Source organism: Pelophylax lessonae (genome assembly GCF_965119305.1).
Source record: "Pelophylax lessonae genome assembly, chromosome: 1".
In the NCBI taxonomy this organism is placed as follows: Eukaryota; Metazoa; Chordata; class Amphibia; order Anura; family Ranidae; genus Pelophylax; species Pelophylax lessonae.
The window spans coordinates 541050769-541122857 of record NC_138768.1 but is presented as its reverse complement, the minus strand read 5'-3'; positions in this window follow the sequence as shown (position 1 = coordinate 541122857).

Genomic DNA, 72089 nt, shown 5'->3' with positions numbered 1-72089 from the left:
CAGCATATTTTGAATTATAGGGTTGACAAAATTAGAGTTTAAAGTTTGAAGTTCTCAACCTTTTGAACCATTGGTGCAGCTATATTGGTTATTAATCATACCAGGTACTTTACATTATTGTGGCATGCCGACCAGCAAACCGATGAGATAGCAGCATTCAGATATTCCCGGTTGGAATGTATGCAGCTTACTCCGGTCATTGCTGGTCTGATCTTCCAGTGTATGTGTGAGGCCCGGCCTTGTATGTGTGATTTCTTTTTTGGTTTTATGTCTTGTGTGTGGTCAGGTCATTTTCTGTATCTTTTTATGTTTTGTACACTGTTCCCCTATGACGGGGGTAATTTTTAGACAATGTGTCACTTTGATCCTTAATAAAGAATTTTTGATTATTCATACAAAGTTGGTCTGAGCATCCCTTTATGCAGCCGTTCTTCAGAGGCTTTTCTTTGGCCCCTTCCATTTTTATCCCTTAAAAAAACCCTACTGCTGGATTTACCCCTTACCATGTGTGTTTTCAAGCACTGTCATAGGCATTATTAGGTCCTTAACATGTGTTGATTAGGGATGATCGAACGGTTTGTGTCGACCATCGGTTCGACCCGAACATTGACTGTTCAAAGTTCGGCCGAATTTTTTGCTGAAAAAGTTCGGAATTCGGCAACCAGAACCGACCAAAATGCAATGGGACAGGAACTGGGCTTTAAAAGCTCGTGATTGGACCAAAACCATCAGTAAAAGCCAATTGAGAGGGCAGGAGGATGCTAGGAATGTGATTGGAGTGACTAGGGGGTCCAGAGGCCAATCATTAGTGAATACACCCCCCAGTATATAAGATAGCCCCGCCAAATCTCTACCATTTTAATACAGGGATGTGGAAGAGAGTGGAAGTGTTACTTCTGCTTCAAAGTGTCATTTAGCAATTATTAGTGTGAGGAAAGGGATATCTACTGTAGTTAGGGTACTATTTTCCACTATAGTTAGATTTAATAATCTAGTTTCTGTAGGGAAAGTGTTAAGTGTAAGGGGACCGTAGTGTAGTGTAGGGTTAACTGATTCTGACTGCTATGGCAGGGTGACAAAACCCTTCCATGTCAGGGTGACCGCTATAGAGAAAAGATCGTTTCTCTTAGAACACTTATAGAACCAGATAGTGGCTTCGCCCCTGTCACCCAGCTTTTTGTTGCAGGCGTTTATAGGGCTTTTTTGAGGACATGTTTGGAGTCAGGCATGACATCTGAACTTCTGTGTAGGGGTATATATACACACACACACATGTATGTATATATACACATACACATATATAGTAGCAGAAACCTATGCTTGCGCTAATGAAATAATTAGCACCCATATGGCTTCTCTGCTATAACACCTATATGTGTGTATGTGTATAAATACATATAAGTGTGTGTGTATATATACCCCTATACAGAATTTCAGATGTTTTGCCTGCCTTCAAAGACCCCCAAAAAATGCCCAAAAAACGCCTGCTGCAAAAACACAACTGGGCGTTTTTGTAGCTGGCGTTTTTTTGGGCATTTTTTGGGCATCTTTAGAGGCAGGCAAAACATCTGAAATTCTGTATAGGGGTATATATACACACACACTTATATGTATTTATACACATACACACATATAGGTGTTATAGCAGAGAAGCCATATGGGTGTTAATTATTTCATTAGCTCAAGCATAGGTTTCTGCTACTTTCACACCTATATATGTGTATGTGTATATATACATACATGTGTCTGTGTATATATTCCCCTACACAGAAGTACAGATGTTATGCCTGCCTCCAAAGACGCTCAAAAAATGGCCAAAAAAACGCCAGCTACAAAAATGCCCAGGTGTGTTTTTGCAGCAGGCGTTTTTTTTGGGCATTTTTTGGGGGTCTTTGGAGGCAGGCAAAACATCTGAAATTCTGTATAGGGGTATATATACACACACACTTATATGTATTTATACACATACACACATATAGGTGTTATAGCAGAGAAGCCATATGGGTGTTAATTATTTCATTAGCGCAAGCATAGGTTTCTGCTACTTTCACACCTATATACTGTATGTGTATGTGTATATATACCCCTACACAGAAGTTCTGATGTTATGCCTGCCTCCAAAGACCCCAAAAAATGACCAAAAAAACGCCAGCTACAAAGCCGGCAAGGTGTGAAAATAGCGGAGCCACTATCCTGTTCTATTGCAATTCTAATAAAAACAACGTTTTTTTTCTGGTTATGGACATGCTACAGAGCTGAAACTTCACAGGTACACTTTTTAGACCCCCCAGACACTAAATCCAAAGAAATCTCTTTTTTTTTTTCAATACTTTTTTTAATAATTGGCTTTCTATCAAAAATGACAATTTTTAAGAACTTTTTTTTTGTGTGATTAATAGTCCCTGGGGCATGACCCAGAACCCTAGGCACTTTTTAGGGGCATTTATTGGGTTTTAGGGCTTCAAAATGGTGTTTTTTGATTACCGAAGTTCGGGTCCCATTGATTTCAATGGGGTTCTGAAATCCAGGCCGAACTTTCGGGAAATTCGGGTGTTCTGGTCGAACCGAACTTTTGAAAAGTTCGATCATCCCTAGTGTTGATGCATCAGAAAATGGACATGAATATTTTCAGCAAATGTGCAATACTCAACTGCGTACTAGCACCCTGCTGCAGACACATGTGCTGACAGAGGATATGCTGACAGTAGAATAGAGGAGAGGAATTACCTCATCAGTGTGTTGTTATTCATTTATTCCAAATCAGCAGTCTGGGAAGTAATTTGACCAATGAACTCGGCCAAGCTTTTGTTCTTCTGGTCTATTTCAGATCCATCTAGACCTTAATTACCGAGTTCTGCCTAATTAGCTTAGTTTTTCATTTTCTCTAGAGCATAGCTCATACAAATGCAAGAGGAGCAGCTGTTAATTGCTTTATTTATTAGGCAGTCAACGCATGCTTCCTTCTCTAAGAAAGGAAAAGCTCTAGTCCAGGGTGCGCAACCTTTTGAAGAGCAAGGGCCACTTAGGCGACTTGGTAACCACTCACAGGCCACAATGAGCTGAGCGGGCGGATGACAGGTCAGTGTCCACTCTGCATATGGAGAGCAGACACAGACACAGCCCACTCTACTCTATTGGCCCCCTGATCTAATCCATCCAGATGGAAGAGGACAGGATTGGAGGTTGACAATGTAAACAGGTATAAGTCTGTTTACATCTGCCGCTCCATAGGGGGTGAAAATAGGGTCCAATTGGGCCCGCCTAAAAAACAGACAGGCGGACCCGATCAGACCGATTGTGTGAAAGGGGCATTAAGGCTGCATTCACACTGATGCGCTGTGGTTTACCCTCACTGCTGGTGCAGCGCAGTGCACCTGTGGTTTTCCTGCAGGTTAGCTAAATTTTGCCATAGACTTCAGTTATATCCTACAGGTATTGTGCATTTTCTGAAAGCGTTTTGGTGCGTTTTCAGAAAGCGCACCAAATCCACAGGTAATAACAGAAGACTATGGCTCAGTGCAGGTGACCCCCAGGCACCTGCGGATAAGTTTGAAAGCATCCCAGTAACCACTGCAGAATAGATATGCCGACATGCACATGATTTTAGTAATAATCTGACTCTAAATAACAGTCTCCATTCATGTATCATGGGCTGTTGCTGTCGCAAGCAGAGTGCCTTTGGCTTCCTCTACCTCCAATCACGACACTAATGCTTTGAGATGACTGGTTAGCAATCTGCAATGTGGGCTTGCTGACCAGCGATCCATGAGCAGGAGGTCATGTGCCACATCAGAGGGCCCCCGGTTGGACACCCATGCTCTAGTCCCCTTTGCCTTGCCTGATGTGCATGATGCCCTTACTATATACAGTGTTTATCTTGACATAAAGGCCTTGTGACACTGGCAACAAGCAATGACACTGGTTTTACACAATACAAATATATGGAATTTTAGAACCTCCTGTTTTAATATTTTAATATGTATGAACTGCCTGTTTAATGTTTTAATGTTTTTAATGTTTGAATGACAGTATGATATTATACTGTTTAACATTTAATAAGGCTCAGGTGAAGTGATCTCCTACAGAGCAATGGCTCTGAATTATCTGCAATTTTAGTGCCTAACATAGCAGTCATGAAATCTCATCTGAATTTAAAATGCAATAAAAGGATGTCTACATGAAAGAAGCAAGAAGGTGATTATACCGAGCACCATTACCGTGTAAAAAAAGAAGCATCTAACATTCAAATTATGCACTGATTATGTTCTATAAGAAATATGAAACACTCAGAACAAGCACACAATGGTACCATGGTATATTGAACAATAAGACATTGAAAATCCCTTGCAGCGCCATAAACCTGATATTTCCTAAGTGTTTTACCATACCACTTGTTATTCTAGAAGCAGAATGGACTTCAGAAATCATTTTAGAAAAGAAAAATACTGAGCCACTCTGGACACATTTTTACAATATTTGTCCTGGGTGCTAGCCAGCTCTTGGGTTCTATAAATGCAAGAACGTATTGTGTTTGAAAGGAGTGCACACATACCTTCAAGCACTTCATATATAGTAGAGGCAAAACAAATAAAGGTGATTTTTTTCAGCCAATCTAATATAAATGAAGGTTTTAGTTAGAAATATTATTTTTATTTAAGTTATCAGCAATTACCAATTTTTTTAATACTTTACATTAAGTAAACAAATATATATATCTAATATCCTTTTAACCACAAACTATAGTTTATTTAGTAAGGCATTAATAAAAGATGAACATTGGGCAGCTATAAAAGATACATGTTAATGCAGCTCTATGTAGTGCTACTCCCGAAGGAGCCACTTGGTAATTTGGGTTCCCTGTTCTGTGCCTCGTCTCCAAGAACAACCTCAGCCCCTCTGACAAACCTGGTGGAATGAAAGCCACTGCAAGCACACACACCTTTAACTTAAATGTGATTTAGCACCAGGAAATAGACAAAAGACCGTTTAGTAGTAAATTGACTCAATGTAGGTGCATATATCAGCATGCAGGAGGTAGATACAGACATAGTCTGCTAGACAATCTAATTACTATGCCAAAGTAACTTAGAATAGATTTTTGTAGCACTGAACTGTAATCAACTCATAACTCAGTAGGCAACAATAAACAGTGCATATAAGCATTAACTGCAATGTAATTATTAATACTGTGATTAGTCTAAAGTGCACTCTAGGGGAAAGGCTAGGATATGGTGAAATGTCCCCTGAGAGGTACCCCTTAGCACAAGCAATAGGTAATGGTCCCTGCATACCAGCTGTAGTCCTAACTACAGCTGAGGCCCAGTTGTACTGTTGGCGCACATAAGAATAATCCCAGTCAAACCTGCAGGCAGCAATAAGGCTACTAGATGGCTATATTGACAGTTGCCATGGGGCTTAGTCTCTCTAACAGCAGATAGTAAATCCTCATAGCAATATCGCTGCTCACCATCCAGTAACACAAAGCGATTAGTCCACTCTCTGCTCTGCAGCCAGGTGACTCTGTCTTTTGTTAGATCCTATCACTTAGTACCCAGTGTTAGTGGCCATCATCCTGGTAGATAGATACAAAAAGGGTACCCCCAATGGTTTGGGACTTTATATGCCACTAAAACACTGAAGAAAGACAAAGGAGTATATAAATTGACTTTCAGGGTCTCATGACATACTAATTCTTTCTATTCCCTATGCATGTGGTATATATATTCCCCTTTTATCACTTCAGCACATTCTATATACAATTGTCACAAATTTCAAGATGAACGGGAATAAAAACCATGTTCCCTCTTCCTATTTTTGCTTTTCCTTCCCTCCACACATTATACTTCTACCTCCACAAACATTCCACGTCTTTGGACTGATACTCCCCTATACTTCGCTTACCTCTAGCCACGAGATATACTTACCTATGACAGGTATGATATACATACTGTTCCTTTACACGGTTATTTAGATGTTCAATCACTGGATACAACTACATATATTTCTATTTTATTTTGATTCATTGATTGTAGGGATGCCATATCGGCCCACATACCCATAAGGACCGTTTAGGACCAACGGTGGATCACTGTGGCACCCACGGTCCTGCCGTTTACCAGCCATTGTTCACACCATTCTCTTTCTCAGTGAACTATGTTTAAGTGAGACCAGACACCTCTTTTTCGGTTAACACTGTTTTAATTGACAGCCCAGTTACCCTCACAAAAAGACTTCCTTTGGTAGGTACCTGCATTAGAAGATGATGATATTTCGTATAATATGGAACTCTCTTTTGAATATGTTTTTTACCTATAGCATATTAAATGCAATTTAGATTTTAATAGGTACAGTTAGTGCATTGAACTCTGGTTGACCCCTGAAGAAGGGTTCTTATACCCGAAACGCGTAGGATCCTGTGCGGTTCTCTCAACCAATGGTGCCTAGGAGTCTTCTGTATGGATACTGGTCTGTCCTTGCATTGCAAGTTTTAATTCTATGGATATCTAGTTGTTTGCTGGATATATACAATCATGTGTATGTAGTCATTTTTTGGTTCTTTGTGTAATAAAAGTCCCAAACCAATGGGGTACCATTTTTGTATCCTGGTGACTCTGTCTGTCCGCACCCCCAAACTCAACACTCCGAATCCCACTGAAGCTGCCGATATGCAGAAAAGATAGTGCATACTAGACCGCAATGTGTACTTTTCAGTCTCCCTCAAAGCAAGAGCAAGTTATCTCCTGCACAGTTCAGAAAAATGCAACTCTTTCCCCTTCTCCTGACAATTTTCCTCTTGGGAATGTAGTTCAAAACCTCTAGATCACCACAGAAGAGTTCCCACAGTGCATTGCTGCTTGATTCAGCCTATTGAACTCTTCCTGCTTAGCAGCTCCCACCTCTCACTGAAACAACTGTTAACCAGTTCAGCACTGCAGGGCAGCAGCTACAGAGAGCAGCTGCAGCCAGTGTTTCTCTTACTCCCCATTCTTAGCCAAGCACCTGGCTACATCTGTAATCATTAAGACATCATTTTTAAACTGCTTCCTTGAAGTGCTTTCCATGTCAGTGTTAAGTGCTCATTTAGGTCTTGGGGGACTATGAACAGCGGTTTTATTTACCTGATCCTCCACTGGCCTGGTAGCCGGCACTCTGTCCTACTCTCCTATGCTCTGAAAGTGGGCTGTCCCTCAGCTAAGGGCTATGTACTCTGCAATGGACTCGATGACATCCGAAGACCTGCGAGTAGTGGAGCATATGAGAAAAGAAGCTGTGGAGACTGGTCTTACAGTTTGGATGGAGCTTACAAAGGTGGAGGATCATATAAGTAAAACTTATTTTTTGAAGCCCCATATACCTAAACAAACATTGCAAGGTGGGGGTAGTCCCACTGAAAAAGGAGTATTTTACCTTTACTCGTTGTTTAAATTTAAATGTAAGCTCCTGAATTTAACCTGAAATCGACTTCTTGCAGTCCTGGTATGATGTCATTGGCTGTTGGGACATTGGTGACAAGACGGTTTTATTGGTGCACAATTAAAACCTGTGTCTTTGTGTAACTTTAAGGCAGGCTTGATCCACCTGCTGGTTTTTTTGGGCAATTTTAAGGCATTTTGCCAAGGCACCCCAGGGTTTATATTTTTATCTCGTTATCTATGGCTGGAATTTTGCTTTAAAGTAGCCTGGTGATTAAAAAATAAGGAAAGGTTGCCATTGCTGAACTTGCCTTCTGAAAATGTTGGCTAATATATGGTTGTCATGCTAATGCATTGGCTTTCATGGCTTTCAGTATATTGATAAATCACTTTATCCTACTAGTATGAGAGGAGCACCACACAAATATGGGGAAACAAATTCCAAGCAGTGTCCATGTTGGGAAGTAAAGTGAGGACAGCAGTGCTGCAAAGAAACTTGGACTGCTACTTGACCACTGTTCTGTCTGTTAGTATCTAATGATCTTTATGACTAAAATTGGTAGACAACTGACCAGAAAACCTACATTCTATGGCCAAAAGTATGTGGACATCCCTCTAAATCATTGAATTCAGGTGGTTTTGAATAAGGGGTACTGTTAATACTACAGCACCCAAATACACTTTAACCACTTCCAGCCCAAGGACATCATATGACGTCCTGGACTTTGAGTGGAGATATCTGAAAGATGCCTGCAGCAGCAGGCATTCTTCAGATATCATATTTTTTAGTCATCAATTCCCTGCACCATAAGAACATTCATAGTGGCAGATGTCCCCTCCCACTGCCCTCCTGTGCTTTTACTGGGTCACCAGGGAAGGAATCCCCTGGCAGCGGAAGTTCACCATAGAGAATACAGAGAACCAGCCTGGCAGTTATAAATACTGCCATGGACTGGCTGGAAAGGCAGAGATCGTTTTTTTTTTTTTTGTTAATCTCAGTCTTTTCAGCCTAGAGAAGAGATGTGGGGACTTATATACCCCACATTTCTCCATAAAGAGGACCTGTCATGCACTATTTCTATTACAAGGAATGTTTACATTCTTTGTAAAAGTAATATAAGTGAAAAAAAAAAAAAATGAAAGGAAAAAAGTGTAAAAATATAGAAATTAAAAAAAAATAATAATAAAGCCGCCCCGTCCCTGCACGCAGAAGAGAACGCATATGTATGTCACACCCACATATGTAAACGGCGTTCAAACCACACATGTCAGGTATCGCCACGAACATTAGAGCGAGAGCAACAATTCTAGCCTTAGACTTCCTCTGTAACTCCAAACTGGTAACCTGTAAAATTTTAGGCTACGGATGTTTTTAAGTACCGAACTTTGGTGCCATTCTATGAGTGTACGCAATTTTAAAGCTTGACATGTTAAGTATCTATTTACTCAGCATAGCATCATCTTTCACATTATCCAAAAAAATTAGGGTAACTTTAGTGGTTTTTTTTTTACCGTTTCAACGACCGCCATTTTATTCCCTAGGAACTCTGATAAAAACACGATTTTTACATGTAGGAGAGGAGTGCCAGAAAAGGCCCGGTATGGAAGTGGTTAAACAATTGTGTACTGCCAACCTTATGAAAACAGTTTGGGGAAGATGCTATTCTGTTTCAGCATACCTGTGCACTATGTCAGGTTCATTAAGACTTGGGGGTTGATTTACTAAAACTTTAGAGTGCAAAATCTGGTGCAGCTCTGCTTAGAAATTAATCAGCTTCCAGGATTTTTTTTGATAAAACTTGATTGAGCAAACTGAAGTTAGAAGCTGATTGGCTACCATGCACAGCTGCCCCAGATTTTTCACTTTCCAGTTTTAGTAAATGAACCCCACAGTCAGGGGCTGACTGGCAACTTTGGTCCTGGGGGGGCAAGTACAACCCAGAGGCCCATGGTGTAGCGACTCAGGCCCCCTCCTGCTCTTCTTCTTCCCTGCCTCTTTCTGACCCCCATCCCAGGCTGAAGCTCCGCTCCAGGTACTCTCTGTTCATTGGTCGGGGCAAACTAGACAGTGCCTGCTTAACCGACTCCGGGTTTCAGAACTTACCAGAAGGGGCGGCTGGGGGTTGCAGGGGGGAGACAGGGTGGCTAGGTCAGGGCTGGCCGGGGGGAGGAGAGCCACTGGTGGGACACGGAGCCGGCCTCATCTCAGAAATTACTTATACCATCCATGCCGGGGTGGTGGGGTGTCAGCCTGCTCTCTGTCCTCATCCTGCACTCGGTAGGACACAGACGGGGAGTTTTTACTCCTCTTCACCAGGAAGCCTTTAGGCATGTATGCGGCGGAAGCGGTGCGGCCTTTTTTTATTGGGTATCAGAGCAGGCCGGGGGCAATTGCCAACCTGCCCCCCAGCCCAGTCTGCCCCTGCCCATGGGTTGATGAGTTTGGTGTGGAGAGAATTCTGTGGCCTGCACAGAGCCCTGACATCAACACCTTTGTGATAAACTGAAACCCAGATTGCGAGCCAGGACTTCTTATCTAGCATATGTACCTGACTTCACAAGCAATATTTAGCTAAATGGTCACAAATTCCCAGAGACACTATAAAATCTAGTGGAAGCCTTTCCATAGGAGTGGAGTTAGCAAAGGGAGACCAATTTCAAAACAATGCTCATGGTTTTGGAACAGTATGTGCAACAAGCTCATAGAAGTGTGGTGGTCAGGTGTCTACAAGCCTTTGGACCTATAGGTTGTGTTTGATAAAAATACAAAATATAGCGATTAAAGTGATTGTAAAGTCTCCTTTTTTTTTTTTTTTTTAAATAGCAAACATGTTATTCTTACCTCCTCTGTGCAGTTGGTTTTGCACAGAACAGCGCAGCTCCTCCTCTTCTCGTGTCCCTCATTGCTGTTCCTGGCCTCTCTCTCCTATCAAGTGCCCCCTCAGCAAGCATCTTGGGATGGCCGAGGGACTCATGGACATGGCTGGACAGAGAGGGGCCACAGGTAAGTATTAGGTGGTGCTAGGGAGGCTGCTACACCCAGAAGGCTTTTTATCTTAATGCATAGAATGCTACGGTTTCTTTCAACCCTGAAGAGAAGCAGCGCTGGAACAATTACTGGATGAATCTATGGGGGACAGTACCTCTGACAGGACATGCATAGCAGCCAGAGCTGCTTTTTTATTTTAAGGGCTGCTGATAGAACTTTTTTTTCCCAAACTGAAATTGTGTCTCAAAGTGGTTGCAAAGGCTCAAGGTTTTTTTACCTTAATGCATTCTATGCATGAAAGTAAAAAACCTCCTCTGTGCAGCAGCCCCCTCTGCCCCCCTAATACTTACCTGAGCATGTGAGACTAGGCTCTCTGGGGACTCTCCCTCCTCATTGGCTGAAACAGCAGTAGGAGCCTTCGACTCCTGCCGCTGTCAATCACAGCCAGTGAGCCAATGAGAAGAGAGAGGGGACAGGGCCAAGTCGCAGCTCTGTGTGTGAATAGACATGCAGAGCAGTGGCTCGGGAGCAGGTCTGCTTGAGTGCCCCCATTGCAAGCTGCTTGCTCTGGGAACACTCAGCAGGAGGGAGAGGCCAGGAGTACCGTCCGGAAACACGAGAAGAGGAGGATCGGGGCTGCTCTGTGCAAAACCACTACACAGAGGAGGTAAGTATAATAGGTTTGTTATTAAAAAAAGAAATTGCCTTTATTATCACTTTAAATCAGAATGTGGAATCACCATTTTGTGCCTGCCTATGTAAAAACAAAACCCTTTACCTTCACATTCGGGTTTGAAATATGTTTATAAAGGTTCTAGTTTGCAATATGTCATTTCTATTTCACAAAGGTAATTGTCAGAGTTGTTTGTGTAACTTGACTATTTTATGTACAGTACGTATGGAATGTGCTTGTAAAGATCAGTATACACTATTGAATATGTTTGTTGTCCGCTATCCTTGTCCTCTAGGACATTTTGTGAATGTGATCTGCTTTTAACAAGTTCATATGGTGTCTCTGAAAATAACTTTGCTGACAACTTTATTTGTTAAAACAAAATCGGTTATTACGTTTTATGTCAAGGCAAATTAAAAGAAAAATATGCAGCACATTTCCATTATACATGCACATCTCTCCATGTTTTTTCCCTTTTCACTACTTCAGCCCTGGAAGGATTTTCCCCCTTAATGACCAGGTAATTTTTTTGTGATACGGCACTGTGTTACTTTAACCACTTAAGCTCCAGAAGGTTTTACCCCCTTAGTGTCGGTTCACACTACCGCGACTTGTCAGGCGACTGGTCAGCCTGACAAGTCGCGGTCCATTGTGTGCTACGGGAACCGTTCTAATAGTCGCTCCGACTTAGAAAATAGTTCCTGTAACACTTCGGGGCGACATCGGAGCGACTTACATTGACTTCCATTACGTGAAGTCCGTGCAAGTCGCGCCAAAGTCGCGGTGCACGCGACTTCACAGGTCGCCCCCGAAGTCGTGCCGCGGTAGTGTGAACCGACACTAAGGGCCGGTTCAAACTTGTGCGATGCGGGAAGGCTGCGAATATGCAGCCTGTTCCCGCATCGCATCCGCACAAGAGGCAGTTCACACTGCCATATGCGATATACGCAGGGGGTGTCAATTAAATGTTAACGACACCCCCAGTTTGATCGCATATCGCAGTGCGATCTGACAGTTCGCACAGGATCGGATGTGAACCACTGTGCGATCCGATCCTGATGCGGCTGAAAAAATGCCTCCTGTGCGTCTTTGGTGCGGGTGCAGTGCGAATTTCAGCCATACAAGTGTACGGCTGAATTCACATCCTCACAGGAGATCGCATGTAATGAAGGAGCAGTGCGCTCCGATATTACATGCGATCTCCGCAGCCGCACATATGTGAACCGGCACTTCATATTAAAGTAGCCAGTGCAGTGCTCAAAAAGAATGTGATACAAATATAACAATGTACCACCAAATGAACAAAAAAATATAATACACAATGATGATACATCCCAAGTGTTGAAAAGTAAAAGCTTTCAAGGTGAGTGAAGATAATCGGATTGAGTGAACAAATACAGGTGACCAGACCAGATGTACTATTAGCACCACCATCATAGATACAGGGATATGCTCACCAGACAGTATGGACCCAGATACCATATAGCATATGGGTCTAAAACGCTTGTTATCATCCGTGGATCCCCAGCTGGGCGTTAGTCCCAGAATATGTAGCTCATGGGATGAAGATGAGCCCTGGATGTGGATGGCCGGAACTCCCCAGAGATGTTTATCCATAGATGAAAACAGATAACGCAAACATAGTGTAATGCCATTTAACACCAATTTTATTTAAAAAAAAAGGGGATTAACCAGTTGCCGACTGCACACAGTATATTTACTGCGGCAGTCAGCCCCGGCCAGGCAGAGTGACGTAGGTCTACGTCGCTCGCCTGTCACCAGGTTTTGAGCCAATAGCGGGCGAGCGCGCGCCCGCTGAGGCGCGCGCCCGCCTCAGCTCGTTCACGGAGGAGTGCGGGCGTGTGACCGGCGGACCCGATGTCCGCCGGTCACACTACGATCGTCGGTAGAGCGGGAGAAAGGCAGAGCGGCTTATGTAAACAAGCCGCCTGTCATTCTCCCCTGTGTAAAAATGGAGATCAGACGGTTCTACTATGTAGAACCGTTGATCTCTGTTTTTACACTAGTAGCCATGTCCCACTACAGTTAGAAACACGCCCCTAGGGCACACTTAACCCCTCCCTGTCCAATACAGTTAACCCCTTCCCTGCCAGTGTCATTTTTACAGTAACAGTGCATATGTATTGCACTGATTACTGCAGTAATGTCACTGGTACCCCCAAAAGTGTCAAAAATGTCAGTCAAGGGTCCGATCTGTCCGCCGCAATGTCGCAGTACCGCAAAAAAAATCGCAGATCGCCGCCATTACTCGTTAAAAAAAAACACCAAAAATGACAAAAATCTTTCCCTTTGTTAGTAAACGCGATAACTTTTGCGCAAACCAATCAAAATACGTTTTTTGCGATTTTTTTTACCAAACAAAAAATGTAAAAAATCGTATTTCTTCATGAATTTAGGCCAATATGTATTCTGCTACATATTTTTGGTAAAAAAAATCCCAGCGTATATTGATTGGTTTGCGCAAAAATTATTGCATCTACAAACTATGGGATATTTTTATGCCATTTGTCTTCATTTTTTATTACTAATGGCGGAGATCAGCAATTTTTAGCGAGCAAATCGGACACCTAACTGACACTTTTGACACTTTGGGACCCAGTGACATTATTACAGTGATCAGTGCTAAAAATATGCACTGTTACTGTACTAATGACACTGGCAGGAAAGAGGTTAACATCAGGGGCGATTAAAGGGTTAACTGTGTGCCTAGCTGGTGCTTGCTAACTGTGGGGGTTGCTCTGACTAGGGGAAGACAGAGGTCTGTGTTCCTGCTTACAGTAGCAGAAACAAACAATCTCTATCTTCTCCCGTGTCACAAATGGTGATCTGCCTTGTTTACTTAGACAGTTTGCCATTCTGCCTCTCTCGGTAACGATCGTGGGTGGCCGGAGGACATCGGGTCAGCCAGACCTGCTGCTTGGCATCCCCTCTGTTCAATTAGCGTGCAATCGCACCTCTGGCAGCGCACCCATGCCCCCAGTGTCTATTGCATGAAATTACATATAGGTACGTCGTTTCGCGCAATAGAGCCAACCTGTCACAGTAAAAGTGCGGTAGACGGTCGGCAAGTGGTTAAAGAGACCCTGTCACCAACCTACAAAATTGCAGGTAAAAGCACAGAAATATCAAGTAATTCACGTTTACTTGCAGTGTTTTTCCTTCTCATACATTAATTACTTGCAACAAGCCTTTGAACTTACTAAAAAATTTACCAAGTCAATTTATTAGTCCAACCTTCGTTCTCCTTGATGGTCATAACTTTGCTCTCTGTGCTGGCCTAGCTCCTCCACCCCTCCCCTCATCTTTCTACATAGCCTTTTATGTATTAACAAGGAGAGGAGTGACGAGCAATACTATAGATTCACTTATGTGACAGTTCTAAGGTGGTGGTGCCTGTAAGCAGTCTAAGGGCTTTTGGGTGTCTACACCAGGAGGTTTTTTTATTTACAGATAAATAACATATAAAATATATTGAATGCACATATAATTTTATGGAATTTTTTGGTTGAAATGAATGGTCTGCCCACAGAGACTTTTTAAAGATCCATTGCCCACTTGTCTTTTGTTAAACTACGCAAACCCACCCACTCTCCTATCTCTGAACCATAAACATTCGATACTTTGGGTCATGTACTCGCCGATACCAAGTACTGATACTTTGCGGTGCGATTTGCACCAATACAAAATCAATGGGCACAAATCGCACTGCAAAGAATCACATGTGATTTGAACGGGAATGCAGTGCGATTCCTGTCCGAATCGCATGCAGTTTTCCCCACTGCTCCTGTGTGTGTGTGTATAGAAAGGGCAGCGTCATCTGGTAGGCAGTTTAATAAAAATGTTAAAAAATAAAAAAATCTGCATAGTGTCCCAGTCCTGTCAATGATAGAAAATCACGATCACTGGAGGTTCTCACAGGGATGGAGGAGAAGTTCAAGGACCCCTGTGGGTATAGGGCGGAAGTGATGTCATCTTGGGGGGATGGACCGCCTCTTCATCTCCTCCAGCAGCTGTGATTTGCTATCATCGGCGGGACACTATGCAGATTTTCTATTTGACCAGATATGTACTCAATGTGAGTTAACCACTTGCCGATTGGTCACGTTGACCGTACTGCGGCAAAGTGGCTCGATTCCATCCAGCGACGTAGACCTACATCGCTGGACTCCTCCCCCTGTAGGTGGCGCTTGTGCGCCGCCATAGGCGCGCTCCCGCTGTTTTCAGTCACAGCAGGAGTCGGGCCAGGGGAGGAGCAGCGGCGATCGCCGTCGCTCTTCCCCGATTGTCGGGGAATCCAGTTTGGAGATCCGCCCGCTTGTGTAAACAGAGTGGGCAGATCTCCTAAGTGACAAGGAGTGACAGATTGCAGTGTTCAGCATAGCTGAACATGCGATCTGTCCTTGTGTATAGGTATATAGGCATACATTAATCCCTCCCTCTCCAATAAAGTTAACCCCTTCCCTGCCAGTGTCATTTTTACAGTAACAGTGCATATTTATATATTTATATTACTGTAGTAATGTCACTGGTACCCCCAAAAGTGTCAAAAATGTCAGTCAGGGGTCTGATCTGTCCGCCGCAATGTCGCAGTCCCGCAAAAAAAAATTGCAGATCGCCGCCATTACGCGTTAAAAAAAAAAAACACCAAAAATGACAAAAATCTTTCCCTTAGTTAGTAAACGCAATAACTTTTGCGCAAACCAATCAAAATACGCTTATTGTGATTTTTTTTACCAAACATAGGAAGCAGAAAACAAATTGGCCAAAAATTTAAAAAAATGTAGATTTTTACATTTTTTTGGGGGGAATTTCATATAAAAAAATGTTAAAAATATTGTTATTTTTTTAAAATAAACACTCTTTTTTTTGTTTATAGCGCAAAAACTAAAAATCACACAGGTGATCAAATACCACCAAAAGAAAGCTCTGTTTATGGGAAAAAAAGGACGTAAATTTCGTTTTGGTACAACGTCGCACGACCGCGCAATTGTCAGTTAAAGTCGCACAGCGCCGAATCGCAAAAAGTGGCCTGGCATTTTTAATAAACTGCCCACTAGATGGCGCTTCCTTTTCTATACACACACGCACAGGAGCGGTGGGGGAAATCACATGCAAACCGGATAGGATTTGCACCCCATTCCTGTTAAAATCGCATGCAATTCTTTGCAGTGTGATTTGCATCCTTTTATTTTGTATTGACACAAATCAAACTGCAAAGTATCAGTTTCGATATTAAGAGCATTTTCAGGAACACGTGAAAATGCTCGGTATTGGCACTGATACTGATACCGGTAACAGTGCATCCCTAATGATTACTTTGCTGGAGGTAACAGGGAATGATCAGTATATCTAGGACCCTACAGCCAGTGCCGGGACAACGTCATCCAGCGCCCAGGGCAAAGATGCCAAACTACTCCCTCCTTCCCTTAGGGTTAGGGTCAAGGCACCCCCCCATCCCTGCAATAAACCATTGTGCCCAGGGCAACCACTCCTCCTGCCCACCCCTTGTCCCGGCTCTGCCTACAGCAGCAATTCATATAGCCTTTTCTGGCACTTAGATGCCTTCTGCCACTTGCGCAACTACTAGCCTTCAAGGTCTTTACTCACAGTGTCCCAGGAGCTGTCTGCCACCAAGCATCCACAGGTAGATTCCCAGTGAGGGATTTAAGATTCTACTCCAGACCAAGACTTCAGTGCAGTGCCCTCCAGCAAATGTAATCCAATGGCAATCTTCTCGAGGCCCTCAGCCAAGCAGCTGCTGAGGCCCAGACTGCAGTTTCTCATCTTATGGCACTTTTCCACTGCAAGTACCGGCTCGGCTCTACTCGGCCCTGCTTGGCCCGGTTTGCTTTTCCACTGCTGGTACCGCATGGTATGGTGTTGGAACGGTTCGGTACGGTACGGTATTGTTTGTTTTTCCGCTAAAGTAGTACTAAAGTTAGGTGGGTGGGATAACAACGGGGTGGGTGGGATTCTCTGACCAATCAGTGGCTAGTAGTGACTGCATGCAAAGGATTGTGGGATATGGTACCGGGTATGGTACCTCTTGGAACCACATTCGAGGTGGTACTGTTTTTGAGAGCCGCACCGTTCGGTTCCATGCAGTGGAAAAGCGCCGCCGTACCGTACCGTACCGAACCATTCCTACACTATACCATGCGATACCAGCAATGGAAAAGCACAAAAGCGAGCCGAACCGCTCGGTTCCATGCAGTGGAAAAGCACCATTAGTGGAGCTGCCTCCAGGGGCAGCAGCCCCAAGAGAACTCAAACCCTCCCTAGACAGAAAAGAACACTCTGGCAAGGCCTCCCAGTCATTTATCACTTCCCCAGCCGCCTTCTAAACACCTCTTTCAAGGGATTGGCTGGGGCATAATAAATATTTATGCTGGTCATTTGAATTTCCATACCCTATATTTTCTGTTAGGAAACTGTTAGGAAAAATCAAACATCCTTTCCAAAAACACATCGGATCAAAATGCACAGATGTGAACTAGATCCATAGGAAACCATGTTAAATGGACTGTAGTACGTTTCTGCAAAGCGCACTAATTAATAGCATAGGTGTGAACCAAGTGTAAAGCAAAAGTGAAAACAATAGGCAACTTTTTTAATGTTAAATATATAGAAGGAGTGGCGACACACTTAAGCCCCGTACACACGTACCGATTGTCGGCCGTAAATATTCGGCCGACGACCGATCGGCCGATTGTAGGCTTGTTAGTATGATGCTTCCGACAGCCGACAGCGCATTTTCGGCCGAACAGAATCTGTCGTGCAGGCATTAAAATTTTTGTTGGCCAACACCAGAACGGCCGATTGTTCGCCAGTCAGTACAGATTTCGGCCGACAGACAGCCGATTAGCAAGACTGGGCATGCTCAGAAAAGAAAAAACACACGGAAAGTTAACCATCACATGACATCACTTCTGCAGTCGGCTGTTGTTGGCCGACAAAATTCGTGTGCAGTCTTTTGCACTTTTCAACAGACACGACAGCCCTGGACAAAAGATAGTTCGGCCGACGATCGGTACGTGTGTACGGGGCTTTACTCTAAGGCCTCATGCACACTGGACATTATCAAAATGTCAGTAGAAAGCTGTAGCTGTAGAAGGCGTTTTTTTTTCAGCTTTTTTCAGCTGTAGCGTTTTTTAGCAAAATTATATTCCCACAAAAGCTTATGGCTAAAAAACATTGATAAACTCAGAATAGCTGCGTTTTTCAGCATTTTTTAAGCTTTTATCAGAGTTAGAGCATTTTTACAGCTGAAAAACACCTCCTAAAACCCACTAGTTCTGGGGTTTTTTTTCCAGCCAGAAAACGCCGCTGCCAACAGCCTATGTGGGCATAGACATATAGGATAGCATGCTGGGGAGTTTACTGGCTACAGAAAAAAATGTCTGGCGCCAAAAACAGCAGCTGTATAAATGTCCAGTGTGTATGAGGCCTAAAATCTACAATCAAATTAACACTTTTTTCCTCTTCATCTAAATGCGGGCTCAGTTTTTCAGAACAAAAATAAATGACATTTCAGTTTGCCCATTGATTGCTTTTATTGATAGTAATAATTTCTCAATTATAATGTCTTACACAAGCCACTCTGATTTGATTATTTCACAGCAATATATTTAAGACTTTAAGGTTTTGTCATAAGGTGTGTGTTCCATAAATTCTATAAATAATCAAAGTAACTCTGTGTTTCAAAAGTGTTAAATAAAGGGAAAGCTTAGTCACAGCACTGGTCTGGTACAACTACAACCTCAGAACTTATTGCTAGAAAAACTTAGTCAGAGATTCCTGTCTGACTGATGGAAGGGCGAAAGTTCTTTCCTGGTGGGAAAAAAAAAATAAAAATCATAACTGTACACTTTTTTACATGTCTCGGTGACCTAATGATTTGCTTTTTCTCTGTCTCTCAGTATATCTGAAGCCAAAACATCTTTTTTTTTCGTTTTGGATAGAATACGGACAGGTAAACGCAGTAATAAACCCAAAAGTAAAAATGTATTTTATTGAAGCTTACAAATTATTAGATGTGATGGCTGCATTCGTTTTCGTTTTTAATCTCTCTTTGTTTTATTTTAATTTGGTGATCCAGCCAGCAACATAACAAGCTCTCTTGCATTTAAGTCTAGTACACACAATCAGATTTTTTTTTTTTTTTTCAACCCAGCGGGCTGAACGAAAAACAACTGAAGGGCTTAGGAGGAGATCCTGCACTAACAATCCGATGTTAGTACAGCAATCTCTCTGCTGAGCTATTGTGTTCTGACAGGGTGATGGCCCCACCGCTTGAACACACTGGTGGCATTGGCTGAGAGCACTGATCGGATGTTGGTTGGCAGACCTTTTTTGGTCATGCCCCTTCAATAGAAGCCAGATGTTCGGCTTTTTTCTGTCCTACCGACTGCTGTACACATGGGCCGAACTTCGGCCGGTTACTATTGAACCACCCGATACCAGTGTTGGTCATCTTACTTTAAAAAAGTAATTTGTTACAGTTACAAATTACTTCTCCCAAAAAGTAATTGAGTTACTGACTCAGTTACCACATTGAAAAAGTAATTAGTTACTCAGCAAAGTAACTGCGACTTTTTTTACTATTCTATAAAGCAATTACGTTCTATGAGATCTTTAATAGTTGTGGCGGTGTGGCACACTGTGGGGGTCTGAGTCCTGACTGTGAGTAACTGTATTTTGTTTTGTTTTTTGGTACCTGCTGCCTGGAGTGGCTGGCTGTTGGTGGTGTGGCACACGAGTGGTGGCAGTGTGGCACACTGGTGGTGGTGGCGGTGTGGCACACTGGTGGTGGTGGCGGTGTGGCACACTGGTGGTGGCAGTGTGAAACACTGGATGTGGTGGCGGTGTGGCACACTGGTGGTGGTGGCGGTGTGGAACACTGGTGGTGGCGGTGTGGCACACTGGTGGTGGGGGTGTGGAACACTGGTGGTGGTGGTGGGGCACACTGGTGGTGGTGGTGTGGCACACTGGTGGTGGTGTGGTGGCTGGTGGGGGTCTGAGTTCTGACTCCTGACTGTCTGTGACTGACTGTGAGGTTTTTTGTTTTTTTTTGGTACCTGCTGTGCTGGACTTGCTGGTGGTGGTGGTGTGGCCTGGCAGGCACACTGTTGTCTGGGTCCCTCTGGCTCCGTCCTCCTACAGGCCTCAGGCCTGCCTGTCTGTGCCTCTCTCCTCTTCTGGGCTGGCTGTGTGCGTTGGACCGTTGGTGGACTGGTGGTGGTGGACTTCCTGCTGCCCAGTGCCCTGTGGTGGTGGTGGAGTCCTTACATAGTTACAACACGATGGACTATATATTTTTGTAAGTAACTGCCACTGGTTGTTTTATATATATTTGGCCCCTTGCCACTCCAGTCTGGCAAAAGTCACAAGTGAACTAGTGGCACTGGCACTGTGGGCGGCAATGGCTGGGTCGGATCGCCGACTCGCCGGCCTGGACTCTATGCCCTCTCCTGGTGCACTGTGCTGCTGCTGCTGTCCCTATCCGACTCCTGGCGCCGCGTGACTCACTCGACTGAGTCTCCTCCTCTTCTCTCTCCAGTACCGCGGACAGCGGTCATAGAGGAGAGGGGGAATACAATTACATCTACTTCCATCTAGTGGCGGTAGATGTAATTGTGGTAACGCAGCCGAAAGTAGCGGCAACGGCGTTACAGGGAGAGGACGAGTAATCAAATAGATTACTCGTTACCCTGAAAAGTAACTGCGTTAAGTAACGCCGTTTACTTAAACGCAGTTACTACCAACACTGGCCGATACCGCCCAATATTCAGCCTGTGTGTACCCGGCTTTAGATTGTTGAGACAAACCATTTAACACTGGCAGGGGTGATTAAAATGGTCAGCTTTTATTTACTTACATAAAACCTTTATCCCAAAAAATATTTATTTGCTGTATTTGCTTATAAAGTATTAGCTGGAGCTCAGCCTTAATTTATTACTGTATTTAAATCTGTTAGTACATCTAACACTCTCCTCCCCCCAGACTGTCAAAATATGCCCCCTATGATTGTTCATCCAGAGTGGTGTCTCTCTAATACAGGAGGTGTGTTACTGGCCAGATCACCAAGGGAAAACAGAGGGGAAAACTCTAGAAAAAGAAAACAAATGCAGCAACCACAACTTTGGATTGGGAGCTGCAATATGTTCCATTTTTGGTTTTGGGTTTATTACCACTTTAAAGCCTCTGTCAACTTTTTTTTTACTTTTATTTTGCTCTTTTGTTTCACTTGCTGTCACAAATACATGAGCTAAAGAGTTTGATGATGAGTTTAAAAATGAATCTCTAAGTATTAAAATATTATCTATGGTCAAAATATAAAAAAAATATATTCATTTCCACATCGTATTTCAAATAATTCTAGTATACTTTTATTATTCTAAATGATTTTGAAGTTTGTAAACCTACTTTGTGAAGATCCCCCACAATTACCTCCTTGAATCCCGTGACACGTATTCATTATGCCCTGTGAGTAGGCACTGCTGTGTAACAGAGGTGGAGTCAGTACAGGTATCACTACTTGCAGGCAGCAAGGCACCATAGGATATGTAGTCCTTTGAAACAGAAAGTATACAGCAGAGGAGAAACTATAATTTGAAGTTCTGAAAAGAAATGGTCAGCAGACAGACAAAATTCACAACTGGATTGGAGATTTTTCAAGTGTGTTTATATTGGATTTTCAATAATAACTATTTTTTGCATTGCTATTACAATGCTGTTGTTATAAAATGATAGTATATGCTGTGACTATAGATATCCTTTAAAGGCGATGTATGGCAAAAGCTCTTTTGGCCATACTTCTCCTGTGGGTCACAGGAGTGAGGTCAGGATTCTGTGCAGGCCAGTCAAGTTCCTCCACCCGAAACCCGTTCATCCATGTCTTTATGTACCTTGTTTTGTGCACTGGCCCAAAAAATTTGGTGGAGGGGGGATAATGGTGTGGCGTTGCTTTTCAGGGGTTGCCTCTTAGTTTCAGTGAAGGGAACTCTTAAGGCATCAGCATACCAAGACATTTTAGACTATTTCATGCTCCCAACTTTGTAGGAACAGTTTGGGGATGGCCCCTTCCTGTTCCAACATGACTGCGCTCCAGTGCACAAAGCAAGGTTCATAAAGACATGGATGAGTGAGTTTGGAGTGGAGAAACCTGTCTGGCCTGCACAGAGTCCTGACCTCAACCCGATAGAACACCTTTGGGATGAATTAGAGCAGAGACTGTGAGCCAGGCCTTCTCTCCAACATCTGTGCCTGACCTTACAAATGTGCTTCTGGAAGAATGGTCAAACATTCCCTTAGACACTCCTAAACATGGTGGACAGCCTTCCCAGGGGAGTTGAAGCTGATATAGCTACAAAGGGTGGGCCAACTCAATATTGAACCTTACGGACTAAGACTGGGATGCCATTAAAGTTAATGTGCGTGTAAAGGCAGGAATCCCAATACTTTTGGTAATATAGTTTTTATAGTGCAGGGATCTCCAAACTACGGCCCTCCAGCTGTTGCGGGACTACACATCCCATGAGGCATTGTAAAACTCTGACATTCACAGACATGACTAGGCATGATGGGAATTGTAGTTCCTGAACAACTGGAGAGCCATAGTTTGGAGACCTCTGATATAGTGTGTATATCTATCTATCTATCTATCTATCTATCTATCTATCTATCTATCTATCTATCTATCTATCTATCTATCTATCTATCTATCTATAGATAGATAGATAGATAGATAGATAGATAGATAGATAGATAGATATACACACTGTATCACTGTATATATATATATATATATCTATATATATCTATATATATATATATATATATACACATACACACAGTATATATGAACACATGTATGTGTGTTTGAGCTTTGGGGTGCACACCCTAATGCAATAGGCTGTGCACACCTGTGGCCAGATCACAGTAATACATTCATGCCTAAGAGTAAGCGATACCTCTGGTGATGAAGAATAAAATACCATGTTTTTGGCCCTGGATTGTTTCTATATATATGAAAAATAGAATTACCCGCCAGTTTCTCTTACTCCTATTCTAGAGTCCTGTAAACAGTTCAACCCCTTGTACCAATAGATTGCATGGTATCTTGTATACCCTGCTGAAAATACCCAGCGAAAAAATAAATGTAGAATAGATTATGAACTGAAAAATTAGGAAAAAGCTTTGTGGAGAATCTACAGTAATTACATCAGCAACTTTCACTAAAGAGGCATCAGCATTTCAGTGTATCTGATATGAAATGCAATAATGTTTGTGTTCTGACATTAATAAAAAGCCAGCATAATGATTATAAAAGTATCAAACAAGCATTACAAACATAAGCCTAATATTTCATAAAGGGAAGAAGGCTTTATGCTGTTACTATTTGAGTCTTTGTCAGTATGAGTCATTGAATAATGCAATTCATTGCCAACCACATGTTCTGGTAGAGTGAGTCAACCTAAACTATGAGAAAACAGTTATTTGATTGTCTACAGTACCTAGCTGAGCTTTCTCTGTACTTTTCACGAGAATAGGATGAGCCATGGATTTCCATTCATTGGGAAAATATGGCAAAATGCAGTTGTGGGTAGACCACAAATACAGACTTGAAGGTAGGCAATACAAACTATATGTAACCAGTCCTTCAGCCTATTAGCTGTGAGAATTATGTCTATTGCCACAAAGTAACATATTATTACCAACGTGACTATTAAGGATTAAAGGAGCCAAGTCTGTGGCAAAATAATTGGGTTTATGTTTGGATACTGCTTATAATGGTTACTGGGCATCGGGAAACAAAACAATCATTGCAATGCTTAGATAATGAGATTTTTTTTGTTATATAGCTTTTAGGTTATCAAGTAAATCTATCATGAGAGAGGTATACAGACAGGCAGATGTCACCCTTGGAAAGATAGGCGGTTAAATATCTGCCTATCAGCCATTGACTGAAGTTGTGCACATCGAAAAAGAACAAATTGGGTAATGGGCCTTTTAAGGTGCTGATAAATTATTAAATAATGGAGAAAAAATAATTTTTTGTAAAAAAACATTTAGACATATTTTATTAAAGACAAAAGTACAAACATGAATATGAATTCTTTTAAAACATATAAAAGAAAGGAGAAAACACTTGATTATGTCTGCTCAACATGTTTCACGATCCCGCAATGGCTTCCCCAGGAGACCGACGAACATCCCTCACAAGCCAACACTCCTCCAAATCAGAAGGTCGAGTCAATAAGACAGCAACACGTGCCCCAAAAGTGTACAGCTGGCATGACGCCTTCTGAAGGTCTTCCCAAACCGACCGAAGGAACTCCCCATGGGATTTCACTTGTCCCTGGCCAGCTTAACGAACCAGGCAGGCACAACTTGGCTGGGACAGAGTTAAAACTCTCAGGATGACAATCCTCCAAATGGAGTAAGGTCCCAGGCAACGCTCCTGTGTGCAGTCTCCCTCCAACTCGCCAGAGCTGCATATGACTCCCAATATAATAGGTATGAACCTTTATACAATCAAACAGAGGAGGAAGAGGATGAATACAAAACTCCATATGACAATCAATACATGACCCCTTTAAGTTCCAAACCCAAAAGGATTTTTTAGGCAAAAGCCAGGGGAAAGGAAAAAGAAAAAAACAAGGGAGTGCAGAGGAGGAAACTCCAAGAAAAAAGAAAAGCTAACCAGTGAAGGTATATTCAATTTAGGTGAGGTGATTTTAACTAAATAAGAAAAATACACTTACTTTGGGGAAAAATCTAAAATTTGCACCTACGAAAAGTTTAAACAAATTTGAAACGTTCATAGACGTCCAAAAATATGTTAGAAAATGAAATATTAAAAGATATTTTTTGTCTAATTCTATTGGGAGGAACTTTGAATCCAAAACGCCTCAATATGCTTCTTTTTTTAACCCTCCAGGGGGTAAACATTTCAGTTTTTAGGGATCTAGTACTCAAAGATTTAGAAGCAGGTACAGTACATTTAAACACAAATCCCAGGGTAACCTAATGGCAGGAGTGAAATCCTTTTGTAATAGGAAAAATGTAATCACTCGACCAGCGGATAAAGGGGGATGGGTTGTATTACTAAATAAGGAGGATTACTTGGAAGAAATGCATAATTTATTATCTGATTCTGAGACTTATAAAATCCTTAAACGGGATCCAACCTATTCCTATAAAAGTCACTTAGAACGCATTTTAGAAGAAGGATATAAAGAAGGGGTTCTGAACAAAAAAGAAAAATCATTTCTTGCTTCCCTAGCCCCCAGAATACCAACAATATACTACTTACCTAAAATACACAAATCTCTAGATAAGCCCCCGGAGAGACCTATAGTAAGTGGTATAGATTTGGTAACGGCTCGTATAGGGAAATACGTTGATTATTTCCTTCAACCTTTGGTGATCGGTAACCCAGCCTTTTTGAAAGACACAACCCAATGTATTAATGACTTGTCACAAATTAAGATAGAGGGAGACATTATATTAGTCACAGATGACGTCTCATCCATCTATACGGACATTCCACACTCCAAAGGATATGAGGCAGTACGTATCCATTTAGAAATGAATGAAAAGATCCATCCCAAACAACAAATGTTCATTATAGAACTACTAAAATTTGGGATGGAACATAATTATTTCTATTACGGGGGAGACTTTTATCTCCAAAAAACTGGCGTGGCTATGGGAGCAAAATTTGCTCCCAGCCTAGCCAAAATATTTATGGCCTCTTGGGAAAACAAAATGATTTTTACATGTGGGGACCCTAACTTGTATTTTTGGAGATGCTATGATGCCCTCTTTCTATGGAGAGGTGATGAGAGTTTATTACACTCCTTTATGATGGGGCTCAACTACAACGATTGGGTATTTAAATGCACCTATAGTTGGAGTAGAGAATCCATCAATTTTCTGGATTTAGTTATCTCCAGAGAAGGACATAGTTTCTCAACTAAAACATAATTCAAGCCCACGGACAGGAATGGCTTCATCCTTATTGATAGCTGACATCACCCTCATGGCTAAAAGCCATCCCCAAGGGACATTTTAGAAGGATTTGTAATTGTTCTGATATTGAGATCTTTGAAACACAGGCAGAGACCCTGAAAGAAAAGTGTCTGCAAAAAGGATATGATAATTCCACCTTAGAAGAGGATAAAGCCAATATTATAAGGATGGAACGTAAGGATCTGTTAGTCATAAGTAAGGGGAAGAAGGGGAATTCCTCTAACTATGAGACAGCTTTTATTACCTCTTTTGCAAAACAACATGGGTGGGTAAACCAGATTTTGAAAAAACACTGGAAGGTTTTAAAAGGCGATAAAGTCCTAGGCCCTTCATTACCGGATAAGCCGAGTATCATATTCAGAGGAGCCCCTACTTTGAGGAACATCATTGCTACCAACCCTATTGAGAAACCAGTTATGTTTGGGAATTTGAAGGGTTTTTATCCTTGTAGGCGATGTAGCATCTGCCAAAATTATAAAACTATCAAAACTTCCACTTTTAAATCGAATGATACTGGTAAAACCATACTGGTATTCCATAAAAAGCTTTATTTCTTGCCATACAAAAGGAGTTGTATATCTCCTGAGTTGTAAATGTGGATATCAATACGTGGGAAGAACTGTACACACTCTTAATATTAGGGTGGGCGAACATTTTTATAATATTTGCAAAGGCTTTGTGGTCCACAGTCTCTCCCAACATTTCTCCAGGTGTCACCACAAAAATCCAACCTCTCTGGAAGTGGTGGCCATAGAGAAATATGTTCCACACTGGAGGGGAAGTAACCTTAAAAGAACCATCTCAAGAAGGGAAACCCAGTGGATCTTTGACCTAAAAAGCTACAGGCCCCTAGGATTAAACGTGGAATGGGATATAAATGCTCATATTAATAACTCTTGAGAAAGTTAGTAGAGAGAGAGAACAGTTTTTTCATCTAGCTAGCATACATTAATTTCTTGTACCATATGGTCCCTATACAATTTTAAGAAAACAAAAGTGGTGTTTTGAATAACATGTATTAAAAATCACTAAAATATTTGTACTTTGGATAGTTATTCATGACAGTTTAATTTATAAAAATAGTTTTACAAATTCATATATTTCTTACATCATTTTATAATTTTTATACCTTTATATGTAAAAAACTGGTGTGATTGAATGCAAAGAATCGCATATATTTTTACTTGTCTATAGAAAAATGAAATTATATTCCTAAGGTTTTTTTTATGTTTATGCAAATTCATGCATGTACTATTAATTTTTGAGTATATATATATATATATATATATATATATATATATATATATATATATATCCTTTTACATTTTTTATTATTTTTTTCAACCTTTTTTGTATTTTTTAATTAACGTTTTTACATATAATAATTACAGATAATTTCTAGACAAAATTATAAAATAGAGTCCTCCTCTAATAAGAGAATTTTTCTCTGGTATACAAAAAAAAATTATTCCAGAATAGTTCCTATAGTAAACGTGTCAGTGGGACCGCTCGGATGTCACAATTTTGTTCTTGCCTAGTTTTAGGTATTAATGGTGTGTCAGACTGGGCAATCCTATTGTCATGGATTCCAAGATAAACGTGGGGGGGGAACAAAGATTTTTCTGCCCCCCCGGGGACTCTTTGCATTCTGCTGGAAGTTCTTTCTCTCGGTTGTATAAAGATTGAGTGAGTGACGGCGTGCGCTACACTCCATTCCCAGTTGACACCTGCCAGAACGGGAAAGCGTCGGAAAGGAGTAGCAAGCGCCTGTCACTTTGCACGGCGGTCCGCACTGCAGGAGGCCGTGCTTGCTATCATCGTGTTCAATTTGCTTTCTATTGACGAGTGCAATAAGTAAGTGCAATATATTTTTTAATAAAATAAGTTTTAAGAAGTTAATGCACTATTAGTCTCCCCTTTATTTTCTGCCTATGTCCCATGACATCTTTGGAGTCTAATAGTGGGTCCTACTCTGCTCTCTGCTGGTTTTGAAAAGTGAGCGGAAGGGGTCTAACATCTTGTACCGGAATATCTGGTTACTCTATGGCCATTATCCACAGCCATCATTTCACTTTTTGTCTGGGTGACTCCGGGGAGCACCTGAAGTAATTCACCAGATAGAATCACTCGGTTTCTTTGTATATTTTCAGCTGCAGATATGTATCTAAATGTTTATTAGATTAATTTGTGTTTGCCAGTATCAAGTTTATATTTAATTTGTTATTGTATGGATTCACAGTTTTTTTGAACATATCTATTCTATTCACATAAGATTCAGGATAGCGCACTATTATTACTTTTTCACTATATATAGATTAGAGCGACTTTTTTTTTATTTTATGTTTTGTATGGTTATATCACATGGTTAGCCGCTGCTGTCATCCACTGTATTTTTGTTTTATCACCTCAGCAAGGTTTTACCATTTAGATTTGTTTGTGTTCTGAATAGACAAACTGTGTGCTGAGCTCCCTCCCTGTCACAAATCTATCTCATGTGTCAGGAAAACTTGTCAGAAGTGAGACATGCTGCTAACAGAGGAACAAAGCACCAGAGAGAGATGACACTTAGAGCTTTGGAAATAGACAAGTAAACACTACAGATATACAGTATGTGTTTTGTTCAGATTTCATGACTGAGGTTTACAGCCACTTTAATGTACAAGTCAAAAACAGAGGTAGGAGGAAGTAAAGGGGGTAATGTGCTGGTTACGTATAGTGGCATCAGAGAGACAAAAAAAGTTAATTTTCAGATGGGCAGGCTATTTGAGGGGAAATATAAAGGTCACTAGGGACAGTATTAGAGATAGTATGTGATGGATGGAGAGGGGGGACAGGAAAGGATAACAAGGATTCCTGTTTCACTACAACAGAATTAATGGATTTGCAGCTGCAGATGCTGATCTATTCATTCTGCCCCTTCACACTTACAGGAGTTATCTCTTTCCCCTGTTGGAAGGGGAGGGATCTGAACAGTAAACAGTACCATATGATTGCTGTGATAACCGTTCACAGTAGTAGCAGACACATCATTGGACAGCTGGGTACACAGCGATCTTCGGTGGGAATGACTGCCTGGAGGCTTTTATAAATGACACTGGGTAAATAAAGGGCGACCAATCTGCCGTTGATAGATGTAATATGGTAAGTACACAGTTAATCCACTACATCATCACTAAAATGACAGTTGAAACACCAAGCAATGAGTATCTTGGCAGGTAACACTACCACTGCAGATACAGACATGTGAAAAAGGAGCTAATTGTTGACTTTTTCAACATATTTAAACACAAAACTTTAGATCTTTATTTAAACAGTGCCTGTAGATAAACATGTTAAACTTAGATAAGAACACACAGATCAGAGATAGAATGTTCTTGTTCTTGAAGCTTGTGTTCTGACTAGGGATGCACCGATCTGATTTTTTTGGACCCGATACTGATATCGATATCTGGCGTTGTGAAATTGCCGATACCGGAACCAATCCGGAGCTACACACAAAGCAAGCGGCTGCAGTACAGAGCAAAGCCGCTGCTTCATGTGTACGGCTCCTCTATTCACAGGCGGAGTGCATCCGATATCACTCTGCCTGTAAGCCGGGACTATACAGGAAGTAGCAGCTCCCATCCCATACTACTACTGCACCAAGTAAGGGATGGCTGAGCCGTTACTATGCAAAAACCAGATTGGCCAGTGGATCGGTCAATGTTACCGATCCCCCGATCCAGCTATAATGGCCATATCGGCGCCGATATCCGATCCGAATATCGGATCAGTGCATCCCTAGTTCTGACAGATGCTAGATTGTTCTGCTCTTTCTGTTTCTGGGGAACCATTCCTTACAGGCAAATAATCTTCTTGTTTTACTTTGTTCTTAGTGCATATTTACATATCTCAACCTCAAAACATAACATTTTCATCACCATGCTTTACAGTTGATTCTTCTCTTGAAATATTGTCTTTGGTTCAGGGCAAACATGTCTACTATTACTGTGACCAAACAACTCTTTCTTTGATCGATTAACCTTCAGCACATTGTTGTTAACACAGGCTGGTTGAATTGGTGTAATCTCATTTTGATTGCAGAGTCATACACACCAATTGATGCAAAAGTTACCTGCAGATCCTGCAACTCAATGTTGAGGTTCATAGAGACATCTTAAGAATGAAACGGTCAGCTCTTGAGTTAATTTTGGTGGATCAGCCAGTCCTGGACAAATTAACAGTAATTTGAAATCTATGCTACTTGTAGATGTTTTTTTCACACTGGAATGATTGTCCCTTGCCAGACTGATAATATCCACAATTTTCTTTCTGAGGGTTTTAGAGAACTCCACTGCTATTGACAAGTACCACACTTGTCAATAGCAAAGGAACACAATACCCTAGAGTAGATAAGGGTTTTTCAACCGTGGTGCCGCACAGAACCCTCAGGAGCACCGCGGACACATTCCAGTCTGGGTGCTACTTTGTGTTAACTTTCATGCAGTGCAACTTGGAGAGAAAAGAGAGTGAGATCACAGCCCACACTGCTCTTTCCTCCTCTCTGCATCTATGTGTACTATTGCTAGCAAAGCAGAAAGCTGTGGGGGCTGCCCGCCCGCGTCCTAACAACCAATGATGTCATGGGTTGTTAAGGACACGTCGGGTGGCACTACAGGTTTCTGCTTTTCCGGCAATTGTACACATAGCTGCAGAGAGGAGGAGAAAGCAGTTCGAGCTGTGCTCTCTCGCTCTCCTCGTAGAATCGCAATGCAGAGGAGTTAACAGATGACACAAAATTGGGCAGGGCAATAACTGCTCAGCATGAAGCACAGAATGACCTGGACAAAATAACGGAGTGGGCAACGACATGGCAAATTAGGTTTAATGCAGAGAAGTGTAAGGTTTTGCACTTGGGGACTAAAAACATAAAAGCACAATACACGTTAGGGGGGGAAACCTTGGGGGAATCAAAAATGGAGAAAGATCTGGGAGTCTTGGTTGATGATAGATTAGGCAATAGCATGCAATGTCAAGCAGCAGCTGCCAAAGCCAGCAGAATATTAGCATGCATAAAGAAAGGGATGTATTCCAGAGATAAGACTATAATCCTTCCACTTTATAAAACTCTGGTCCGACCGCATCTGGAGTATTCTGTCCAGTTCTGGTCGCCAGTCCTCAGGAGGGATGTGTTGGAGCTGGAGAGAGTCCAGAGAAGGGCAACTAAACTGATTAGGGGATTGGAGGACCTTAATTATGAAGAGCGTCTGCAATCGCTTGATTTATTCTCCCTGGAGAAGAGACGCCTGAGGGGGCACATGATAGCAATTTATAAATATCTCAATGGGGATCTCGGCATAAAAAAACAGCTATTCAGTCAAAGGGATTGGATGAGGACTCGAGGGCATACAATGCGATTAGAGGAGAAGCGTTTTAACCTCAGGCAACGTGGGGGGTTCTTTACTGTTAGGGCTACAAGATTGTGGAATTCTCTACCACAGAGGTGGTTTCTGCGGGAAGTATGGTGGCTTTCAAAAGACTCTTAGACGTACATCTCAAGGATCAGAACATTCAGGGCTATGTGAGATGATTACAGCCACACACACCTATACAGGTTGAACTGGATGGACTATTGTCTTTATTCAACCTCACCTACTATGTAACTATGTAACACACACAGCCCACATTTGTGCTAGGAGGGGGATTTGGGGAGGAGGGGATTTGAGAGTATTCTGCTGGGAAAGGGGGTGGGGGGAATGGAGTAGGGTTTGTTCTAGGAGTGGGGATTTGGGAACAGGATGTTTGTGCTGTGAGTAGGGATGGAGGGGTTGTGCTAGGAGGGAGGATTTAGGAGGGGTGTTTTGCTAGGAGGGGGGATTTGGTGGGAGATTTGTGCTAGGATGCTGGATTTGACGGGGTTTGTTATGGGAGGAGGAATTTGGGGGGGGGGGGGGTTCTGCTAGTAGGGGGGATTTGTGCAAGAAAGGGGAATTTGGAGTTCCAACCTAAGAACACTGAACTTTGCCTCACAGACTGCATTTTAGGGCTTGTTCACACCAGGTGCTGTGAAGTAACACTTGCGAAATTGCACAATTTATGGTACCGCACATAAATGTGCTGACTTTTGCAGTCGCATGTGGGTGCCATTAATTCCTAATGACACCCCCACACTTCTAGCAAATGTGTGTATGTTCCCACGCATTACAAAATGTGACATGTGTAAACATGCAAAAAAGCGCATGCTTGGACACACACAAGCCCTCAGACTGGTGTGCCCTGCAATTGTGCACAGTTTCAAAGGATGCCTTGACTGAAAAAAGGTTTAAAAACACTGCCCTATATGTCTGAGGTTTAAATAACAGAGGTTCCGCCTCTATAATTCCCAAGGAGGTTCTAATCATTGCCACCTAATCTGAAACAATCAAACAAAATCTGATTTGAAGTGGTGGAAAACATTGGAGTGTATTTACTTTTTTACATGACACATCTGCTTTTTGTATTATTGAGATAATGCAAATGAAATATATAATTGAATGTGTAATTTTTTTCAAGTTTATCACCATTGTCTGAAGGCAATATTTGAGCCAAGACCATATGTTTGCCTGTTCACATATGATGAAGGCAGTGGCAGAACTACCAGGGTCACACCAGTCGCACATGGGACTGGGACCTGGCATTCTGCCACTAGATGCCCCTATCCCCCACCACCACCCCTCTGCCACTGATCCCATTCCTCGGCCACTGATCCCATCCCCCATAACCACCCCTCTTCCACTGATCCCATCCCCCCACCACCATCCCTCTGCCACTAATCCCATTGCACCGGGGGGCCTTAAGGTTGTAGTTACGCCTCTGGTTGAAGGAGTCAACAATTTCCATGGGGTGTATATATACCTGTATATACACTGCTCAAAAAAATTTAAGGAACTTTTTAATCAGAGTATAGCATCAAGTCACTTAAACTCCTAGGATATCTGGTCAGTTAAGTAGCAGAGGGGGTTGTTGATCAGTTTCAGCTGCTTTGGTGTTAATGAAATTAACAACAGTTGCACTAGATTGCCAACAATGAGACAACCTCCAAAAGAGAAATGGCTTTACCGGTGGAGGCCACTGACAATTTTTTTCCTTACTTAACCTTTCTGACTGTTTTTATGTAGTTTTGCATTTGGCTAGGGTCAGTGTCACTAATGGTAGCATGAGGCGATACTTGGACCCTATCCACAGTCTCAAGAGCATGGAAGAGATTCCAGCAGATAGGCAGTTACTCTACGAGAGCTGGACAGGGCCATAGAAGGTCACTAACCCATCAGCAGGACCGATATCTGCTCCTTTGTGCAAGGAGGAACAGGATGAGCACTGCCAGAGACCTACAAAATGGCCACTGGTGTGAATGTTTCTGACCAAACAATCATAAATAGACTTCATGAGGGTGGCCTGAGGGCCCAGCGTCCTCTAGTGGGCCCTGTGCTCACTGCCCAGCTTGATGGAGCTCGATTGGCATTTTCCATTGAACACCGGAATTGCAGGTCTGCCACTGGTGCCCTGTGCTTTTTACAAATGAGAGCAGGTTCACCCTGAGCACATATGACAGACGTGAAAGGGTCTGAAGAAGTGGTGGAGAACGGTATGCTGCCTGTAACAGCGTTGAGCATGACCGGTTTGGTGGTGGGCCAGTGATGATCTGGGGAGGCATTTCCATGGAGGGACGCACAGATCTCTACAGGCTAGACAATGGTACTCTGACTGCTATAGGAATGAAATCCGTGGACCCATTGTCAGACCCTACGCTGGTGCAGAGGGTCCTGGGTTCCTTCTGGTGCATGATAATGCCCGGCCTCATGTGGCGAGAGTATGCAGCAAGTTTCTAGAGGATGAAGGAATTTATACCATTGAATTTATACCATGCTCGCCTGACCTAAATCCAATAGAACACCTCTGGGACATTATGTTTCCATCCCTCTGACACCGCCAGGTTGCACTCAAATCTGTTCAGGGGCTCAGTGATGCCCTGGTCTATATCTGGGAGGAAATACCCTAGGACACCATTCGTCGTCTCATTAGGAGCATGTCCCGATATTGTCAGGCATGCATACAAGCACGTAAGGGCCATACAAAGTACCATTTTGAGTTGCTGCAATGAAATTTCAGGAAAATGGACTAGCCTGCTACATCTTTTTTTCACTTGATTTTCGGGGTGTCTTTGAATTCAGCCCTCTGTAGGTTGATAATTTTCATTTCCATCAAGCGATTTGTCATCCTAACTTTCCTAACACATTACCCAGTCCATATCAGTATAGATATCCAGCATGATATTTTTCCCCATTGAGATCTGATGTGTTTTCAAAGCGTTCCTTTAATTTTTTGAGCAGTGCATATACAGTATATATATATATATATATATATATATATATATATATAGACCATCAATCCGTTTAAAAGGCTGTCTAGGCCCTGCCTCTATCTGACTGCCCTCAAAGCAGTAAGAGTGGTCCCTCAGGGTGCTGCTTATAGGGTTTACTCTGGTGCGTTTTAATAAGACCATGTAACCATATCTTATTAAGATCCTCTGCACTGCACATTACTGACAGGCACAACCAGCAGCAGTCTGGGCAGAGTTGGCCTCCTAAATCTGCTAGTGTCCACTCAGTCTTCCTTCAGGCAAGCATTGGGTGCTGAAAATATGCTTGGTTGAATATGAAACCCAAACCAAAAATAAATAGAGCAAAACTGGAGAACGCCATCCTGTGTCATCTTGAAAACATAATACATTCCTGACTGTCTGCTATAAGATAAGTGCTTTTATACTGGCTTTTCAAAATAGCAAATGCATTGAAATATACAGTAGGTTGAAATGAACTTTAAGAGTAGTATACCAATTTTGGTGGCAAAATAGCACATTTTAATAGAAGTCTTTACAGCATATCAAAGAGAAAGTTGGGGAGGAAAGAGGGATAGGGGAAATTGGCTCCAAAAGAGGGACAGTTGGAGATGTCAGACAGTAAGGATTTATGGTGACACCCCAGATACCCATACTTTTCCCTCATAATTAGTGTTGAGCGAACACGGACTGTATTATTCGTGTTCGTACCGAATAATTGGATTTTTTGTACCCGAACACGGACACGGACACTTTACTGTATGTTCGGGTAAAAATCCGTGTTCGGTCGTTTTATTTCCGGGTTTTGCATGCTTTGGCGCTCTTTTCATGGCGGGCTTTCAACAGCCAATCAACAATCGTTTAACTGGTGTGCCTTAAGCCATCCCAGCCATGCCTGCAAATGTCTCAGTAGCTGTGATTGGCCATCTGAAGCATGTGACCAAGTCTTTATAAGTTCGAGGCAGCCGCAGCGGCGTCATTATGCTGCTTAGATTCAGGGACAGAGCACACATCAACGTGCTGGCTGCTGATTAGGGAAAGATAGGCAGGAAAAAACCATTTGTGTCCGGATAGAATTGAGGGACAGGTCGGAGTGTTTAGGCAGGGCGAGTTGTAGGCATTTTAGGGATAGAGTCTGCTGAATTATAGGGTCAGTGTCTTCTACAAACTACAATCGATATTGCTGTGTGGGGGGTGGGGTCTGCACTCAATCCTGATCTACGATCTCTTCTCAATCCTGTTAGGGACAGAGTCTGCTGAATTTTAGGGAAACTGTGTTCTACAAACTACAATCGATATTGCTGTGTGGTGTGGGATTGGAGATAGGCAGGTGTCAGTGATCCACATCCATTTTTCTGTGTGTGAGCTGCAGTGAACACAATCTTTTTGGGCTGCAGTGAACACAATCTTTTTGGGCTGCAGTGAACACAATCTTTTTGGGCTGCAGTGAACACAATCTTTTTGGGGTGCAGTGAACACAATCTTTTTGGGGTGCAGTGAACAAAATCTTTTTGGGGTGCAGTGAACACAATCCTTTTTGGTGTGCAGTGAACACAATCTTTGTGGGGTGCAGTGAACAAAATCCTTTGTGGGGTGCAGTGAACACAATCTTTTTGGGGTGCAGTGAACAAAATCCTTTTTGGGGTGCAGTGAACAACATCCTTTTTGGGGTGCAGTGAACACAATCTTTTTGGGGTGCAGTGAACAAAATCCTTTGTGGGGTGCAGTGAACACAATCTTTTTGGGGTGCAGTGAACACAATCTTTTTGGGGTGGAGTGAACAACATCCTTTTTGGGGTGCAGTGAACAAAATCCTTTTTGGGGTGCAGTGAACAAAATCATTTTTGGGGTGCAGTGAACACAATCTTTTTGGGGTGCAGTGAACACAATCTTTGTGGGGTGCAGTGAACACAATCTTTTTGGGGTGGAGTGAACAACATCCTTTTTGGGGTGCAGTGAACAACATCCTTTTTGGGGTGCAGTGAACAACATCCTTTTTGGGGTGCAGTGAACACAATCTTTGTGGGGTACAGTGAACAGAATCTTTGTGGGGTGCAGTGAACACAATCTTTGGGGGGTACAGTGAACACAATCTTTGTGAGGTGCAGTGAACACAATCTTTGTGGGGTGCAGTGAACACAATCATTGTGGGGTGCAGTGAACTCAATCTTTGTGGGGTACAGTGAACACAATCTCATACTTCTGAAGGTTTGAGGGTGCTGCCTGTTCCATACTCCCCCTACTCCTCATCTAGCCTTTTAGGGGTACAAACAATAGTAATTGGGGCCTAGTGTGGTTGTGTACGTGTGATATACATACACTTTTTTGGGATCATATTTTCTATTCCGCTATTTAATCAAAAACCTTTGGGGATCAGTTAAATTGGGGGATAGTCTGTGTTGGTACGTGTGAGAGAGATCCACCTTTCCAAGTTGTTGGGGTTCATCTCATACTTCTGAAGGTTTGAGGGTGCTGCCTGTTCCATACTCCCCCTACTCCTAGCCTTTTAGGGGTACAAACAATAGTAATTGGGGCCTAGTGTGGTTGTGTACGTGTGATATACATACACTTTTTTGGGATCATATTTTCTATTCCGCTATTTAATCAAAAACCTTTGGGGATCAGTTAAATTGGGGGATAGTCTGTGTTGGTACGTGTGAGAGAGATCCACCTTTCCAAGTTGTTGGGGTTCATCTCATACTTCTGAAGGTTTGAGGGTGCTGCCTGTTCCATACTCCCCCTACTCCTAGCCTTTTAGGGGTACAAACAATAGTAATTGGGGCCTAGTGTGGTTGTGTACGTGTGATATACATACACTTTTTTGGGATCATATTTTCTATTCCGCTATTTAATCAAAAACCTTTGGGGATCAGTTAAATTGGGGGATAGTCTGTGTTGGTACGTGTGAGAGAGATCCACCTTTCCAAGTTGTTGGGGTTCATCTCATACTTCTGAAGGTTTGAGGGTGCTGCCTGTTCCATACTCCCCCTACTCCTAGCCTTTTAGGGGTACAAACAATAGTAATTGGGGCCTAGTGTGGTTGTGTACGTGTGATATACATACACTTTTTTGGGATCATATTTTCTATTCCGCTATTTAATCAAAAACCTTTGGGGATCAGTTAAATTGGGGGATAGTCTGTGTTGGTACGTGTGAGAGAGATCCACCTTTCCAAGTTGTTGGGGTTCATCTCATACTTCTGAAGGTTTGAGGGTGCTGCCTGTTCCATACTCCCCCTACTCCTAGCCTTTTAGGGGTACAAACAATAGTAATTGGGGCCTAGTGTGGTTGTGTACGTGTGATATACATACACTTTTTTTGGATCATATTTTCTATTCCGCTATTTAATCAAAAACCTTTGGGGATCAGTTAAATTGGGGGATAGTCTGTGTTGGTACGTGTGAGAGAGATCCACCTTTCCAAGTTGTTGGGGTTCATCTCATACTTCTGAAGGTTTGAGGGTGCTGCCTGTTCCATACTCCCCCTACTCCTAGCCTTTTAGGGGTACAAACAATAGTAATTGGGGCCTAGTGTGGTTGTGTACGTGTGATATACATACACTTTTTTGGGATCATATTTTCTATTCCGCTATTTAATCAAAAACCTTTGGGGATCAGTTAAATTGGGGGATAGTCTGTGTTGGTACGTGTGAGAGAGATCCACCTTTCCAAGTTGTTGGGGTTCATCTCATACTTCTGAAGGTTTGAGGGTGCTGCCTGTTCCATACCCCCCCTACTCCTCATCTAGCCTTTTAGGGGTACAAACAATAGTAATTGGGGCCTAGTGTGGTTGTGTACGTGTGATATACATACACTTTTTTTGGATCATATTTTCTATTCCGCTATTTAATCAAAAACCTTTGGGGATCAGTTAAATTGGGGGATAGTCTGTGTCGGTACGTGTGAGAGAGATCCACCTTTCCAAGTTGTTGGGGTTCATCTCATACTTCTGAAGGTTTGAGGGTGCTGCCTGTTCCATACTCCCCCTACTCCTCATCTAGCCTTTTAGGGGTACAAACAATAGTAATTGGGGCCCAGTGTGGTTGTGTACGTGTGATATACATACACTTTTTTTGATCATATTTCCTATTCCGCTATTCAATAAAAACCTTTGAGGATCAATTGAATTGCGGGATAGTCTGTGTCGGTACGTGTGAGAGAGATCCACCTTTCCAAGTTGTTGGGGTTCATCTCATACTTCTGAAGGTTTGAGGGTGCTGCCTGTTCCATACCCCCCCTACTCCTCATCTAGCCTTTTAGGGGTACAAACAATAGTAATTGGGGCCTAGTGTGGTTGTGTACGTGCGAGATACATACACTTTTTTTGATCATATTTCCTATTCCGCTATTCAATAAAAACCTTTGAGGATCAATTGAATTGCGGGATAGTCTGTGTCGGTACGTGTGAGAGAGATCCACCTTTCCAAGTTGTTGGGGTTCATCTCATACTTCTGAAGGTTTGAGGGTGCTGCCTGTTCCATACCCCCCCTACTCCTCATCTAGCCTTTTAGGGGTACAAACAATAGTAATTGGGGCCTAGTGTGGTTGTGTACGTGCGAGATACATACACTTTTTTTGATCATATTTCCTATTCCGCTATTCAATAAAAACCTTTGAGGATCAATTGAATTGCGGGATAGTCTGTGTCGGTACGTGTGAGAGAGATCCACCTTTCCAAGTTGTTGGGGTTCATCTCATACTTCTGAAGGTTTGAGGGTGCTGCCTGTTCCATACTCCCCCTACTCCTCATCTAGCCTTTTAGGGGTACAAACAATAGTAATTGGGGCCCAGTGTGGTTGTGTACGTGTGATATACATACACTTTTTTGGGATCATATTTTCTATTCCGCTATTTAATCAAAAACCTTTGGGGATCAGTTAAATTGGGGGATAGTCTGTGTCGGTACGTGTGAGAGAGATCCACCTTTCCAAGTTGTTGGGGTTCATCTCATACTTCTGAAGGTTTGAGGGTGCTGCCTGTTCCATACCCCCCCTACTCCTCATCTAGCCTTTTAGGGGTACAAACAATAGTAATTGGGGCCTAGTGTGGTTGTGTACGTGCGAGATACATACACTTTTTTTGATCATATTTCCTATTCCGCTATTCAATAAAAACCTTTGAGGATCAATTGAATTGCGGGATAGTCTGTGTCGGTACGTGTGAGAGAGATCCACCTTTCCAAGTTGTTGGGGTTCATCTCATACTTCTGAAGGTTTGAGGGTGCTGCCTGTTCCATACTCCCCCTACTCCTCATCTAGCCTTTTAGGGGTACAAACAATAGTAATTGGGGCCCAGTGTGGTTGTGTACGTGTGATATACATACACTTTTTTGGGATCATATTTTCTATTCCGCTATTTAATCAAAAACCTTTGGGGATCAGTTAAATTGGGGGATAGTCTGTGTCGGTACGTGTGAGAGAGATCCACCTTTCCAAGTTGTTGGGGTTCATCTCATACTTCTGAAGGTTTGAGGGTGCTGCCTGTTCCATACCCCCCCTACTCCTCATCTAGCCTTTTAGGGGTACAAACAATAGTAATTGGGGCCTAGTGTGGTTGTGTACGTGCGAGATACATACACTTTTTTTGATCATATTTCCTATTCCGCTATTCAATAAAAACCTTTGAGGATCAATTGAATTGCGGGATAGTCTGTGTCGGTACGTGTGAGAGAGATCCACCTTTCCAAGTTGTTGGGGTTCATCTCATACTTCTGAAGGTTTGAGGGTGCTGCCTGTTCCATACTCCCCCTACTCCTCATCTAGCCTTTTAGGGGTACAAACAATAGTAATTGGGGCCTAGTGTGGTTGTGTACGTGTGATATACATACACTTTTTTTGGATCATATTTTCTATTCCGCTATTTAATCAAAAACCTTTGGGGATCAGTTAAATTGGGGGATAGTCTGTGTTGGTACGTGTGAGAGAGATCCACCTTTCCAAGTTGTTGGGGTTCATCTCATACTTCTGAAGGTTTGAGGGTGCTGCCTGTTCCATACTCCCCCTACTCCTCATCTAGCCTTTTAGGGGTACAAACAATAGTAATTGGGGCCCAGTGTGGTTGTGTACGTGTGATATACATACACTTTTTTGGGATCATATTTTCTATTCCGCTATTTAATCAAAAACCTTTGGGGATCAGTTAAATTGGGGGATAGTCTGTGTCGGTACGTGTGAGAGAGATCCACCTTTCCAAGTTGTTGGGGTTCATCTCATACTTCTGAAGGTTTGAGGGTGCTGCCTGTTCCATACCCCCCCTACTCCTCATCTAGCCTTTTAGGGGTACAAACAATAGTAATTGGGGCCTAGTGTGGTTGTGTACGTGTGATATACATACACTTTTTTTGGATCATATTTTCTATTCCGCTATTTAATCAAAAACCTTTGGGGATCAGTTAAATTGGGGGATAGTCTGTGTCGGTACGTGTGAGAGAGATCCACCTTTCCAAGTTGTTGGGGTTCATCTCATACTTCTGAAGGTTTGAGGGTGCTGCCTGTTCCATACCCCCCCTACTCCTCATCTAGCCTTTTAGGGGTACAAACAATAGTAATTGGGGCCTAGTGTGGTTGTGTACGTGCGAGATACATACACTTTTTTTGATCATATTTCCTATTCCGCTATTCAATAAAAACCTTTGAGGATCAATTGAATTGCGGGATAGTCTGTGTCGGTACGTGTGAGAGAGATCCACCTTTCCAAGTTGTTGGGGTTCATCTCATACTTCTGAAGGTTTGAGGGTGCTGCCTGTTCCATACTCCCCCTACTCCTCATCTAGCCTTTTAGGGGTACAAACAATAGTAATTGGGGCCCAGTGTGGTTGTGTACGTGTGATATACATACACTTTTTTTGGATCATATTTTCTATTCCGCTATTTAATTTAACTGGGCCTCCATGCGAGACCTGTGTGCCTTGTTGCGCTGTTTTGAGTACTCCACCAACATGGCCAGTGGCAATGACGCCGTTCTCAGCTTAACTATCCCACTTCTATGCCTCCTTGAAAAAACAATTCGGGCGATGATGGAAGAGGATGTGGCACAGGATGAGGAGGAGGAGGAGGATGAAGAGGTAACATTTCCAAGGCTTTCAGGGCAGTCATTCGCAAGGGGCTCCGAGGGTGGGTTCCTGCACACGCAAACGCCAGGGACGCAATTGTCCAGCAGGGGCACAGTTCTGGAGGATGAGGAGGATGAGGAGGAGGAGGAGCTGGAGGAGGAGATGGAACCATGTTCACAGCAGGGTGGCACCCAGGCCAGCTCATGGCCATCACTGGTGCGTGGCTGGGGGGATACAGAGGACACGGACGATACACCTCCCACAGAGGACAGCCTTTCGTTGCCTCTGGGCAGCCTGGCACACATGAGCGATTACATGCTGCAGTGTCTCCACAACGACCGCCGAGTTGCCCACATTCTAACTTGTGCTGATTACTGGGTGGCCACGCTGCTGGATCCCCGTTACAAGGACAACGTACCGTCCTTAATTCACTCACTGGAGCGCGATCGCAAGATGCGCGAGTACAAGCGCACGCTGGTAGACGCCATGCTGCTGGCATTCCCATCTGACAGCGGGGCCACAGTGGAAGCACAAGGCAGAGGAGGAGGAGGAGGAGGTCGCCAACGCAACCAGGGCACCGCCAGCACCTCAGAAGGCAGGGTTAGCATGGCCGAAATGTGGAAAAGCTTTGTCAGCACGCCACAACAAACAGCAGCACCAGCAGCTCAGATGGAACGTCTTAGCAGGAGGCAGCATTTTACCAACATGGTGGAGCAGTATGTGTGCACACGCCTACATGTAGTGAATGACGGGTCTGCCCCCTTCAACTTCTGGGTCTCCAAATTGGGCACATGGCTTGAGCTTGCCCTTTACGCCTTGGAGGTGCTGGCGTGCCCTGCAGCCAGTGTATTATCTGAACGGGTATTTAGCACGGCTGGGGGCGTTATAACAGACAAGCGCAGCCGCCTGTCCAGAGACAATGTGGACAAGCTCACGTTCATTAAAATGAACCAGGCATGGATCCCACGGGACTTTTCCGTACCTTATGCAGAATAGCAATGGATACCGACCTTACCCACCCATTGTTCCATTTTTGCTCTTTCTCACTCTTTTGGGGTGTACCCTCATTTAAAATTTTTGAAAAGAAGCAGTGTTGGCTACCTCGTCCTCCTCCTCAGGGCCAGATTAATGTAGGGGCTATTGGAGCTGCAGCTCCAGGCCCCTACCTTTTATATAGGCCCCGGGTTGGCCATATTCACTGTTACCGCTCTTCTGTCACTTGTAAACACAGAAGTCTGGCTTCTATGCTCGCTTCCCCAGGCAGCACCCTCAGAACCTCCCCACACAGCGTGAAGGCCGGACAAGGAGGGACAGTTGGCGATGCATGGATGTGTTTATGGGCTTCAGAGACAGCATCCCATGTTGAATTAGGCATGCATGGCTGCACCCTTCCTCCTCTGGGTGCATGGCAAGGCACGGCCCTTAAGGCCCTTCAAAATCCTCAGCACCAAGCCCATGATGCTGTTAATCCGGCCCTGGTCCTCCTCCACCGCCGCTTCCACCTACACCGCCCATAGGTGTGCGCAGCCTATTGCATTAAGGTGTGCACCCCAAAGTTGAAATACACATGCATGTGTTTGCCAGCAGGGAGAGTAATGTATCGGGGCCATGTTCCTGTAGGCAAGGAGAAATAGAGCAGAGCAGGTCCCAGGGAGATCTTTCCCATCTCCTCACTGGCAATGCTATGTGCCCTAGGTGATTAGGGTGTGCCCAGGCACACCCAGCACACCCTGTGCGCACGCCTATGTCACCGCCACATCCACCACCACCTCAACCTCCCTCCTACTCCATATGGGCCTCGTCCTTCAGAGATGAAGAAGAACATTGTTTTATTTTTCTGTTTTTTTTTTGTTGTTTTAAGTTATTTCCCTATCCACATTTGTTTGCAGAGCACTTGCCATGCTCTTAATTACGTTTTGCTGCCATTTGCAGCACTCTAGCCCTTTCCTTTGGTGTTTTAGAGCCATTTTAGTGCCTTAAAGTTCGGGTCCCCATTGACTTCAATGGGGTTCGGTGTCCGGGAAAAGTTCGGTAAAAGTCCGGGACACGGACCCGGACTTTTTTTTAAAGTTCGGCCGAACCCGTCGAACACGGACATCTAGGTGTTCGCTCAACCCTACTCATAATTTACTGTCCGATTTCTGGTTACTATGAATCCAAACTTGCCTTTGAAACCAGCCAGTTTTAATATGCCTTCTGGCTATTTAAGCAGGCAAAAAAGAATATGACAAAGAATTCCCATGGAGCTTCCTAAATCAGTGTCCTTTTGAAACTTCCTGCTTCAAATAAAATAGTTTGTTATTGTTAAAGATTACGAGTTTAAGCTGTCCTTGGAGACATGCAAATCTTCTGTGGCAAATTCAAACAAGGCTACAAGCATGCACATGATGTGAATTTGTTTTAGAATTTGTTCAGGAAAATATGCAGGCTGATTAATTTAAAAATGTATTCCTAAAATAAATAGACTTACAGTATTTAAACTAAGTGTTTAAAAGTGAACCTTTTACTAACTTTACAAGTTGTTTGAATAAATTCCTGTCATGTGAGATGCAGCAACAGTACGTTTTTGTTTTTTACAAAAAATGCTTTACATTTTATCATTAAAAAGCAGTAATTAGGCTCAAGTGAGTTACGTTGGCCAAGCTGTCCTAAGCGGAGATGGTGTCATTGGTGTCAGAAGATGCTGACCCTCCATCCCCCTCTCGGTGCAAGTCTGCCTACTGAGTCTGGCTGAACCCCTGGCCCCTACCAAGGCTTTACGCACCCTTCTTACTCTTTAATAATTTTATGCTAGGAAGCTGATCATCTTATCCTAGAAAAAGTCTCCCGAGCCAGCATTAGTGGCATGGAAATCCTTAGTAAATAAAGCAGTCCCCTTTTACAAAGCCACTTATTTGAGTAGGTGAGCCAAGTTTGAAAAGGTTTGGGGGGGAAGAATCTCATTTACGGATACAGTCCTGGATTGATATTATGTATTTTTCTTCTGTTTCCTAATGTCTATTTCCTGTTGTTATTCAATGGTTATTTGTAAAGCAATTCCTAGGGGGAATGGAATGCCATCCAGTACTACCTCCTATTGATGTTACCTAAATGAATGTATTTTGTGGGGTTATGCTCTCCTGGTGGGAAGGGGAACATGGGGAATCTTCTACTTGTCCTTATACTCTTGATGTGATGGGGTGCCATCTCACTGGCTTGACAATTATTCTCCTCCAGCCGGAGGTTCTCATAGGTGCATGTTCTGTGGGGCAAATGTCTATGGTCAATGGTTGCGTATTCCGCTACTGCGGGTTTGTAACTTTTCTTTTTCACTGTAATTCAAGTTATTTTCAAACTTTAATAAATATAATTTGCAAAAAAAAAAAGATGCTATTCCTGGATGATGTTTGAGCATTTGTCAGGAGTACCATGAGAGATAATGAAGTTTTACACTAATACATTACTAAGAATGCAAGCACTTAAAGTAGACTTTCACTCATCTTTTGGACATCGCATAATGTAATTCTTTCTTTTCTTTTGCACATTTGAAAATGTTTCTTCTTTTTCTTCCCAATTTATTAGCCTTTGCATTCCTCAGTAGGCTGCACTGCATATACCAAGGTACTTTGCATGTGTTGTTTTTTTTTTTTTTGATGTGTAGTGCCACCCCCGTGGGGGCCAGTGGAAGATGACAGACTCTATAGGTTACCCTGACCTTGCAAGCCTCCCGACACCTCTGACACCCTGGGTTCAGACACATTTCAAAGTGATACTGAAATTACAGAGACACCACACTGCAGCAAAGTAAACAAGTATTTTACTTAAAATAAGCTCCACCAAAAGGAGAAGCTTTACTTCCTCCTCCCCCCCCCCCCCCTCTGCTGGCACATTTGGGACCTTTCCAGGGGAGCGGGCACCTGAAATTGACAGGTACCCATCCCAACTTTTGCCGCTCACGCTGCGACAAAAGTTCAGACCCTCCTCCTTCCCCCACTACCGGGCCATTCAGAAAGCTCAGCGTGCTTCGCGCATGCGCAGTAGGGAACCGCAAGGCTTCACTGCCAACTTACCACACAGGGAATGACAGTGGCAGCACCCGAGAGCCGATGGAAAAATCAGCTAAGGGGGGGCCGACATCGTGGGATCCCTGGACAGGTAAGTGTCCTAATATTTAAAGTCAGCAACTACAGTATTTTTGAATTTTCGAAAGGCGTGGGGGGTGGGCAGATAAGAACAAGAATGACTTAGGCATGTTTTAGTGTAAAACTCTTACTCTTGGTAAATATGCAAAGAGTATACAATGCAAAGAAAGTCACAATAAGTCAAACAGTAGTAACCAGTAGGTCCTGAAAGAACCTATGACACCAGGTAAAAAGGAAGCAAATTACCTTTTATGTCAGAATGCTCCCCTCCAATCCTAATGACACGGGCCCAACAAGTTTGTGGCACAATAATAAATACAAGTTACAAGAAATGCAATAATTAATCTCTAAGTAGAATTCCCCTTAAAGTGTACAGCTATTGTGCACACAGTACTTTAAGTGGGGGGAAAAGGGAAGAGAAGAGTCCTTGTGATGTAGATGTTTAGTGTCTTCAGCCAGCTCAACAAGGGCCCAAAAGGCTTTCTGTGCAATGGCGAACAGCAACAGAAAATGGCATGTGCAAAGTGTTTCCTTCTTGAGGCTAGAATATGTAAAGGTGTCTGCATGCAGTGGGGTGTACACAGGGTGGGCTTCTGCCTGCTCACCAATCCTCATGATACCAAGGCTCAACGGAATAGGATATCCCGGGAACCAGGCTCTTGAAGAATCTGCAACCAATAAAGGGTGCCTGGCTGTGTACCTAGCAACGCTGGGATTCTGCTGTAACTGTATCTGCGATGATGAGAGTGACCCCCTACAATATTTTAGCCCACAGGAAGCTGGCAATGATGGATCTTCTTGCTCAGTAGCCAGACTAGAAGCTCTTCACACTGCCTAGGGTGCGTATGTATTGGAGCCAGACTGTTGCAGACTACAAGTTGGGTGAGGACATAAATAACCATGTCCAAGGAGAGTCTTTCTCTTGGGACCACGCCCTTCAGCTGAGAGCAGGGACCAGGCCTGCTCACATTCCCGAAGTGGCCTGGTCCCTGTTCTCGGCTGAAGGCCGTGGTCCCAAGAGAATGACTCTCCCTGGACCAGGCTATTTATGTCCTCACCCAACTTGTAGTCTGCATCAGTCTGGCTCCAATGTAAATCCTGGCTCCTCTGACCACATATCCTACGAATCCTTGCTCTCAGTTGTGGTCTTTGCTTGCTCTGCATTCAGGAGATGATGACAGTGTCTAGCACTAAAGGGAAACAGGCTCACTGCAGCTGGTGTTACAGAATGTCCCATAATGACACAGGCAAACTTAGCCAGCATCTGGCTACAAATGTATAAGCTGCTTCTGTATTGGTGTATTGCTGGGCTTAAAAGACACACGGATGAAAAAGGACATTAATGCATCTCATGTAAAAACGGATGACAATGGATGATCATCCGTTAACATCCGTTTCCATCCGCTTCCGTCAATGTCCGTTTTTGGAACGGATGAATGCCCTATTTTTCATCCGTCAAAAAAACGGATTGGACAAAAAACGGATGTAAACGGACAAATGGATGAAAAACGGATGAAAAATGTATGCAAAACGGATGAAAACGGACGAAAAACGGATGAAAAACTAATGAAAAATGGATGAAAAACAGATGGAAAACTGATACATTTTGACGTGACTGAACTGATGAACTGAATGGACCGTATGTGTGAAAGGGGCCTTAAGCCCCGTACACACATACCGATCGTCGGCCGAATGATCGGCCGTCTTTTGTCCGAGGGCTGTCTTGTCTGTTGAAAACTGCAAAAGACTGCACACGAATTTTGTCGGCCAACAACAGCCGACTGCAGAAGTGATGTCATGTGATGGTTAACTTTCCTGGTCTTTTTTCTTTTCTGAGCATGCCCAGTCTTGCAAATCTGCTGTCTGTCGGTTGAATTCTGTACTGACTGGCGAACAATCGGCCGTTCTGGTGTCGGCATACAAAAATTTTAATGCTTGCATGACAGATTCTGTTCAGCCGAAAGTGCGCTGTCGGCTGTCGGAAGCATCATACTAACAAGCCGAAAATCGGCCGATCGTTCGGCGGCCGAACATTTTCGGCCGACAATCGGTACGTGTGTACGGCCTTTAGTCTTTAGATTCTCTGTTTGCTGTTTTTTTTCTCAGCTCAATGTTACAGAGTTCTAATAACCATCAGTTTGTGTTTCAGTGGGCGGTGGGAGTCAAAAAGCAGATACTGCTATGTGAAGGTGGGTTTCCTGTAGACTTTATTGTCTAACCTCCTTCCTTGACATGTAACACACATTCCAAAATGGCCAATGCATTTTTCTGTGTATCTTCACATGTAAACTTTAATCTTTAAATCCACTGAGTTTAATCCCTTTTAATTCTGGCATTCTAAACTTGGCCCGGATATCATCCACATACCATCCCTAAATCAATGACTTTTAATGTAAACTCTCAAAAGTCACATAAAAGTCACAGTTGCATGATATTCATGCAACTTCTCTGCTACTTGTGTGCGAAAAGAATGCCAACAATGAAAAACAAATTAAAGAAACAGCGTGGGGTCCCCTCCAATCAATACCAGTCCCTTCGGGTCTGGTATGGATTTTAAGAGGAACCCCACGCCAAAATGTAAAAAAATGGTGTGGGTCCCTCGAAAATCTATGCAGACCCTTATCTGAGCATACAGGCTGGCAGGTCAGGAAAGGGAAGGGAAGAGTGAGCGCCCCCCCCCCCTGAACTATACCAGACCACATGCTCTGGGGTGCTTTGGGGCAGGGAGGCTCTGGCACCCCAAAGCACCTTGTCCCCATGTTGATGGGAACGAGGGCTTCTTCCCCACAACCCTGGCCGGTGGATGTTGGGGTCTGCGGGCGGGGGGCTTATCAGAATCTGGAAACCCCCTTTAACAAGAGGGCCCCAAGATCCTGCCCCCCCCATGTGAATGGATTTGGGGTACATAGTGTTTCTACTCCTTCAGCAAAAAAAAAAATTGATCGGGGCATGCTGGGTCAGTGATGTCACAAGGGAGCGGGGTCACCTGACATTATCAGGGGGCTCGGCCCTTAGTTATTTAAGAACTGTCAGATGGTGGAGCTGTCAGAGGGCGGGAGTCTTTTTTCAGGTCAGTGGTTGCGGCAGGCATCGTGATTGACGATGGATCTACAACGGGGGACATTTTTTTTATTGCTCAAAAACTTGTCAAAAACTGCTCACTGTCATTTTTTACATTACATTTTTTTGGTGAATGAGTAGGGGTACTATGTACCGCAATCTCATTCACATGGGAGGGTTGGAATCTGGGGGCCCCCTTGTTAAGGGGGTTTCCAGATTCCAATAAGCCCCCTGCCCACAGACCCCCACAACCATCGGCCAGAGTTGTAGGGAAGAGGCCCTTGTCCCCATAAAGTGACAAAGTGGTTTGGGGGAGGCAGAGCCCCCCTGCCCCAAATCAACCCCCCATGTTGAGGGCATGTGATCTGTTATGGTTCAGGAAGAGGGGGGGTGCTCACTTGCCCCCCCACTTTTCCTGAACTGTTGGGCTGTATGCTCAGGTAAGGGTCTAGGATGGATTAAGGGGGGGGGGACCCCACACTGCTATTTTAATTTATTTTTCATTGCAGGCATTCTTTTGTTTACATTTCAGCTTTCAGTGGGGAAACCCACTGACAGCTGATGAGTCATTGATTGTTAAGGATGTGGCAGCCAGCTTCCTGGCCCGCTCCTTAACAACCAGCTATTCTTCACACAGAATTTGGAACGGTCAATCAATTTTCGCCTGATTCAAATTTGAATTATTCTAGAAATCTGGAATTCGTTAGAAAATGAAGAAACCAAACAAAACGAAATACATTTTTCCATTCTATATAGCACAAACAAAATGATCACAAATTGGCCACATTACAAATTGGTCACAAAATGATCACATTTGTGACACTTACAGAAAACTACAGCACTGCCGATTGAAAAGTAAAGGTCATTTTTAATAATGGTAAATTGCAATATGGCTTGTGTCGCATTGTATATGCTATATTATTTTTTTGGCGTTACCCTTTAATTTCTGTTCTACTGTCAAGAGTCCTTTCTCATTTCGGATGCTTCCTTAAAGTCTCAATAGACTCTGCAATTGATATACAAGTGAACATGAAAGTGACTGCTTAACTTCAATCCATGTACTTTGTTGACAAATGCATGGTGTAGCTGACCCAGGATAGAGAAGAGAGCCAGTGGTATACAGTAAGACCTGATCAATGGCTTTTACCTTTTCTAGCTGTTGTAAATAGTCTATCACCTTTTTCTTATAACTGTGGGTCCCTTTTTAGTGAATCATCACTTTAGAATGGTAATCAAATGTATTCATGGCCATAGTGCATCTCCCTTTGTCTGTTGGCAGGATGGTAATGCTCAGGTCCCTAATAAGCAATTTAGGAACCCTCCTCCTTATTGTTTTTAAGTTGAAAGGATGTGCTTTGATTTTGGACAGGACTGAACAGGACTGCCAAGACCCTCAGATGGAGTTTTTCTACCAGTATGTGGCTGTTGTGGATGGAGTGTGCCTTTAACATTCAGCCATATAAAGATGGATTAAAATCTGTGAAGCCTTCCTGACACCAGGAATGACATTATGCAACTAGAAAAGGGTGGCTCCACAATTTTCACACCTTCCTTCCTGTACTTCGCCAACAACATAAACCTTGGTGATTGGATCAAGGTGTTGGTGCTACATTTGTGAATATAAATGCTGGAGTATTTTTTCCAACACTCGTTAGAAATTAAGAAGTGGCTTGGATTAACTATAAAATGTTTCCAACATCTCAAAACAAGTCCAGTTGAATGTGACTACTACTAGATTTACCATGACCTGGATAAATGAGAACCTTTGCAGATGTATATTGGGCCATGCCAATGCAGAGGCAGGAAAGGCTCCCACCTCAGGTGTTCAAGTATAGGAGTACACAGCTAGGGTGGAAATCTCTCCTGATGTTAGCACTCCCAATAACCCAAATGTGAAACTGACAGTTCAGCCTTGCAGAATATATTAAGAGAGCTGTGTAAACTGTGGGGCTGGGTAGTCATTTACACAGCCGGTGTTGCTCTGTACCACAGGAAAGCTGAGAGCAGTTACTCAATGTACCAAGGCTGCAAAATGGTTGTAGCCTTCATTCAAAAATGTGTGCTTATGTGCAAATCAAGTATTGTTCTGCTTGTTATGACTAAATCTAACCCCTCTGATATCTCTAAAAATAATTGTTAATATGTAACGAATCCCCACTACATATGACATATGTTCTAACAAGGGATTAGACCATTGTGATATGCATGTATTGCATTATGTTGGTAGTGCTTGGGGGGTTTGCAGCAAGTGATGTATATGCTTGTATATACACAAAAAAAGTCTCCATATACTGGTGAAATGATGGTAGAAAATAGATATAATTGACTACATGTAAAGGAGTGGATTTACTAAACGTAATAGGGTTGATTTACTAAAGGCACATAGGCTAAGGACTTTGCAAATGCAGGTGCTCCAGAGCTTAGTAAATGAGGGGGATATCTGACTTCCATCATCCAATCATGTGCAAACAAAAATGCTTTTTTTTTTTTCCTTGCATGTGATTGGGTATTCTTTGTAAAGTGAAGCTTTACCTCATGTATTAAGCTCTGAAGCAACTTGCAAATTGCACAGTCCATTTTAAAGTAGAACTATATGCACAACTTTTTGTTTGCATTTTGGATAGGCAGCGTGAGTTTTTTTTTTTTTTTTTTGCCATCTGCGTCCAGTTGGAAGATATTTCCTCTATTACTTTCCTGGGGACAACCCAAAATTTGGGATGTTTTTTACTTTTACTTTCAATGGTATTAAGTAAATCAACCCTGATTATTTCCATATTTAGGTTTCTATGCATTACTGTTGAGAGAACTGATCCAAAAAGGCAAAAACTTTACCTATTATATATTAACTTTCTTTAACCACTTAACCACTTTCTTTAACCACTTAAAGCAATAGTATACTATAATAAGGCTTACATGTAGGTAAAACATTGATATTGGATTAATACAATATGTGGAAATACATAGTGAGATGTCTACAGTATAAAATAAGCTGGTCTAAAATATGTTTGAACACCAACCATATAGGCCAAGACTGCCTCTTGTTTCTCAAAACAACTAGTCTTCCCTGCCCTCGTTAGTATTCCAAAGCCATATGTTAGGCATTATATTTAAGACTGCCCTTTTTGTCTTTGGGGTTGGTGAAAAGGTGTAGGCCAATTACCAGAGATTGCGTCTTGAGGGTTTGTGTGTCTTTAGTATGCTAGAGTGGCTGACTGTTTATGTCAGGAGATAGACTAAACTATCTCGGAGGTCTTCCTAAATCACATTAAAGTAGTGCTTGAGTTCCATACCATAGATTTCATGAAAAAGACATGATCGTACAACTTGGACCAATCACCTCAATGATAGTGGAGGAAAGGAATGGGTATAATATAGCTGGGGGCCTATATATATATATATATATATATATATATATATATATATATATATATATATATAGACACACTTTGTGTCTATATATATATATATATATATATAGGCACTTACCTGTCCAGGGAGCCCACAATGTTGGCACTGCAGCCGATATTCGGATCAGCAGTCGGATGCTTCTGCCTCCATTCCCTACTGCGAATGTGTAAGGCGCTAAACGCTTTCTACTTGGTCCGACGGTGGAGGAAGGGGGCGGAACTTCCGAGGGACGGCACTGCGGTGTTGTCTCCCGGAAGTGGGGAAGGGTACCTGTCAATAACGGGTACCCGTTTCCCCCTACCCCCTGAAAGGTGCCAAATGTGGTACTGGAGGGGGGAAGCAGATCACCACAAGTTCCACTTTTGGGTGGAACTCCGCTTTAAGATAAAAAGCCCTCTGTGTGTAGCAGCTGCCCCAGCACCCCCTAATATTTACCTGAGCCCCATCTCTGTCCAGCGATGTCCATGAGTCCCTTGGACATCTGAGACTCTTGATTGGCTGAGACACAGCAGTGGTGCCATTGGCTCCCACTGCTGTCAGTCAAAGTCTGTTAGCCAATCAGGAGAGAGGGGGGCAGGGCAGCTCAGTGTCTGAATGAACACACAAAGCTGCAGCTCGGCTCGGGTACCCCCATAGAAAGCTGCTTGCTGTGGGGGCACTCGATAGGAGGGGGGGACAAGGAGCTCAAGCCAGGGACCCGAGAAGACCAACTGTACAGAGGAGGTTAAGTATAACATGTTTGTTATTTTAAAAAAAAAAACGAGACTTTACAATCACTTTAAGTAACATTTCCTTGTTTGTAACAAGGCTGTTTATGGCAATTCTTTATACAATATAATCTTTTTCACCTACAATTCGTGTTGTGTGTTTCATTGCTGACCTACCCTTAACCGGTTGCCGACCGCCGCACGACTATATACTGCGGCGGTCAGCCCCGGCCAGGCAGAGTGACGTATCGGTACGTCACTCGCCTGTCACTGACTTGCGAGCCTATAGCGAGCGGGCGCGCGCCCGCCGAGGCGCGCGCCCGCCGCGGCTCGTTCACAGGCAAGTCAGTGCGTGTGACCGGCGGACTCGATGTCCGCCGGCCACACTACGATCGCTCCTGTGAAGGGAGAAAGACAGAGCAGCTTGTGTAAACAAGCTGCCTGTCAGTTCTCCCTGTGTAAAAGTAAAGATCTGACCGTTCTACTATGTAGAACGGTTGATCTTTGCTTTTACACCAATAGCAATGTCCCTACACAGTAGAAAGCACGCCCCTAGGACACACTTAACCCCTCCCTTCCCAATAAAGTTAACCCCTTCCCTGCCAGTGTCATTTTTGCAGTAACAGTGCATATGTATAGCACTGATTACTGCAGTAATGTCACTGGTAACCCCAAAAGTGTCAAAAATGTCAGTCAAGGGTCCGATCTGTCCGCCGCAATGTCGCAGTACCGAAAAAAAAATCGCAGATCGCCGCCATTACGCGTTAAAAAAAAAAACACCAAAAATGACAAAAATCTTTCTCTTTGTTAGTAAACGCGATAACTTTTGCGCAAACCAATCAAAATACGCTTTTTGCGATTTTTTTTACCAAACATAGGTAGCATAAAACAAATTGGCCGAAAAATGTTAAAAAATTTTGATTTTTACTTTTTTTTTTGGGGAATTTCATATAAAAAAATGTGAAAAATATTGTTATTTTTGCAAAATTTACGCTCTTTTTTTGTTTATAGCGCGTGATCAAAAAATCGCACAGGTGATCAAATACCACCAAAAGAAAGCTCTGTTTGTGGGAAAAAAAGGACGCCAAATTCGTTTAGGTACAGCGTCTCACGACCGCGCAATTGTCCGTTAAAGTCACGCAGTAAAAAATCGCAAAAAAACCCCTGGTCCTTTAGCAGCCAAATCCTCCGGGGCTTAAGTGGTTAATGAACAGTGAGAAGTAGGAATGCATTAGTAATATTAATAATATTTATTAAATCCACATTATTAATTACTTTTTTAATCACCCACCTCATTTTCATACAATTAAACATTTACAAAAACACAAGCAGTTTTGTAGAAAATGTGGACTTAGTGTTACATAACACACCACATCAATCTGCCAAACTGTATCAGTTGCAGCACTTGATGTCTCATGTGGTAAAGGTTAAATAACATCCAGCATGTACATATTTATTCACACAGACATTTGTCTTTTTATGATCACTCCACAGCTACAGTAATTACAGCCCTCAAAGTTCCAGCAGCCCCACACCACTCTTTGTGACTAAACTATGTAATTAAGCAAATCCTCTTTTCCTACTTAAGAAAATATGCATTTGGAAATGAAAAGTGCCAGTGTTTGGTGGTAGCTGCTTCTTGGAATCACAAGGTCTTTTGTTGTGTTTTAAAGAACGATTGTATTGTTTATGTAGTATTATTATGCTGATGTTGCTCTGTTGATTCCCACAGTTCGTATTTTCCAACACATGCCTATTTTGTTTAGCGTCATTTCTCTCACTGGCTTAAATTATATTTCTTTTGTGGAAAAGTGAGACTCTGGAATGGAGGGTACATTTAAAAACCATTTTATAGATATCCAATAGCACTGTCTAAATATGAAAAACAACATAAACATGCAGTTCTACAGAGAACTTTAATTTAGGGCTGTTCTCTACTTTGAATGTTTTACAGTAATGATCCATTAGTAGTTAAAAATCAAAATCAAACATAAGGGCCTATTAATAAAAATAGGAAATAAACAAGTTGGCCCAAAAGATCAGTCAGATTTTTTTTGTAATTTCCCCCAGAGAAGATACAGTATGATAGGTTGCTAAAGGCAAATGTTTTAAAACTTTTTTTCCGGCAATTTGTAATAAATAATCCCAATAGTTTTGTCATCATGCACATTCATTTTCCTTTTTTTTTGTATGTACAGTACATCTGTCTTGTTAAAGTAAACCAAAAGAGCAAAGTAGGCACCTCCAGGTCAAATGTGTAGCTTGAAGCTTGTGGGTTCTGATGCAAAAGTTGACTTGGGACCCCCCGCTACAACCCGCCGCTTCCACCTTGCACCAAGATTCTTGTACCACGTGCCAAGATACTCCCACTGCATGCAAAGATACTCAAAGTGGCACGCCAAGATACTCCAAGCATCTGGGAGGGGAGGGCCCTTTGACAGATTTACATACAAGCTCACCACTTTCACCTGGCAGCTCAAAGTGTGACCTAACTGCCCCCAACTTGTGTGCACGTGCACGTTTTAACAGGGTTGAGCACATCTAAGCATGGCAGCCGAGGATTGCACTGTACTGGGCTGGGGGGGGGGGGGGGAATTAGCAGTGAGTGCACTGCTGGGCAAAATGGCTTGACTATCACTCTTTGTAAGTAAAACCACAAACTTAGAGAGCCTTGGACGGGCAGTGGACATAAGGGCAGTGGACAGTGTCAGAAGAGTAGGCAACTTTTGAGAGGTGGAGATCTATCTGAACAACATGAAAGAGATCAAAGATCACCAGGGTTTGGCACCTTTTTTTTTTTTTAAGAAATTTACTAGCAAGACCTAACTAAATTGTAAAGAAAATTTAGAAAAAATATAATAAAATAAATGTCACTCTAAAAATATAAAGTTAGTCTAACTTAAACGTGGACAGTGTCAGTCATTAGAACAGTGGACAGTGTCATTAGGGCAGTGGATGGTGTCAGCAGGGCAGTGAATGGTGTTAGTAGGTTAGTGGACAGTTTCGCCAGTAGAGCAGTGGACAATACTTCAATTAGAATCAACACATTTTGGAGCCGATCACTCACTGTGTTCATTCAGAAAAAGAAGGGGCCGGTAATGACATATTTTGGGTATGCCTGTGCATATACTGAATACATCCACACAGCAAATGTTTTCTGCATAGACCCTTAAGGGGTAACTCCACCTTTGTGGAAAAAAGTAAAGCAAATAAAAAAATACCTAGCATCAACAATTGCTACTCAAGCCATATGGCAATTTAACATTTTTGAAAACTTACATGTACTTTTTAATCTGCAGCCTCTGTCATTTTCTATAAAATTCAATACAATATGAAAACTTGAAGGCATTCTGAACACCGCTGGTATAAAAACCTCCCTAGAAATGTAATTTCTTGCTTGTGTGATTGGCCCCCTTATTTTCCAAGAAGTCAGGTATAAGATACAAGTCATCCTCTATAACAGAAATGTCAGTTTTGGTGAGTTAAACCCCAAGGGTTAAATACTTGTAAAGGTATGCAGACCCTGCAGATTTTCTCTTTAGAACACTGAGAGTGCACCAACTGATTATAATGAACCAGACCCTCCAATTCGGAATCAGTATGGAAAGGACATGGTGAAACAAACAGTCTTTATTTTTTTAGAGCAGCAATCTGCTACAAGCTTTGTTTAAAAACCCTCCATGTATATTGATCACACAGAAGGGATTGTTTTTTTTTCCCCAACAAAAGTGGCGTTACTCTTTAAGTATTAGGCTCGGTTCAAACTACGTCGCTCCGACTTAGGGGGCGACCTGTGAAGTCGCGTGCAGCGCAACTTAGGCGTGACTTGCACGGACTTCATAAAATGAATGTCTATGCAAGTCGCTCCAGGTCGCCCCGAAGTAGTACAGGACCCTTTTTCTAAGTCGGAGCGGCTTGTGTCGCTCCTATTAGAACGGCTTCTGTACCAGTCAATGGACCGCGACAGTGAGTGACTTGTCAGGCTGACCAAGTCGCCTGACAAGTCGGACTAGTGTGAATGGACACTTAAGGTGATAATAATTAGTAGGTAAATGCAATAATTAAAGGGGGGGGGGGTAACAATGGAAACATAGCTTTAAAGTGTTACTAAACCCAGGGCCCGGCATTTACTATATCTGGTCTTCCACAGTACACAGAACATGGAAATGCAATAGTTATAGTAAGTGTATAGTATGTCTGGTTAAAGTTTGCAGGAGGAGTTTTCATTCTCCCCTGATTGACCTATGAGGCTGCATGACCCCTGACCCTCTGTCTGGACAGTGCTAATTCATCCTGTGCTGATCACATGCACTCTCCCAAGAAAAAAAACACTCTAGCAATACACACCAAACTGAGCATGTGCAGATTGCCCGCAAGGCTCTGTTCTATCAGGAGATGGTTTGGGGATGAAGAAGAAGGGGAGGATCAGAGAAGACAGGATCAACCCCTTAGATTCCACAGTGTGTATAACAAGAATGCTTTACTGCATATAAAGACTGATTTTACTGTTGTGGATTTAGTAACACTTTAAGTAAAAACCCCATGTCTAATATCTATTTCTGGGTTCGTGCAGCTAACATTAACTCACTGTTAAAAAAAGAACAAACGAAATTACAGCACATTGATATTACAATGTAATGTAGCATATTATATTTTCACAGTAAGAGGCAAGATTTCTGCTCACCTCCTTCTTTTCCTGTTGACAGGTGTCAAATTTTGGAATTCCCATCACGTTCTGTCCCAGTGACTCAGCAGCAATAAAATACTGACAGGAGTTCTATCCAAAACTATTAAAAAACCCAAGGCATAGATACACTTTACAGATTCCTGCCTACCCAAATATGGTATATATTCAGCATAGCTTTGTGTGTTGTCAAGTGTCCAAAGGAGCAGGAAGCCATTAAGGAGCAACTCACAAAGTAGAAATATTTTCTTATACTAGCTATACAGAGTGCTGCATGAAACAATGCTCTCACATCACCCCTCTGAAGCAATGATCCTGTTGGATATAATAATTCATACAATTTTAAAATGTGTCTGCTGCTGTAAATAAAATATAGCCCAGAGTTAGCATTTTTATTTGCAAAAAAAAAATAAAAAATACTAACCAAATAAAGTTTGAAACAGATTAAACAACAATAAACCAAGGCATCCTTTTCAGAGATACAGTATATAAAATGGATTGAAAAAGAAAATAAATAAATAAGTAAATGCAAACACTTAAAGCCAATCTCTAGGCAGAAAATGTGTTAATACCATATTTGATCTGGGAGGGATACAATAAAAAAAGTATTTAAAAAAAAAATTACATGTTTTTAAATATAGCTACTATGAATACCTAGTCCCCTGTACAGTGGCACTCAGATTGGGAGACGGATCAGTACTACTTGGGTCCATCAGATGTCCTGCATGAACATGTCATGACAATGAAAATGCTGTCATAAGGGGAGATATGTCCTTATCATTTCATCTCTGATTCTTTATGTTTCAAGCCAGGGCCGCTGATAGGGGGGGACCACCAGCCCTCTTGTAGGGGGCCCGAGCACACAGGGGGGCCCACACATAGAGGGGGGATTAGTGATGGACAACAAATACAGAAATCTTCCTCCAGCACCTGAATCTGATCTGTCCCTCTCCCTGCTATCAGCTTTTATCTGTTGAGAAAGAGACAGTCGTCCCTCACTAATCCCCCTCCCTTGTGTGGGCCCCCCCCCCCTTGTGTGGGCCCCCCTCCCAGCTCTTATCTCTGCTCAGGAGTTTATTTGTAAATTGTAACTTTGTTTCTCTCTCTCTCTGTCTCTCTGATCACTGAGCTCCAACTGCCCAGCCTGTATATTTTTCTCATCTCATCTTTTTTATTTAACATAGTTTTTTTTTTTCGATTTAGCAGGAATTATGTGAGTTATGTTATATTTGTGTCTGATAATAGTGATTTTGTTGTAATTTTAGCTAAATATATCTTTAATATTTTCTTGGGGGGGCCCTGCCAGGTAGTCTGTACGGGGCCCCGCAGCCCTGTTACAAGCACAGGGGTCAGGGAGCTGAGGGGTGACCAAGATGTGTTGCTTAGCTGCTGCAGAGAAAGGTTAGGTCACCAGCATCGTTATGTTCTCTGGATGGTCTGTGTAAATCTCAGGAATGGATAGAGCTAAATACAAATCTTTTGTCAGGTTACAGAGCCTCTGTGTATATAGCTATGTTTAAACTGAAATTTACACACACAAAAGAATGACTCCATTTTCAGACAGCTAAGCCTAAACTTTGAGTCAGACAAACCAAGCCTCAAAGCAGACAGGGATTGCTGTGTTGTCTTTTTACCTAACTCATAGTGCTCTGGGAAAGCTTTAGGTCTTATGCACACAGGGAGTTTTTACAGCCGTTTTTACCAGCCTCAGGCGTTTTTTTTTTTTTGCAGCTTAAAAATGCCTCTTCATGTTATTCTATATGTCCATGAACACATAGGTTTTTAGGAGCTGTAAGTGGCATAGGCGTTTTCAAGCTGCAAAAGAAACTCCCAGGGCCAGCACATTCTGGAACAGCAGTGTTACAGCTGTAAAAACGTTAAGCCACACCAAGCAGGTTTTTTTGACATGTCAAAATCAATGGTTCCCTACGAGAGCCATCTTAATTGATCCAATTTTTTTCGCATTAATTTAAAAGGGAATCGGACAAGGGCCTCTTCCCAGCAACCCTGGGTGGTAGTTGTAGGGGTCTGCACGCAGGGGGCTTATCGGAATCTGGAAGCCCGCCCCCTATGTAAGTGAGTATTCGGCCAATGTCTTCTCCCTCCAGTGATGTCTTCTTTCCCCGGTCTTCTCCCTCTGCGGATGTCTTCTCCCTCTGGTTATGTCTTCTGTCACTACCAAAACCGGTCTTCCTCCAACGCTGTGTCAGATCCATTGCCTGACGGTTCTTATATAAACATTGGGCGTGGCCATCTGGTGATATCATCAACATGGGGACAAGGTGCTTTGGAGTGGGGGCATGGAGTGGAGTCTTGAGGGCATGTGGTCTTGTATGGTCCAGGAGGGGGGCACTCGCTTGTCTCCCCCCTTTCCTGACCTGCTGGGCGGCATGCTTGGATAAGGGTCTGGTATGGATTTTATTTGGCATGGGGTTTCCCCCTCAAAATCCATACCAGACCGAAAATGTTTTATTGCTAAGAAAAAGAGAGGTAGTGTCTGACCAGGTCTGTTAGATTATAGAAGGAACTGAGCAGAAAGGTTAAACTATTTTGTATAATGGTCTGTTTAGTTATATTAAGACACAATGCAACTGCCCAGGATGTTACTTCTCTGACTTCAGTTAGAGTTTAAACGGTATATATAAATTATCATTTATTTATACCATTTATCATTAACAGCAACAACAAGTAATAAAAAGAAAACATTAGATTCTTGGTTTGGATATCCTACATCAGAGACTAGTGAAAGATACATACAATATGCCGGTCAAATAGCTTGCACAACCAGAAAGTATATCAAAAGAGGTATCCTCTTGACGTTACTGTAGCATATAAAGAAAATACACTATAGGCACTATAAGTATCACCAATGAGAAGTTATAAAAAAGTGTATATTATAACCGCTGGTGAATATCACAGAAAATAAGAGGGGAAAAAAGAAAAAGAAAAGCAATGGGAAAGAAGAAGGTCCAAGGAAAAGAGACTATTCAGAATTCAAAAAGGGATCTAGGCTAGAGAGGTAGATAGAGAAGGAGGAGAGAAGCCTGGTGACTGCACTGCACCAGGGGTTAGAGAGAAAAGTATATGGAGATACATTGCCCTAGGCTTTCAAGTCTGTTCAAAAAGGTTCTACTAATCATTAATAATACTGGCAACCTTTTCATGGATTATAATCCACAATACTTTATGTTTCAACATTTCAAAAGGACACTGAGGGAGTCTACCATGCTCCTGCTACTGTGATCTTAGTCGTTAACATTACAAAATAAACCAAACGTTTCAGTGAGTGGGACCAAACAGAGAGAAAAAAATTAAGCAGCGCCAGGAAGGGCTGCTGCTCAATCGACAACCCTATCAATTTCTATAGCATTGAAAACACTCTGTTCCAGAATATTTTAATTTTGGGGCACTCCCACCATTTGTGTAACATGGAGCCCCTTAGCTTGAAATCTCAAAAGCACTCCGTGGGGGCCATGTTTTACATTCTGGCTAAGCGAAGTAGAGACCAAGTACCATCCTGTCAGAACTTTGAGACTGGCTTTTATCATAGAGCCATTCAGAACTCCACTATAGGAGGCCTAAAGTCTAGATGACCAAGACTCCAATTCTATCTCACAATTAAGATCCCTTTCCCAGGCCAGCATGTACAATTGTTTCTGAGCTAGGGTGAGTAGCAACTCGTACACCATGGAAATGCCACCTCTGGTACCCCAGGCTTTAGCACACCACTGTTCATGAGCACTCAATGCAGGAGGAACCCCAGAGGGCCAGATGGAGTGCAGAAAATGAGCTATTTGAAAAAAGCAAAATTTCTCAGATGGGGGCATCTCCAAGACCGACTGACAATGGGATAGAGTGAAAGGGCCACTATGGGTAAAAAAATGGCCAATATGATACAAACCTTTGTCCGTCCACCATTTAAATGCTCTAATTTCCATACCCAGAAGGGAATCAGATTTATGAAATATATGTACTAAAGGAGTAAATGCAGAGGTCAGGAGAGGATTCCAAAGAGCTAGGGAATGGGATAACATGCGCAACTTTATTAGGGGTCTGTCCTTAGGGGGTAGAAAACCAATCTTACAGGACAGGATGGCTTGCCATTCTAGTTTTACCCAGTCCAGCCTCTTGTGGCGAGAACAGACTGTTGACAATTGTATCAATTGTGACGCCTTGTGGTATGCAAGGGACACCTTGCCCCCCTCTAGATGTTTTCGAAAACAAGGTGATGCGAACTAGTCTAGGACCCTTCGAGCCCCATTTGAATCTTAACACTTTGGAATGAAAATAGAGGCGATCCGTCCTGGTGACAGAGACTGGTAATTACCAGAACAGATACAAAAGCTTAGGTAGGAGGGTCATTTTGACTGCATGAATTGTACCCAGCCACGAGAGATCGTACAGAGCCCAACCAGAGAGCAGGTGCTCCAAACACCTAAAACAGGAAGGGTAATTAACCACATATAACGTTGAATAAGAAGAGACTTACTCCTAGGTACAGCAGTGCTTTGTCATGCCATTGAAAAGGTAAAGAGTCCCTGAGTCGCAAATACAATGATTCAGGAACATTAACGTTCATTGCAGAAGATTTTGTCTCATTCACCCTGAGCCCAGAAACACTGTCAAAGTCACGTAATATCTGAAGGATATTTGGAACTGAGGTGAGGGGGATGGTATAAATAATAATATAACATATCGTCTGCGAATAACGCACACTTGTGCATACGGGTATTACATAACACGCCTTTGATATTTGGGTCATCTCTAATGGCTATAGCTAAAGTTTAATTCACCAATGCGAAAAGCAGTTGGGACAATGGACACCCCTGGTGCATACCAACTTTAATGGCAATGTGATCAGAGTGGAAACCCACCAATTTAACCTTGACTTGTGGGTGTGAATATAAAGTTCCCAAAGTACGCAAAAAGAGCAGGCCAAAACTCCACGATTCCAGAACATGAAAGGCCTTCTGGAAATCTATAGAGATGGGGGCCTCTGCTCCAACCCAATCGCAGAAGGGATATATTATCCACTGCTCTTCTAATCTGGTCCCACCCTTGGTGACCTGGGATGAAGCCCACCTGATCCTTGTGCACATAAAAGCTTATAAAGGAGTACAATCTATTGGCCAACACCATCGTAAACAACCTAAGATCTTTATCAATGAGCGAAATGAGCCGACAGTTGTCAACCTCTCCTGGGTCCTTGTGAAAACTTGAATTCAAACATCTCAATTGCATGTGTCATGAGTAGAAATCAAACATTGATAATTCTATGTGCAATAAGTTTCATCAATATTGATAATCATTCTATCATTAGATCATTAAGGTTAATATTTTAGGAATGTTTATTATAGAAGTTGGAACTTTAGTGCACTGAATGAGCCTTCTGCAATAAAAAAACATCATGTCTCTGCCTGCTCCTGACTCCTACTTTTTATTTTTACTGTTATTTGACACGCTGCAGCTTATAGCATTTCATTTCAGTTCATCACATGATGTTTCCTTTCATAGACCACTTAATTAAATCTAGTTTTTTTTTTTATTTTGCTTACTGAGATAAATATGGCTTTACTGCATATTTGTGATTTCCATTTTTTGTAATTACATGGCTCAAAAGACTAGGTTAATCTGGCCTGCTAAACAAAAGCAGAATTGCCTTTCTACAGTATGTATTCTCTGTCACAGTGCTTGGTGCTCAAATGCTTGCTTTAATACAGTGTGTTCATCATATCTCAATATTGTGCTTTCTTTGACTATACTGTATATTTTGGTATATTCAAAAGTGCAGATTGCTTTTTTAAACCGTGCAGTTTTCCAGTTTTAAAGAATTTTGCAGTGAATGATTTTAATTATGTACAAAGATAAGAATAAACAATGCTGAAATATACGTCTTTATATGCTAATTTACAGAAAGGCAGTAATATTGCATGTTCATAATTTTAAAGCAGAACTTGAGTTTAAAAAAATTCAAACTAATGGCAATATTTACAATAAAGGTGCATATATAATAATCTCACCAACTGGATATACTACAACACACTAGCAGCGCTAAGAGCATAAAAAATATATATATAAAATTGCAGTCCACTGGGATAAAGTCCATGTGCTCAAATAATCATGCAGTGTGCCCAGAATATTCTCTCCTGACACTCCAAGGTCGTGAGTATGTTGGTGAATACACCGGACCCTCCACCTCACCAATGTGCTCCCCCAAATCAGAAACACTCACCAGAAGTCTGGTCAATAAGCGCCTGTAACATCAGCCTATCACAGGCTTAGAAACGATCTCCTCAGGAGTTAACCAGGAGCGCCGGCACTTGGACCGTCTCAAACAGATCAATTCTTGTGGTATACCCACAGAAGGTTCCAATCAAACAGGGGTGGTACATGTGGAGATAATAACTCACATAGGGCAATATTGCATGGCTAAAACACCGCTTTATTATCAAAAGAATACCCCCAGTAGCTGATGCACTTACAAATAAACAAAACAAAGCAAGCTTGTCATAAAAGATGAGGCATAACCTGCGTGCAGAGGCCGGTCCCGGTAGTAGCAGTTCGCCGCTGGTACCAAGCGATGGCGAGCCTCGGGTGCAGCATCGGACGCCGGTCTGCCTCGTGACCGCGTGACCACGCCCTGACGCGTTTCGTTAGCAAGTAACTTCGACAGAGGGCGTCTGCCCTCTGTCGAAGTTACTTGCTAACGAAACGCGTCAGGGCGTGGTCACGCGGTCACGAGGCAGACCGGCGTCCGATGCTGCACCCGAGGCTCGCCATCGCTTGGTACCAGCGGCGAACTGCTACTACCGGGACCGGCCTCTGCACGCAGGTTATGCCTCATCTTTTATGACAAGCTTGCTTTGTTTTGTTTATTTGTAAGTGCATCAGCTACTGGGGGTATTCTTTTGATAATAAAGCGGTGTTTTAGCCATGCAATATTGCCCTATGTGAGTTATTATCTCCACATGTACCACCCCTGTTTGATTGGAACCTTCTGTGGGTATACCACAAGAATTGATCTGTTTGAGACGGTCCAAGTGCCGGCGCTCCTGGTTAACTCCTGAGGAGATCGTTTCTAAGCCTGTGATAGGCTGATGTTACAGGCGCTTATTGACCAGACTTCTGGTGAGTGTTTCTGATTTGGGGGAGCACATTGGTGAGGTGGAGGGTCCGGTGTATTCACCAACATACTCACGACCTTGGAGTGTCAGGAGAGAATATTCTGGGCACACTGCATGATTATTTGAGCACATGGACTTTATCCCAGTGGACTGCAATTTTATATATATATTTTTTATGCTCTTAGCGCTGCTAGTGTGTTGTAGTATATCCAGTTGGTGAGATTATTATATATGCACCTTTATTGTATGTCATTTCATTTATAGCAGCAGCTTTGTTAGATATATTGTTTGTATCAAACATTCATATATCTTTTATATAATAGTTTTTAAGGTACTTATTTGTTAGCGCCGGTTGAGCAGGTGTTTATAGTCCCTCGTAGTGCCCCGCCTACTTGCTCCTTTTTTTGGATAATGGCAATATTTGCCTTGAACCTGGAGCTGTCATATGCAGTAATTCCTTTTTGCTACTAGAGGTTACTAGTCTTCTGGGTTGATTGACAGGTTATGTCATTTAATACACTTCTTCAGAGCCTTGGCTGTCCTGGACTCACCCACTGGGACAGCATCATAACTCAGCTTGGGTCAGCTTTCTACAGCACTGGATGGTTTTAACATGCCATTATGTGAGTGGCATTCAATGAAACAGTAAGGACAGCCCACTGTTGCTGCTGGAGGAGAAGATGAAGGACCCATAACATCACCAGACTGACCAAAAGGCCCTTGTAAAAAAGATATGTATACAGAAGTGGTGTTGGGGAATGTGGAGTGTTTAATAAGCTAGAATTTTAAGGGTCACTGCTAAAGAAGATGAAGGACCCATGACATCACCAGACTGACCAAAAGACCTTTGTAAAAAAGATATACAGGGGCGGCTCCAGCCCAAATTTTTTGGGGGTGCTGTGCAGGTGGTGGAAGCACAAACACGCACTGCCAAATTACCTTTTTTGGCAGTGGCTAAAATGTGGGTGTGGCCAAAATGGGTGTGGTCAAAAGGGAGTGTTTCTTCCGAGTCTATAGCTCATAGTGTGCCACCTTTCCCTATTTGTATAGGCTAAATAGGGCCTGGAGGTACACTGAAAAGTTTGTCAAAGTAACAGAAGCTCCATTGAAGCCAGCAATAAGAGCCCCCAACATATGCCAGGACCAGCAATGATAACCCCTATCAAGGTGCCAGGGCCAGCAATAACCTCATCAGTGGTGTAGTTAAGTATAGTAATTTAAAGCGGCAGTAACCACACCAATTTTATATTTTTTGAACCCTGCAAGGTAAAGGCATAATGTGTTAGTAAGCATCACATACTAGCACGTTATGAAATACTTACCTTAGAATGAAGCTCCCCAGTGCCACGATGTCACCTCCATCTTCACTGGGTCTTCCTTCTGGGTTTGCATCCTCCGGCTGTCTGATTGGGCACGCCGGGTTGACGTCACTCCACTGCGCGCAAAGCTCTGAAGCGATGGCATGGATATACTGTCCATTCAGCGAGCATGCGCGGGGGATGTAACCAGCTGCATGCAGTGTGAATATCTCCTAAACCGTAGAGGTTAAAGAGATATTCACTGTATCTACAGGTGAGCCTTATTAAAGGCTTACCTGTAGGTACATGTGCCAAAAAAGGGTTCACTTTCACTTTAAGGGCCGTAAAGAAGCCAGAGAACCATCTAAGGCCTCAGTCACACACTGAAAACAGGCCATGCAGTCAGTCACACTTTGTCCCATGCCAATGCCAGAAGCAAACTACTATAGACTACATGTCAGGAGATGCAAGATTGCTCTGCAGACCACAAATATGTTCCTGACACCCCTCCATCATTGCTTATTGGCTAGGAAAAGCTAAATACAGCCTCTTACTATGGTGCATGGGTGTTGCTAGGATTGTGAAAGACCTAGACCACACAAAAAAAATGTAAAAAAGCACTTAGCATGTCACAGTTTGTAATGGGCATGCAGAGATAGCACCTGACAGTGGGAGAGGCTTAAGAAAAATAGGATAAATAGAATCGGAAAAATGTGTATAGAAACTAAAGCGCTCAGTGGTAATTCACCAAATGATTTGAAAAAATGATAATAAAATAGAGAAAGCAGCACATTGCATAAAGTGTGAATGAACAAACACTTTAAGAAATACCTAAATATTAAATAGATGTGCTGACTCATGCTGTGCAAAATGAATTAAAGTGCTGAGTGCAAACAAATTGATACATAACTAGAATAAATTAATAAAGTTGAAACCATCACATTAAATGAATTATTGCATTACAAACAAAAGTGGATCTCCTGACAGCTATAAGCAGCCATTTAATTGTTCCTTCACCAAAAATAAAAGTTCATCTGGATATTTGAGATCATTGCAGATCTTCCGCCAACTCTTTACACCTACTTCTGTGCGCTACCACCACAACTGTGAGCATATAGGGAGCTACCAGGGGCTGCAGCCACAATACATGGGCCCAAACACACTTAACTGTAATCCATCACCCCACTCTGACTGGCTCTAAATGAATAAGCTGTATCGCAGTTTTCAAAGGTTTGCCACCTGATATCATCATATGGTAGCTGCAGTCATATTATATGCATGAAAAATAAAATCTACCATAGTGCATAAACGCTTTCATAAATTATTTTATTTGAAAGTTCAAGTGTTGCATTTTCAAATTTCAGTACAAACAAATGGCCACTGCCCTCACCTATAACTGGCCTTTGCAGCAAGGAGCACATGGAAGGGCAACGCATGCTAAACAAAACCAAAGAAAATTCCAAGCTCAACTCACCGACCAGCCTGCAACCAACCAAATTGTCCTGTCTAACAGTATGCGTTAACAGGGCCTTAGTCTGCACACATTTGCAAATACATGCATAAGCTACAGACCCTGTCAAGGCACCCCAGTGTTTTCTGTAGTCCTAACTTTAAATTTTGAGAGACTCCACAGAGGCTTCCAACCAGTAATAGGCTTACACCACAGCAGAGGCGTAACTACAACCTTAAGGGCCCCAGTGCAAGAATCAAAGAAGCCCCCCCCCCCCAAACCCCATCCCGGGGCCCTTTTCATGTTTTGACGGCCCCCTTCTGCTGTCTTGAGGCCCCCACATGGTGGTGGAACATCAGGGCCCAGTCGCAAGTGTGACCTTTAAGAACCTGGTAGGTCTGCCACTGACCTTACAATTACTAGCGGACAATTTTGGAGGATGTAAGGGAGCACTCTGGAAGATATAAGGGGGCACTCTGGAGGTACTAAAACAGTACCTCCAGAGTGCCCCCTTACAATCAGTGGCAGTAGTGGTTGTGGGGGGATGGGATCAGTGGGGGTGGTGGTTATGGTGGGAGGGAGGGATGGGAATCAGTGGCAGGGGAATGGAATCTTTGGCAATGGTGGGATCAATGGCGGTGGGGGGGGGGGGGATCAGTGGCAGAGGGATAGTGGTGGGGGGTGGGATCAGTGGCAGAGGGATTATGGTGGAGGGATGGGATCAGTGGTAGAAGGATGGTGGTGGGTGATGTTACCAGTGGCAGAGGGATGGTGGTGGTGGAAGGATGAGATCAGTGGCAGAGGGGATGGTGGGGGGGGGGTGGTGTTATGGAGGGATGGGATCAGTAGCAGAGGGATGGTGAGGGGAATGGAATGGAGGGATAGGATCAGTGACAGGGGGATGGTGGGGGTATGGGATGGTGGTGGAGGGATGGGATCAGGGTCCTGTCCCCCTCTGGAGAACACTGCCTGTACTAAACCACAAAAATATCACAGTCCAGGCTGCTGCACAACTTGCTTCTCCCCTCCCTGAAGTATACATTAAAGCGGTGTTCCAGCTGTTAAAAAATTAAAAGTCAGCAGCTACAAATACTGAAGCTGCTGACTTTTAATATATAGATACTTACCTGGTAAAATCATGTTCTGTTATTTTGAAATTCCAACACTCCTGGCACAAAGATTATTCACATTTGTACACTGCGATTACGTACGATTACTTGCGTTTACATGCAGCTGCATTTAGCTGCGGTAGTAAATTCTTGCCATTTATATAGCAACTGTTTACTTATTTTTTCTTTGTACTGCGATTAATTGCGTTTATATACAGATAGCTGCGGTCCATCGCTCCTGGACGCTGTCAACTTTATTTTTCCTAAATGCACAAAACCGTATGTTTTGAAAACCTTTCTAAACGCAGTGTGGGAATGGGGCCATAGGGATGCATTTAGCTGCGGTAAATAAGTTCCTCTTTCCGCAGCTGATGCAGTTGCGCTCATAAGTTTACATACCCTGGCAGACTTTATGATTTCTTGGCTATTTTTTAGGGAATATGAATGATAACACAAAAACATTTCTTTCACTCATCATGGTTAGTGTTTGGCTGAAGCCATTTATTATCAATCAACTGTGTTTACTCTTTTAAAATCACAATGACAACAGAAATGACCCAAATCACCTTGATCAAAAGTTTACATACCCCAGTTCTTAATACTGTGTATTGCCCCATTTAACATCAATGACAGCTTGAAGTCTTTTGTGGTATTTGTGGATTTATCTTCTCAGATGGTGAAGCTGCCCATTCTTCCTGGCAAAAAGCCTCCAGTTCCTGTAAATTCTTGGGCTGTCTTGCATGAACTGCAGATTCGAGATCTCCCCAGAGTGGCTCAATGAAATTGAGGTCAGGAGACTGAGATGGCCACTCCAGAACCTTCACTTTGTTCTGCTGTAACCAATGACAGGTCGACTTGGCTCTGTGTTTAGGATCATTGTCATGTTCGAATGTCCAAGTACGTCCCAAACACAGCTTCCGGGCTGATGAATGCAAATTTTCCTCCAGTATTTTTTGATATCATACTGCATTCATCTTGCCATCAATTCTAAACAAATTTCCTTCCTGTGCCTTTGTAGCTCACAAATCCCGAAAACATCAGCGATCCACCTCCTTGTTTCACAGTAGGAATGGTGTACCTTTCATTATAGGCCTTGTTGACTCCTCTCCAAATGCAGGGTTTATGGTTGTGGCCAAAAAGCTCAATTTTGGTCTCATCACTCCAAATGACTTTGTGCCAGAAGGTTTGAGGCTTGTCTCTGTGCTGTTTGGCGGATTGTAAGCGGGATACTTTGTAGCATTTGTGTAGTAATGGCTTTCTTCTGGTGACTCAACCATGCAGTCCATCTTTCTTCAAGTGCCTCCTTATTGTGCTTCTTGAAACAGCCACACCACATGTTTCAGAGATTCCTGTATTTCACCTGAAGTTATTTGTGGGTTTTTCTTTGCATCCCGAACAATTTTCCTGGCAGTTGTGGCTGAAATTTTAGTTAGTCTACCTGACTGTGGTTTGGTTTCAACAGAACCCCTCATTTTCCACTTCTTGATTAGAGTTTAAACACTGCTGACTGGCATTATCAATTCCTTAGTAGTTGAACTTTCCTTTTTTATACAGTTCAACTACCTTTTTCCTGCAGATCCTTTAACAATTCTTTTGCTTTCCCCATGACTCAGAATCCAGAAATGTCAGTGCAGCACTGGATAAAAGATGCAAGGGTCTGTCAGGAGTCCAGAAACAAATTGACCTTTTACACACACACACACTAATTACAAACAAACAGATCACAGGTGAGAGTGGTTACCTTTAATAGCCATTCAAGCCCCTTTGTGTCAACTTGTGTGCATGTTATCAGGCCAAAATCACCAGGGTGTGTAAACTTTTGATCAGGGTCATTTGGGTAGTTTCTGTTGTCATTATGATCTAAAAAGAGTAAACACATTTGATTGATAATGAATGGCTTCAGCCAAACACTAACCATGAGTGAAAGAAACATTTTTGTATTATCATTCATATTCTCTGAAAAATGGCCAAGAAATCATACATTCTGCCAGGGTATGTATACTTATGAGCACAACTGTATCTAACCATTTGTGTGAAAAGGGCCTTACTGTTTGCCGATCTCCAGACACACAGGGGCAGGCTGAAGGGCGGGAGCGCCGCTGATAGCAGGATCAGGGTCTGTCTGAAGACAAGCAGGAGACCCGGGCTCCAAACAGTGAATATCTTCCCGTGGTGGCTGCTGATGGGGGTGCTATGAGAAATTTTGTGGGAACTATAGCACCCCCAAGCACCCACCTGGCGCCACCCCTGTGTATACAGAAGTAGTGTTGGGAAAGATAGTGTGTTTAACAAGCTAGAATTTTAAGGGTCGCTGCTAGAGGAGAAGATGAATGACCCATGACATCACCAGACATTTTTTTATGATGGCTTAGTAATATAGTATTTTATTTATTTATTTATTTTTTGATCAATTCAGTTGACCTTTAAACTGTGACCTATAACGCATCCATAGTATTTAGCTGTCAACAGCAATTCAGCAATTGCATGTTGTAATACATCATATGCACATTGCTGTATGTTATTGGTTGTAACTAGAGGTAATGGTGGCAGTACTCCTGGAATTTTCAATTTACAATATACATAGCTACAGTAACAACACCAAAGGAAAAATTTTACCAGCACACACAATATACAAACCCGATTCCAAAAAAGTTGGGACAATTGTGACATTGTGAATAAAAACAGAATGCAATGATGTGGAAGTTTCAAATTTCAATATTTTATTCATAATACAACATATATCATAGATAGATATCAAATCATAGATATCAAATGTTTAAACTGAGAAAATGTATCATTTTAAAGAAAAAATAAGTTGATTTTAAATTTCATGGCATCAACACATCTCAAAAAAGTTGGGACAAGGCCATGTTTACCACTGTGTGGAATCCCCTATTCTTTTTATAACAGTCTGCAAACGTCTGGGGACTGAGGAGACAAGTTTCTCAAGTTTAGGAATAGGAATGTTGTCCCATTCTTGTCTAATACAGGCTTCTAGTTGCTCAACTGTCTTAGGTCTTCTTTGTTGCATCTTTCTCTTTATGATGCGCCAAATGTTTTCTATGGGTGAAAGATCTGGACTGCAGGCTGGCCATTTCAGTACCCGGATCCTTCTTCTAAGCAGCCATGATGTTGTAATTGATACAGTATGTTGTCTGGTATTGTCATGTTGGAAAATGCAAGGTCTTCCCTGAAAGAGACAACGTCTGGATGGGAGCATATGTTGTTCTAGAACTTGTATATACAGTAATACCTTGGTTTGCGAGCATAATTCCTTCTGGAAGCATGCTTGTAATCCAAAGCACTCTTATATCAAAGCAAATTTCCCCCATAAGAAATAATGGAAACTCAAATGATTCTTTCCACAACCATTTATTCATATAAAAATGATTAAGGCAATACAAAATACAGTATAAAGTGTACTGTGTAATTTGGCCCGTGTCAGGTGCCCATCCCCTCCCCTTCTAATGCTGAAAAACCTTTTAATATCTTATATAAATCCTCTTTGTTTCCCAATGCTAGCTGCTCCTGCCACTGTGTTTTATAAAAAAAATGCTGGCTTTACCCGATTTCAGAGCGCCGCTCGGCTGT